The sequence below is a fragment of the Phyllostomus discolor genome, chromosome 1 (assembly GCF_004126475.2).
Source record: "Phyllostomus discolor isolate MPI-MPIP mPhyDis1 chromosome 1, mPhyDis1.pri.v3, whole genome shotgun sequence".
Classification (NCBI taxonomy): domain Eukaryota; kingdom Metazoa; phylum Chordata; class Mammalia; order Chiroptera; family Phyllostomidae; genus Phyllostomus; species Phyllostomus discolor.
The window spans coordinates 138,808,850-138,880,938 of record NC_040903.2 but is presented as its reverse complement, the minus strand read 5'-3'; the positions used below and the strand labels follow the sequence as shown (position 1 = coordinate 138,880,938).

Below are 72,089 nucleotides of genomic sequence, written 5' to 3'. Positions count from 1 at the left end.
TTTATTTATTGCAGGGAAAAGTCATTGATTTTCCTAAGCAAACTGTGTTTCTTCTTCACTTGGTGGAAAATAAAAACTGTTTGAATAAATAAGTTATTTCTGAACATTTTGTTGTCAAAGTGTTAAATGTTCCCGTCATTTTTATTCAAACACTAACATGATTACAGCCAATTATATATTCACCAGTGTTCTTTATTTTAGAGTAATTGTACTTGTCACTAATAAAACAGAAGCATAATGGATCGCTACTGTTCTGGATTTTCAAGCAATTTTGTGTAATTTGATTGAATTATACATCTTATCTGCTACTTTTTTATTTTTATATTTGGAGATCTTATTTTCTTGAAAATTGCAGCTCCATGCTTGTTTTGTTGTTTCTCCAGTAACGTACACTTCGGTAACACTGATAAATAGAAAGAGTCCCTTACTTAGACTTGCTGGAAATCAGTTGTTTCTTTCCCCAGCCCTCTCCCCACCCCCTCCTTGGTCTTCAGTGGGGAAGACCCGAACTTTGCGTTGCCAGTCAGTCTGAGGTACTGGGGTGCGCTTACTGGAAAAGCCCAACGCCAAGACAAACTCTCCATTCACTCCAAAGGCAGCCTCCTCCTTGCCTGGAGTCTTTGGGGTTTTGTTTCTTTCCTGTAATGATACTGTTGGGTGTCTGGGGCTTCAAACATGCCAAGACAAGCCAACCATGGGTCCAGTTCCTATGCAATATGTATCAAGGGAAAGAGTATACACAATGCAGCCAAAAGATAAACTATATATATATATATATATATATATATATATTACTCCAATTACACAACCCCCCAACGTCCTACCTACCCAACTGCCCACCCCCGCAATAACAACTATTTTTCTACTCTCATGTTCTTCTTGTTTTCAGATATACATAAAAAACTAGGATCAATAGTTTCTTCCTTTAGAAAAAAAAAGATAATTTCAATGAAAAGATAGCACAAAAAAAGACACGTATCTACCCAGTGTTTCCATATCTGAGCAAATTAAGAAATAAACGTGACAGCAGATAGACAAGACCATCTACGCAACTGAAGGAACGAGACTGTGCAATTCTTTTCCCAATGAATCCCTCAATTTCCTAGGACACAACTCGAACGCCCCGCTAGGAGCTGCAGCTGTGAGACGGAGCCAAAGGCTCTGACAAGTGGCTTGTGTATAACCCAATATTTATCAATAACAACAGCAACAAAATCAAGTGAAACCAAGGCTGGGGATTTTGAACTGCTTCTAAAGCCCTGGCATGGACACACACGTGGGCAGGAAAAAAAAATGTTGCTGGAGATGAGTTGGTTCCACTTGTCAGCCCTGGGGAGCAATTCTGGGGCAAAATCCAGTGCTAATTGATCCCAACCAGCTACACTATCTGAAACGGTTCGAGTGGACAAAGAATGAGGAATGTGTGCTAAAGATAATCTAAGTATTTTTTTTCCAAGTAAAACTCGGTATGTAGTGAATAGTGTATACATACATATAAATAGGGAAAGAGAATTCCTTCGAATTAATGAGGAAAATAATGTTCCATGTATGACTCCGTACTTCTTTAAAATCTAGTGTCCCACACAGTCTGAGTGTTTCGTGGTCGGAACTTCGAATTTCCTCCAGGAAAACCTGAGGACCCCACGTAGTGTGTTCCCAGCTGAAGAGAAGACACTCATTACTATTAGAAACCTTTCTCTCCTCTTCTGGGGTGTTTACCCTCAGGCCAAAGGGTAGGTCGGGTGGGCAGCTAGGGCTGTTGTCGAGCTTGGCGCTGGGCTCCCAGGCAGCCGCCGAGGCGTGAATGGGGACAGACCGGAGCCAGCCCGACGCCCCTCGGCTCCCCGCTCGCCCCGCAGCCGCCCGCCAGCCTCGCAGGCCCTGTCCAAAGACGCCTGGCGTTTCCAGAGTTTTCTTTTCCTCTGGTCCTCCTCTATCTTATCTAACAAGTTCACGCCCCAGGAGAAAAGAAAAGGGTGACAAGAGAGGAAATCCCTTCACCATAGAGATTCACCGTTCACAGGCAAGGAAGCCAAATTTGCCAACCATGCTTTCTTCTCCAACGTTAGGTTCCCTCCCGCATGCCTTAGTAAAACCCAGAAGGGAGATACTCAAATTGGTAAACGAGAATATATCTAGAATTGTTTTTTAAAATAAGAATGACCCCCCACTACCACTACCTTTGTTGTAGATTCTGAAATGGAGGGGTCAGATTGGTTTGTTTACACATGCTAACGGTAACGTGTTCCAGACGCCATTCCGCATCTATTTTATCCTGGCCGCTGCTCTGCTCCCCGCCTACAGCTCCTTCCAAAGGGATGGAGAGAAACGGGGGTATAACGCCTTTCCCCTAATGGGTTCAATGCCCGTTATACGTAATTGAGTATTAGAATTAACTTCACCTGCATGCACCCCAGTCTATTAACTCTGAGCTGTGCTTTATATAAATGATAAGCTTAAAACCTTTAGCTGGTCTCTATTTTTTCCCGTGTTCGCCGTGGCAGATGACCTCTTAGCCCCCAAATATTGATCTGTGTGCGTGCTTCCGGTGTGATGTGCAAACATGAGACATCTCGGCTGAAAAGGTAACTTGAAGGGGGGAAAATCTGGAAATGAAACCTAAAAGCAAATCTTCTAGCTTGACTGCGCTCGGCAGGCACGGGCAACAAAGGAGCACGGGGCAAGCGCGCACGGAGGAGCGGGGACTCCTTCCCGGAACCACTGCGGTTTCAGCCTCCAAGGGAGAATGGGAGAGGGAGAAGATCAAGGCTTTTTGGCACACGCTGCCCCCACAAATTTTCTACTGCTTCAATTTGCAGGGGTAAGGGGAAGACCTCCAGGAATGGCAGTTCAAGAGCGAGGAGGAAGGTGGGTATGAGATTGGCACAAAGCAAACCTGACTCATTGGTTTGTTCACCTAGGATTTTAGACAGGAAGAGAATGTATTTGATTAGTAAATCTCTTATATGACTTTCCCCATGCAAAGGGGGGCATTGGGATGGATGGTTTTCTGTGTGCCTGCTGGCCTGCTTGTCCCATGCATTTTTCTCTCTTCTCATTCCTTCACAGACCATCAGAGGGTGCGAGTATTTTCTAAAATTTATTCATCCATCTCCTATACGGACCTTGGGCTATTCAGTGCTCCTCGTAGACTTGTAAGCATTGAGAAGGTAGCTGGTTGAGAGCTGACCACCTAATTGCGACTGAGTCACACCATTCCATCATTTTTCATAAGGAAGTTTAAGGGAACTTTTAGAAGAGTGCTTAAAAATAGGGGAGACTCGAAGCCCCGCATTCTCTGAAGAGTGCGACACTTTCCCAAAGTATATTATTCAGGCTTCTACAGGAAATCAAACTGAAGCTCCAACTAATTATGGAGAACAGTGATGGAATAGTTAGAAGCCCAGCATTTTGAGGCCCGTAAGCTTCTCTTTCAACCTGATATATATTTATAAAGTCATTTTCCTCTTTTGTTGTGTCACTGATGGAAAATTCAAGGTAGCATTGTCTTGTGTGCTGACTTTCGCCAAGTCTCACTTTCTTTCTTCCTCTTTAGATAGACTCCAGGATTAAAGCTAAGGACCTGAGCTTTAACCTGCACCATCCCCCTTTACCATCACCCCTCCAACTCTTTGTGTTTCTCTTTAGGATTTCCTGACCCCTTGAACGATGGGCTGAGCCTTTCCTAGGGCAACCAGAGGGAAAAAAGGAATTGGCCTTTTAATATGTGCTTGCCTGAAAGGTATGGGACCATTTCTCCCAATTGAATGGGATCAAGAATCAAGGATTCAACTTTTTCTGCAAATTGTCCACCCTCGAAGGTCCCAAAGTGTGCTGGAAATAATGGGAAACAAGTAAAAGGGTAGTGGGCATTTTATATTCACAAAAGATGTGCAGATTATTCAACTGAAAGGTTGTTCATAGACTTCTTTTTAAGGACATGGCCCTGGGTTGGTAATGTTCCATCGTGGATCTCTCTGCACCTGTCTTTACGCAGGGAAATATTGTGAAGAAGTTTCTTCCCACTGTGTTTCGTTGCAGGTGTCCTGAGACCATTCCTTTGGATGAGTTTGTGCTTGCGTTCAGAGAGCTTGGGACCTTTGGTAGAATCAAAGAAACCTGCCTAGAGAGTCCCAGGGATCTAGCCCATTCTTTCTTTCTTTTCTTTCTTTCTTTAACCTTGGACTTCCATGCTTCCAAAGGGGTTCCCTAGCTGATACAAGTTAAACATTTCGACTCTCAAATACCAGGCTCTCCCATAGACTTTTTTCTTGAGGTTCTCAAGGAAAATTGTCGTTGCCACAATGTTATGATGGAAAGATGCTGAAATGACAGGCCTAGTAGACGCTTGTCTTAATCATCGGCTTCTTAATTTAGTTTTAGTGCGGTGTGTGCGCACGCATGCACACACACATATACACGAATGAATACACACTCACACATTAGTGCGCGCCCCCGGGGATATTGAGGGTGCGCGCTGGTACAGAGAGCAACTGCTTGACAACCTACAGCTCCCTAATGAGTGACGACGCAGGGCTACTGCAGAAAAGTAACACTTCCCTGGTGTGAAGACCTCTTACTGAGAAGTTTAGTTCACTACTGTTCTCGAAAACCTAATCGTGTAGCCTGTAACCAAAACCCACAGAACAAGGATAAAACACGCTAAAGAGTAACTCATAATCACTAAATGTTTGCACCATTACCTGCTGTTAGGAAGGGATTACAGAGGAGTTGGCTCAAGCGAGGGCGGGCCTTGCTCCTCACAGGATCTCTGCAAACACCTGGATACCCCTGCGTGGGTACCCCTCTCCCAGACATCACAGGGTCAGGGACTCCCTGAGCATCTGCTGGAAGAGAGCTTTAGCTAGAGCTCCATGCTGGGTACCCTTCAAGGACACCAAGTTCTGGGAGTCGAGTGGAGTGATTTTTAGGTAGAAATGACTTGCCCTCCTTTAACCAGCACCTAACAACGGAAAAAGAGGGAAACACCGAAAGCGGGAAGTAGCCCTTAAAGACAATGTAATACTGCCAAATGGAAAAAGTAGTGTGCTGCTCCCTCCTTGGACACAATAGGCTGTGGAGCCTTGGTTATTCATTACAACTAAAAACAGAGTAATCTAATTCATTTTCTAAGTAATTCCTCCATTGGAACTGCTCACTTTTTACAAGGTCTGTCCTCTTTTTTGCAGGAGGGGGGACACCATAGACAGAGAAGGAAAGTTTACCACTATATATGCCAGAAAATTACATTTGCTCTGACATAGACTTTGATTCATTAACATTGCACATTTATAAAAGTCTGTGTGTGAGAGATCAAAATTAAGTTGATGGTGAGAAAACATTTCAATGATAAAGAATTTGCCTCAGATCTAGGACAACTGGATGCCCTGTCTTCTGACAATAATCACCGAGACTGAGTGAGATGGAAATACAGAGCACTTCATGTGTTTCAGAAAGAAGCCCGAAGTGGACAAGGGCAGTCCTTCAGATCAAATTTGCACCCAAATTATCTAGTATGATATACAAAGTTTCATCCAGGTACTTTCAAATTGCAAAATATCAGTCCAAGAACTGCCCCCCACCCTTCATTTCATCTAGTAGCAGTTCTAAAAAGAAGCCATTGTTGAGACAAATGTGGGCTGATGAGTAAACAGTGCATGTTTTGTTGAACAAGCCTACTCCCACACCTATATATGGCACTCTGTCTCACCACAAAGTCCAATTAAAATTATTAACAAGAATTCAAACTCACTTAACCCAAAATTTCAAATAACCTTTCTCACAAGAGACTAGATCTTTAATATAGTAAACTATAATCTATTTATTCCTACACAATATCCTATTTTGGAAGACTTGCATTCATGCAATCTTTAAAATAATATAACACATTCTTAATTTGCATGCAAAACATTTTTCCAGTCAATATAAGTTCCTGGCACATAAAATCAGATTATTACAGCTCTCATTAGCAGGCTTCAGTTTTTGCTATTCGAAAGTAAACAGAAGAGAAACTTATTTCCACCTGCTAAAATTTCATGCAGGAATACAAAAACAATGCACACTCAGCTTTGACCTAAGAAACACCTTAAAATATTAAAAATTCATCAGTCAGTGCTAGTGTTGTATTCAAGGAATGCTCCTCCAGTTTGCTGCTGAGCTTGGATTTGAATAAAATGCCCAATGTTAACAAACAATACCCACGTTTGGCACTTTGTGTATTAAATTGATCAAACAGATTTTAGAAAGCACAATGCACAATTTGTACAGACCTGATTGAGTTAATATAATATCAGCAAATTTTACATCGAAATGATTCTGTTTCTTTTCTTTGTGTTTAAAACCAGCACAGATTACAAATTTTAATGATCTGAAAATGTTTGGTATACAAAATCATGCTTATTTCAGTATTAGCAAAAACACAAGAAATTTTTCAACACAAACACCCAGCTGTGTCTATTTTAAAAGCAGTTCAATGACAGCTTGCACTTATGAGCATGCAATCAGCTAATTTCGCTTTTTTTTTCTTCTGTGTTAATCAACACTTTCCTTCCTGCATATCAGAGTACAAATAGTATAGTTACTCCACATCAGTAAATGTTTACGTAACCTGTCCTTTCCCAAGAATCCGGTTACACCGAATCATTTCACGCTAGACCGACTACAAAAACGTACCGGGCCGTCCACCTCAGAGGGAGCCCTTGTGTGCCATTATAAGTGGCAATGGGAAGGGGGGCTGTGGGGGGAGGAAGGGAGTGAGGGAGAGGAACAGAGGAAGGAGATGGGGTGGGGAAGTGTGGGGGGAGGTGGAAGAGAGTAGGGAGGAGGAAAACCAGTAGAGGAAAAGTAGGAATACCAGGCCTTAGGAGGGAAACTGGAAAGAGATAAAGGGAGCGGAAAGAGGAAGGCCCAGAGATCTCTTCAGCCTGGTCCGAAAAGCCTGTCCCCTCACCCGGCTCTGTAAGAAATCTGAGCTTCGAAGTCAATGTTGGGGGCCATGTCACTATCAACGTTGGGAGATGAAGCCCTTGAATTTTCCCACACGTAAATATAATTGATTGTAAAGTAAGAAAATATGTAGAAGGAGGGGGTGATACAGAAAATATGTAGGACAGTTGAGGTTAGTCCAGCGTTCAAAGCTGTAACAGAAACTATTTTAACAATCACTGCTGATTTTGTAATTGTCTATTTTTCTCTTCAGAGTTTATTTTCTCAGAATTTCCAGGCGAGGGGGGGCGGGAAGAGTGGAATAACTCCCTATTCACCTGAGTATGCATTGACTGCATTCTTCACAGTGGGGTTGAAATTTAACGTTACACATAGGCGCCGATTTTTCTTCCTTCGTTTTCTTCAATACCACATCTGCCAGAGTTTATCACAGTGAATAAGTGTTTATATTTTATTATTTACCTTATAGAGGAGGAAAAAAAGGTGCTTTTATTTATACTTCTCCTCCACCTCCCTCTTCTCTCGGGGCTACACCCTCCGTGAATCGCGGGGCGCTGCGCGCCCAGTGGGGATGAAGCGGCCTTTGATCAGCGGTCTCCGCACGGAATTCCGATCCCTGGGAATTGCGGGGCCGTAGCCCTGCCCCCGGCCACGGGGTCCCTTTAAAGCCCCCGAAGCACAAGCCCCCCTCTCACTTCAGCCCTCACGGAGCCGTCCCAGTGCTGACGCCCGAGAAGCTGGGAAGGCGGGCGCACGCCCCCAGGCCCCTCGGAGCCTTCCAGCGGCACCGGGGTGGGAAAGGGCTGGCTTCCCCATGCGGCTGTTTCAGGATTAAGGCTCGGACACATTAAAAGCCTTTAAGAAAAGGAAAGGAAAAATAAAGAGGGAGTGAAAATAGGAAGTCTGTAAAAAACGGAAAGAAACAGACGCCCACCCTAATCATCCCTCCAATGTAACAAGCAAAATGAAAACATTTCCAGGGTGATCCCTCGAAGCTACTCGCCTCCAACTTGGATTAAAAACTGAGGAGAAGCTGGAGCGGTGAAGAGAAAAGGACCCGTCACCCAGCGCGTGAGCCTCGGTCTGCGGCTAGGCAGAGGGAAAGGAAGAGACGCACGTACATAGCATGTGTTACCTGGTTTATTTCGAGACTGTTTGGCACTGTTCTCTCTCTGAGCACCCCTCACTTCGGGAGGCCCTCACAGGCGCCCACCACTGAGCCGCCCCCGCCCGCCGCCCCCTCCTTCGCGGAGGCGCCGTGAGCCCCAGGCCCGGCTTTCCCGCGGAGCCCAAGCCTCGAGTCCCAAGCGCGCCGCCGCCCAGGCCACAGGAACCGAGTAAGTAACCCCCACTTTGCCCCGCGCACGCCAGGCCAAGTCCTCCTCCTAGTCCCGTGGTTTCCGACCCGCTCACAGACCCTCCTCCCCCAAAGGTGGAGGGCAACCCTCCCACGCCAGGAGTGCCTTCCCTCCCCGGCCCTCCAGAGCCGGGCTGGAGTGTTACCTACAAGGGGCACAGGTTTCCTAACGACGCGGAAAGGCCGGGCTGGCCTGCAGGGCCGACAGGGGAAAAGTAGTACCTCGCTTCTTCCACCTCCATGCCCTGCCTTTTCCTTACTTCCTCTTCCCGTACTCCCACACGTCTCTCCACCGCTACCGCCGCCCCCGCTTTTAAAAATAAAATTGGATACAAACTTTAATCAATAAGGACAAATACTGACGCTCAAAGGAAAATAACCCAAGAGACAGTGAGAATGGAGGCGGAAATGTGAGATATCTGCCCTACGAAGGGGATTTCGGCAGAGCTGCCCCGCGGAGTGGAGGGGGCACAGGGGGCGCAGATAAGGGCCGCGGCGCAGCGTGCTCCCGCCGGCGTATCCCTACGCCGTTCCGCGAGGCCGGGGCCCACGGAGAGGGGGAGGTGAGCCCCCGAGGGGGCGGGAGCCGGCGGGCGGGGCGTGGATGGGTGGGCCCAGGCCCGCTGATTGGTTGATGGTAGGAGAGACGCACCCGCACGCCGCCGGCTCTGATTGGCCCAGCGGTAGGAAAGGTTAAACCAAAAATTTTTTTACAGCCCTAGTGTGCGCCTGTAGCTCGGAAAATTAATTGTGGCTATAGCCGCCTCGATCGCTGTCTCCCCAGCCTCGCCGCGGCCGCTCCGGGACGCGCCCGCCCGCCGCCCGGCTCTCCCCCCCTTTGGGCTGCTGCTGCTGCTGCTGCTGTGACTGCTGCTGCGAGAGGAGGAGGAGGAGGAAGCAGCAGGGGGGGGGGGGGAGCGGGGGGTGGGGGGGAGACCAAGAAGTAGAGTTGGGAGCGAGGGAGCTTCACCCCCGGGGCGGTGGTGGTTTCTTTTTTTCTCTTTCTTTCTTTTTTTCTTTTCCTTTTTTCCCCTTCTAATTCCTGAGGGGTGGTTGCTGCTTTTGCTACATGACTTGCCAGCGCCGGAGCCTGCGGTCCAACTGCGCTGCTGCTGGAGCGCTCAGTGCCGCTGCCCGCGCCGCCCGCGCCCAGCTCGACACCCACTGGTCGCCGCCGCCCGCCGCGCCGCTGCCCCGCTCCTGCGCCTCCGCCGCTGTCCCTCGACGACTGGGTGATGCTGGACATGGGAGATAGGAAAGAGGTGAAAATGATCCCCAAGTCCTCGTTCAGCATCAACAGCCTCGTACCAGAAGCGGTCCAAAACGACAACCACCACGCGAGCCACGGCCACCACAACAGCCACCACCCCCAGCACCATCACCATCACCACCATCACCACCACCACCCGCCGCCGCCGCCGCCGGCTCCGCAACCACCGCCGCCGCCTCAGCAGCCGCCGCCTCCTCAGGCACCGCAGCCCCCTCAGGCGCGGGGCGCCCCGGGCGCGGACGACGACAAGGGCCCCCAGCAGCTGCTGCTCCCGCCGCCCCCGCCGCCGTCCTCGGCTGCCGCCCTGGACGGGGCCAAACCGGACGGGCTGGGCGGCAAGGGAGAGCCGGGCGGCGGGTCCGGGGAGCTGGCGCCCGTCGGGCCGGACGAGAAGGAAAAGGGCTCCAGCGCTGGGGGGGAGGAAAAGAAGGGGGCGGGCGAGGGCGGCAAGGACGGGGAGGGGGGCAAGGAGGGCGAGAAGAAGAACGGCAAGTACGAGAAGCCGCCGTTCAGCTACAACGCGCTCATCATGATGGCTATCCGGCAGAGCCCGGAGAAGCGGCTCACGCTCAACGGCATCTACGAGTTCATCATGAAGAACTTCCCCTACTACCGCGAGAACAAGCAGGGCTGGCAGAACTCCATCCGCCACAACCTGTCTCTCAACAAGTGCTTCGTGAAGGTGCCGCGCCACTACGACGACCCGGGCAAGGGCAACTACTGGATGCTGGACCCGTCGAGCGACGACGTGTTCATCGGCGGCACCACGGGCAAACTGCGGCGCCGCTCCACCACGTCGCGGGCCAAGCTGGCCTTCAAACGCGGGGCGCGCCTCACCTCCACCGGCCTCACCTTCATGGACCGTGCCGGCTCCCTCTACTGGCCCATGTCGCCCTTCCTGTCCCTGCACCACCCCCGCGCCAGCAGCACTTTGAGTTACAACGGCACCACGTCGGCCTACCCCAGCCACCCCATGCCCTACAGCTCCGTGTTGACTCAGAACTCTCTGGGCAACAATCACTCCTTCTCAACGGCCAACGGCCTGAGCGTGGACCGGCTGGTCAACGGGGAGATCCCGTACGCCACGCACCACCTCACCGCTGCCGCGCTCGCAGCCTCAGTGCCCTGCGGCCTGTCCGTGCCCTGCTCTGGGACCTACTCCCTCAACCCCTGCTCGGTCAACCTGCTTGCGGGCCAGACCAGTTACTTTTTCCCCCACGTCCCGCACCCGTCAATGACTTCGCAGAGCAGCACGTCCATGAGCGCCCGCGCTGCGTCCTCCTCTACGTCTCCGCAGGCTCCCTCGACCCTGCCCTGTGAGTCTTTAAGACCCTCTTTGCCAAGTTTCACGACGGGACTGTCCGGGGGACTGTCTGATTATTTCACACATCAAAATCAGGGGTCTTCTTCCAACCCTTTAATACATTAACATCCCTGGGACCAGACTGTAAGTGAACGTTTTACACACATTTGCATTGTAAATGATAATTAAAAAATAAGTCCAGGTATTTTTTATTAAGCCCCCCCCCCATTCTGTACGTTTGTTCAGTCTTTAGGGTTGTTTATTATTCTAACAAGGTGTGGAGTGTCAGCGAGGTGCAATGTGGGGAGAATACATTGTAGAATATAAGGTTTGGAAGTCAAAATTATAGTAGAATGTGTATCTACATAGTGACTGTTTTGCCATTTCATTCAAACCTGACAAGTCTGTAAGAGCCGCCAAATTTCCATGTGTGCAGTATTATAAGTTATCATGGATCTAAATGGTGGATGCAGACCTTGAGAACAACCTAAATTATGCGGAGAGTTTTTAAATGTTAAACTGTAATTTGTATTTAAGACACATTCGTAGTAAAGGTGCCCAAGAAATTATTTTGGCCATTTATTGTTTTTGTCCTTTTCTTTTAAAAACTGTTTTTTTCTTTTGTTTACTTTTAGACCAAAGATTGGGATCTAGAAAATGCACTTGGTATACTAAGTATTAAAAAACAAACAAACAGAAAAGTGAAAGTTGTTTCAGTTGGCAGCACTGCCCATTCAAATGAATTGGAAGGGGACAAAATTAATGATTGCCTTCAGTTTGTGTTGTGTATATTTTGATGTATGTGGTCACTAACAGGTCACTTTTATTTTTTCTAAATGTAGTGAAATGTTAATACCTATTGTACTTATAGGTAAACCTTGCAAATATGTAACCTGTGTTGCGCAAATGCCGCATAAATTTGAGTGATTGTTAATGTTGTCTTAAAATTTCTTGATTGTGATACTGTGGTCATATGCCCGTGTTTGTCACTTACAAAAATGTTTACTATGAACACACAGAAATAAAAAATAGGCTAAATTCATATATATCTTGATACTTTTGTCTCTTTTATTAAGTAGACCTAATTTCTAAAAGATCATTTAAGTTCTAGGGAATTCAAAGGCTTTTTCAGCCACAAAAATTTAAACTGCTCCTTTCTTTTGAACTAAGACTTTAAAAATGAAAATAGTATTTTTTCCATTGTGGAATTACATTTTACCAGGAGCAGACTAATTAATAAACACTAGCTTTAAACAAAATATAGGCTTTTCAGTTTATATCTTTAAGTTTCTGTAGATACACTAAAAATATACCTAATTTAATGTACATAGTTACTTATCTTGTGTTTATTTTCAAATCAGTAATATAGAATGCTTTTCATATATTTTGTTTCAGATATCTTGTTTATACCACTTGGTAAGCTACAAATAAATGTATATGGTTAGATAGAAGTGGATATAATGCACACATATGTAATATATATAAACACAGAGTCCTTCAGTTCAGGTAAAATTTGCACTCTGAATGCTGCAAATATTTTTGTTTAAATATTTGTATTTATACTAAGTCAGCATTTATTTTGGTGGCTGTTTACCCACAATGGAAGAGTTCTAATAAAGATGTGCTGAAGTTGGAATATAGATTTTGCTTAAGTGATCACCTGTTGTAATGACTTGTAGATCAATGTTTATATTTTATTTTTAAATTATAACAATTTAAAATTCTAGATGTTCAGAAGCAGTAAAATGCCTTTCTTATTTTCTTTCATACTTTACAATGTAGAGGTATTTATTTGATTACCTTTTAGATAAGTTTGTAAAATGTAGAGATTTGTTTCTTTTGCTTACAGTCATAATTTTAACTTGCAGTATACATATGCATAAATGTATATTCACATATATATAAATCTGAAACAAAATGGAAACATTTTTGAATTGTTTCAGCAGTCCAATTGCTATGACTCCAGAAAATAATTAGAAAACCTAAGTAAAAGGTTTAGTAACTAATTGGATCCTGTGGTGAGTCCGTGGAGGACAAGTTGTTCATTTGTTACAATTGTATAGTCTGAAATGTGTTCTGCAGTAATGCAATAAGCTGGCTCCTTCTTACAATGGGCCCAATGAAAAATAATCTGTCCCCAAGATGTTATCGGCAAACACTTAGAGAGTTGCTCAGGAAGAAAAAAAAAAGCCTAGGAGAGAAGCAAGGGTGACTCACATAGATTTGAAATAAAAATTCAGAACAATTAATATCGGAATAAGGAGATGGATGGGTTGTAAATGGAGAAATAGAAGTAGAGAAAGAGGAGAGGAAAGGGAAAAAGGGATATTTTTAAAAAATCTACTACCAAAAAGAAAGAAAGAATGAGAAAAAGAGGGGAGAGAGAGAGAGAAGAGAGAGAAATCTAAGACAGAAAGATAAGGTCCAGGAATATTGAAAGAGTTGGAACCAAATATACTAAGACAGTTTATTTACCTCCTTTAAGCAGACTGGACATGATTTTATTTTCTTCATATGAGAGCAGTCGTTGAAATTTAACAGTTCTTTAGAATGAAGCATGAAAGAAAATTCCACAAATAAATTGTTTTAGAAGCCAAATTTATGGCTGATACTAAAAATCATGAGAGTTTACTGAATCAGATTAGGCAAAGGAGATACCCACTAAAATATTTGTGAACAAAAACAGTTCAAAGAAAAGCATGTGTTTAGACTGAAAAAGGTGATGATGTGCTGTTTGCTTTTATCTTGGATTTTATTTGTGGAATGAGAATGTACTGGCACATAAAAATATAGCCTTTTCCAAATCAAAAGTTGAAAAGAAAGTTGAACTCTTATACTGCATTAAAAGGACATAGATGTGAAAGGAATATTTCTCCCTTGAGTATGTTTTGGCTATATTAAATAGCTATATTTAACATTATTTTTGATAAGTGTTTATTTGCATGATGGAGAAATCAAATTTCAATGGCAAATGTCATAGTTGGAAGTCAAGCTCAAACCTGGCTTATTTAAATTCATAGGAACTAAGAACTGGAGTAAAAATTCTGCTTGGAAACTTGTCCAAGTTACATATATAATGGATGTGATTAGAAGTAAAAAATAGCTTTTGTTTAATAGGCTTACTAGATACAAAGGGGGACAGAGAGAGAGAAATTTGTGAAGGCCTCCTGCAGCCTAATATGAAGATTTCATGTACCTCAATCTGTCCTATCATCCTTCAAATTATCTTTTTTCAAAAAGCATGACAGTCTAGCATGGCATTTAATAGATTTTGCATCAAATTGGTTGTAATATTGTATTTGATATTTATTGTCACCAACCTTTGCCAGTTAAAATTAGATTATGCCAGAAAAACACTTCAAAACTTTTTGAAGTGTTTCCTCTTTCATACTTATAACTTTTTTAATGAGATCAAAGTTGCTCTTTTTGAGATTTTGGAACTGAGAATGATCATAATTTATAACTTAAAATCCCAAATTATAGTTTATTTCCAGATTTAAAGAATTTTATTTGAATTTATCTAGTATAAAGTTAATACAAGTTATTAGACATAAAACATTGCAAAAATGATTTAGGTAGAGCAGGAAGATGTTCTTTCAAATATGTTTTTTCAACTTGATACAAAATTAGAAATCAATTGAATATGAAGTCCAGAACCAACAAGATTTAATACAAATACCTTTATGATCATGGAAGTCTTCATGTGGTTTCTATGACTTACATAAAATTAAGGGTAGAGGAAAATAATGTAGTGTATTATATATATTTAAGTTGGACATTTTACCCAAATAGATGGATAAATTGAATATATTTAGAACTCTAAATATATGACTGGTTTCTAAAAATTGTATTGTCTACAACATTGTTGAGGAATTTGCATGAAGTAATTTTGCTTTTGAGATATTAATTTTATGAATAGCTAATGTGTCTGGTCGTGCCTGGGACTAAATGCCTGTTGGAGAAATAGGCTAACAAAGGGTGAAGGTGAAGATCATTAGAGGTTTTGGAGCCGCTGAGACGGGTTGCTGGGGTTGTGTAACTGTGCCTAGAGGGCGGGGTTCCTGTACATTCCTACTTCACCAGATAACCTGCCCCCAACACCACTTCAGCTTCTGCCAGACAGATGGAACTCTCCAACATGAAAATCTGCGCAACCATTCCAATAAGCAGGGTAGGTGAAACTTGAATTAAAATTCTACCCTCTTTTTTTTTTCCTACTTGAGGCCAGATCCTGAAGATACGGAAAGAATAGGGGTCATCTAGATTCTCCTCTCAGGCAGCATACAAGCGCATCTGCATTCTAAGAGCCACCTACCTGTAAGAGTTCAAAGACATTATCTTTCACAGTACTTCATTCTCGATTTTTTTTGGCATGCCTTTTTTTTTCTTTTAAGTTTCTCTTTTCTAATCCCAATCATTCTCCCCAGCCCCTTTTCAGGGCCTCGCCTCCCCTCAACCACCAGCAGTTAAAATAATCCACCTCTTAGTTTTCCGCCCCCAAACCGACCTTTTCCCCACTGTAGCGGCCATTCACTGGGACCTTGTCCTGAGGATGTAGGCCAAGGTAGCTCCGGGTAATATGTGATGTACTGTTATGTTTTGAGTCTATTTTCTCCCTTCCGATTTGTGTGTTTTTTTCCTCCACCCAAGACTCTGCCTGAGGTTGTCTCAAGGATGCCGAAGAAAAAGACTTGTGGTCTGGGAGCGCTCTTACTCCGACATTGGTAAGTGAAAGTGATTTTCGAAGTGGAGGAGGGGCTATGCCTGACTGCTTGTGACTGAGGCTTAAACCATGATTTTGAGATCCAGGTCTAAAGTGCTCTTCTCTTCTCTTCTCTTCTCTTCTCTTCTCTTCTCTTCTCTCTCTTCTCTTCTCTTCTCTTCTCTTCTCTTCTCTCTTCTCTTCTCTTCTCTTCTCTTCTCTTCTTTCTCTTCTCTCTTTTTATTTTCTTTTCCTTTTCTATTACTTTCCTTTCCTTCTTTTTTTTTTTTATTTTTTTTATTATTTCCTTAGCGGAGTGTGCTATCATGGAAGTAGCTGAGAGATACATGCATTTCCCAAGTCAGCAGAAAGTCACACTGCATCCCTAAGTAAAGTGGATGTAGTCATGGCCAAGGGGACATAGAAGGAGAAATGAAGAGAAACCAGGTGAATTTATGTGGAAAAGGTTAGTGGGGGGCTGAAATAGGTCCTGAAGTGCAAAGTAATTTGTTTCGTGGAAATATGACTTCTGAATTTAACCGCAACTGGGAGAATATCCTAACTGGACTTTCTTAACGTTTTAAACCTGTAGATACTTGCTCGCCCTGTTGGAAACACAGCTCTTTGCTCTAGAGCCAAGGACTTGTCTCCTGCCAAAGTTCTTTTTCTTTTTTTTGGGGGGGGGGCGTGGGTAGAAGGCTCCTCCTCCCCGCTTTCACACTAACATTACCATCTCCCTCGCCCCGAGCTGGCCACCTCAGCCCTGGGCTCCACGGTCTGGGTCAGGCAGCGGGATGCCTCTGATTTGCCGAACTGCCCCAGGTAGAGTGCGGCAAGGAACCTAAGGAGCCAGGAACCGGCCTGGGTGGGAGGCTTCTTCTCTGCCTGTTCAAAGGACTAGGGAAATGAGCACCGTTCTGGGCTTGACTTTGTCCCTGCTGGGAATATCCCAGTTCCCGGCTTTGGGAATCTCAGGCAAATTAATTGATTCTTAATGCACACTTAGGGGACAGCGGGGTAAGCACAGAGCCTGGCGGTCCCGAGAGTGGCTACGAGCGCCCCAGACACCAGTTGGCTCGGCCAGAAGCGAATTTCGGGCCTTCACTGCGGTTTCCTATTACCCTTCCCCGAATCTACAGGGCTCCTGGGTAAAGTTGGAGAGGGGCATGATGGTGGGAATTGGTATCTGCTGGGAGCCAGCCACTTTGTTTTCTCGGGGTGTGGAATCAGGCAAAGTGACTTAGACTGCTGATGCGAGGCGGTTGTCAGAGTGCAGCCGGGGAGGAGAGGTGCTCTCCGGACAAAGCCGCAGGTTCTGGACTGGGGGAAGCCGAGCGCTGCTCAGGGAGCAGCAAGGTGAGGGCGCTCTTGCCCAGGACAAACAGCTTTGCGTTCTGTAGCTCACACTGGCTGATGCCAGGAAAATTGACTCCAGAAGCCTGGCTGGCGCACTTCCCCACCTTTCTCTTTTCTTCTTATTCTCCTATGTTCTCCCCCTCCTTCTCTTTCTCTCTAAAAGTTGTTTCTTTTGTTTACCTTGTGCTGTTTCAGATCTCAGCACTTATCCGCTAGTTGATAAAACTGTTTTCTCTGTAATAGACATCTTTTTTCCTTTTCCGCTCAAGTCTGTGGGCAAAGGTGAAGGGTTTTTACAGAAAAGAGGTACCCTTGGGGTGGAAACTCCCTTCGCACTAAGGGAAGCCCTGTGTTGGGGAGAGGGAGGCAGAGGTTTGGGTGGGCAGAGCATCCCTGCCTGTGTGGGAGATTATCAGGCGGTGGTCTTCAGACTTGGCAATACTAGGGGAAGGAAAGGACAATGCAGAACAGAGTTCATCTACTTCCGATTGTTCTTCCATCCCCCTAAGACCCAATTTCCATGCTTCAACATCATCTTTACCTGGACTTCTGTCAAATCTGAGGTAGGCAGAAATTTTGAAATTGTAATCATAAAAGGCATTTAAAGTAACAAATAACTCTCAAAATTATTTTTGTGGGAGTGGAAGGGGAGATAAAATGCCCCAGTTCCTTTCCATGGTCTGTTGCCTGACATGTATTATCCTCTTCCATGGTACTTGGCCTTTTGGAAGAGCTGCACGGGAGGAACGCACATAGCATGTTGTGAGATTTGGAAGTTCCTATCCAAATGAAATGAGTGTACAGTTGCCAGACATATTTGGATAATCATTTTCGCCTTGGTTTAATTTGCTTACCCAAGTAACACTCCCAGAATCCAGTCATGTTTTCAGTTTTATTCCCTCTTTCCCAGTCTCATTCTTTAAATCAGAATGTTCTTATAATGCAAACATTTTCCTCAGGTCTGTATGGTCAGGTGTGTTTGATTCCACTGATTGATCAGGAAGAATAAAAACTGTAGTGGCGTTAGTGGGGGAGAGTTGTCTCTCAGTTCTTCATTTTTCCACTTCTCTGAAATAGTGACCTGATCATTGTTGTTTGAAGTTAAATTATCTGTTAAATTAGCCCTCAACTATAACCGATGATATTTTCCCTTTGGGTCCAGTTGTCCCTAAATTCTTTTTCCTAGATGGGAAGGAGAGGAATCAAATAGAATGCTTGGTTACATAAAAGTGGGAAGATAATAAAAATCAATATTTATGTGCTGGTAATACTGTTTAAGAGAAATCACTTTCAAAGAAGCTATATTTTATAAATAAATTCTTTTAGAGGACTGTACTTTAGAAGGACCACACTAATTCAAGGATGAATGTAAATAAGCATCTTTGTTGATTAAGAAAAAATGTGAACACTGTATTTTCATTACTCTATAAAACCTAAATGCTCAAACTTATTATATACCGGTGCTTGCTAATCAAAATTAATTCTGTCATCCAGGGATATTCTCAAAAAAGGAAATTTAACTTTAAGCAAAATCTAAAATGTTTTAGATATATGAATTTCTAGAAATCCAAAGTATATTTATTTCTTTGAGTCAGACACTTGTTTGTTTTGCAATCATTATATGAGACAATTTTGGAATAGTGCAGATGCTCCCCGCCACCCACCCCCCTTGTTTCAGATTGCTTGCATATGCAAGCATAGGCATGAGAGCTTCCAGGGTATATAAAGAAAATGACATTTTTCTCGTTTGTTTTAACAAAAGCCCAAAGAATCTTTAAACCTAAAGGTACTACGGGTAGTTCAAAAATCTTTAAACATAATGAGTACTATTGTGTTTTTCTATTAAAAAGAGCTGAATGAATAATTAGAGGCTATGATGAAAGTTGAAAAATTTAAAACAAGAATAAGGTGGTAATTTTATTATTTAATACTTTTATAATTTTTATAATTAGGGATGTAGTTTTAAAGTTGGCAAGCTTTCTTAGAAAAAGTAGTGTACTCCTCCCACCCCATCAAAAGTACTTTAGATCGAATGAAGAATCAGGTAGTTCTGGCAGCAGGGCTTGTTTATTATTTATTCCAGTAGTAGTATTAGTAGATTTAAAAATATAGTTTTAATTATACATTTTGAGCTTACTGCGGGGTGGAAGACTAAAATCGATCATTCCTGCATCGATAGTGTTGTCTATTACTGCATTGATTTGTGTTTATTTATGCAGAGGCTTTTGTTTATTTACGTACATATTTCAGCATCTGCTTCTTGATTATTATCACAGGTTGGTTTTAATGAAAGTGCTTATATAGGAAACATACTTGATAAATCAATTTTAAGTAAATGTGATAGTGAGTTATGGTAACCCAAAGAGTTTATGAAATTATTTATTCATATTTGCTTTTTAGCAATTAGGAAACTATTTTTGATTAAAACTTAATGCTACTTGAAAACTTCCATTCTTCTTTTCACATATTGTATTGATATGTTTCAATAAATAGAAAAAGATAATTTTATGGTGTCAAATATGATAAAATGAAACTGATGAATAAGCCTTTTTGTTTTTTCTGTTGGCATGACTAGGTTACCCTTATAACAATAAGGTGGCCGCTGGGTTTACTAATGTTGTAGATGAAAAATCAAGGAGCAGCAGGATTTGAATACAGAAATTATGTTATTCTAAAAACACCTAAGTTATGCCAGAGGTACCTATGCTGCACAGGATATCCCAGAGTTCTTCAGTACATATTAAATACATACGCTAATCTATTCTATTATTTAGTGTATGTGTACCATTATATCTTATAAAAAGATAACTATTTCTCTTGAACTCATATGAGTTCTCTGTATATAATAGCTCACATATGAATGTTATATATCAGGGCTCATTTAAACAAATATAGCACTAAAGACCACAGGGTGTGTCCTACATGTATAAAGCAATAGTGGAAGAGCAATGTGTTAGAGTTCATGCTTCTCTTATTGTCATTACAAAATGTTGAAAGATGAAAAAGTAGCTTAATTTATCGAGGGCTATTTATTCCTCATATTACAGGGCTTTTCTTCCTGCTTGGAGGATGAATCTTTCTTTGCTAATAGTTTGGAATACATCTACCAAATATGGTTCACAGCCCCATTCTTTATCTCTTGAGCTCTCAAACCCCCTCCAGTATCTGTGAGAAATATAAGGAGGAAAATTAACCAAATTCTTCCTTGAGGACCAAAGTGTCTTGGGAGATAGAAAAGGAATCCCTTCACCCTGGCACATTTTCCTGAAATTACTGAACTTCAGCACCCTTACTGAAGCCTCCCAGTCTCAGGGCTGCAGGCAGAAGGTGGCCAAGCCTCAAGCTTTGCAGAGGTTGAATGAAGAAGCAGAGGGAGAGCTTAGAGTTTGTTAATTTGGTTTATTTTTTTCCTGTGCCAAGCCCTTGAAGTTAACACAGGAACATAGCTCTTCAGGACCAAGCACTCTTGGCATTCTTTGGAGACTGAAATTCCAGAGCATCTGATAAACAGGACTTATAGCTGGGGTATGCTCACCCACCCCTCCGTCTTTTTATGCATGCACTAGCTCGTCTTCACGTGCATCTGAGTAGTGGACAGTGTTGACTTGAATTGCTCTTGCTCGCTCCAAGCCTTTCCTGTGAATGAACCCAAAAACACTCGACAGGTCGTGAATAATCGTTTTAATGAGTGTGCAAAGCGTGCGATGGGGTGCACAGAGCTGTCGGGTTAAACAAACAACTTGTATCCTGACCAAATCCGATTGTTAAAGTGCAAAGTGATGTCAGCTCCATTTCCATTGCCTGTTGGAGAACCACAGATCTGACATTTGGGAGTCCAATCTTTCTCATTAAAAAAACACACACAATATTTTCCAACTGTATATGTGATCTTCTCTAATACTAATCTGAGCCAAACAGAACCTCATTTGAGAACCACAGAAGTAGTGGTATTACTGCTTCAAGAACAATCGAGAGAAAAACAAGGATGAAATCAGAACAAATATAAAAAGTCTGAGAATTTCTTTTTGATAGCTCATATATAATTGCTGACCCATATTGTAAAAATCTTACCTTTATTTTATATAGTTCATTAGTGACAAATATCATGTTAACTATATCTAATCAACCAGGATTGGTAATTTGGTCCTGTACTAATACAATCTCTGAACCTGTAAGGATATTTTCTATGGAAAATTTAACTGAAATTTGTTGTTTATGTTAGCTTGTGAGAGGATAAAAGGATAGGTAGTTCCCACATTTATGCTTTCAAGAAAAACAGTTTGGAGGAAAGTAATGGGAAAGGAACCCTGATGGACCAATCTAAAACAAGAACAAAAAGCACAAACACCAGTGAGTTCTTTAGAAATCACACTGTCTTCCCCCCTCTTTTGCACAACTATACCAGGGAAACATTGCTCTCCCATCCAGTTAAGAGAGCTACTTGGACACAGCCACTCGTGCTACTTTCCTCATTGATTAAAAAAAAAACTTTCACAATTCCAAACATCAAAAAAACACATACAAGCATAATAAAACCCCAAAAGATTTTTTAAAAAATCCCTTCTACATATCCCTTCTGTACATTCATAACTCAAACAAAATAGCCAAAATGCTTGGAAATCGGTGTATTAGTTCCAACTAACTAGCTTCTTTAACCTATAAACAATTTAGAAAATTAAGGTTTATGTTTCTATTGTATTATTATAGAATACATATTTTACTTTATTAAAAACTGAAAACATATTATGTTCTACAGCCTGAAGGTTATTTGTCCTCTAGTAATTATAATCTGCTTATAGAAATGAAATATTAGGTATAGGGTACACTTTAGTATGGAAGCTCAGCAGCATTTGATCACTCAGCTCCTATTGGTCATATTTTCATCTGTATATATGTCAGTCTCTTTGACCATCTATTTTACATATGAATGTCAATATACAACCAATTGCAATTACATGACTGAATCTGCCTAAAACATAACTGAAGTATTTGACTGAGGAAGCAGTTTCTTATGGAAGTCATAGTTTTGTTATTATGGTTGCTAGTTTTTATACATTTGTGTCAGTTTAGCCCTAACTGGATAAAATGGAAAGTCAGTTTTCATCATTAAAACTTTGAAAAGACAATCAGCAGTTTAGGATGGTGGTTTTTGTTTAACTATTATCTAGTGAATGCCTTTATCAGAGTATCAATTCAGAGTAGCCTTTATGTTCTAGGAAGTTTGACAAAAATGACTATCAAAAAGTATTTTCTAGGAAGTTTGACAAAATGACTATCAAAAAGTAGAGGTTTGCACTTTTATTGTTTTAAATATTTTGGGGCACACATCAGACCATGCAGTTATTCCTTAAACGGAGTTCTTCTCTTTGGGCTGAGCTGATGAATTTTAGGAGTCAGTGAAAGAGCCACATCTATTTCTGTTTTAGATACACAAATAGCAAAGCTAGAGGGTGCATCTGTTTGTGTGTGTGTGTGTGTGTGTGTGTGTGTATCACCACCAAAACATTAATTATATTTGAAAGAGCAGGGAGCTTGTTGTGGAGAGAATTGAAATACTGAATTTATATTCCATGGAATCTGTCTGTGGAGAGGACTGGAATTGTACACCTGTCTTAAATGATACACCATCTTCAGTGAGGTACATAACAAGATAAGTAGATGAAGGAAGCAAACGTGGAGGGGAGTGATCTTAGATATTTAGATGGTCCTAAGCAGAGGGAATCCACATGCAAATGCAAATCACATGAAGAACAAGCATGGGGTCTTTGTTCTCTGTCAACAAAAACAAGTATTTTTTCTCTACAAAGCAAATCACAAAATGATGTTAGCTGAATTTGGAGGAAGGGAGAAGCTGAGTAAGAATATTTCAAGTATCATATTTCTGATCCCCAAGTCCTGTTTACTTCATAGCTGCCAAATTTTATATCCAAAATTTAGTTTCTCTTCCTCCCAAATCCTACATGGGTATGAATCATCCTTGATCATTTTTAGTTTTTGGCTTAATTACTAGTTTTCAGCTTTAAATTAGCAATAAACTAATTAATCTGACTAATGTTCCTAAACTTGTATTGAATAGTATAATAGATGCAATAACAACACAAATAAAATAAAATCCGCAGAAATAATGACAAAAATAAAATGTTAATAATGCAAACAATAATAGCAGAAACAATTTTAAAATAATTTATCTGGCTGACAGGATGAAGAGGAAACTTGTGTTTCACAGCTGCACTTGGGCATTCCTCTAATTTCTTGTTTCACTGGTTAGATGGATGATCTGTTCTGGCCCAATTCAAGTATTCTAATAGAAACTCCCTTGGTTTAATATAGTAGGGCTTTTTAATGGCACTAGGTACTTTTTTTACCCACTTGTATTCATTGATATGGGCATGTTCCTCTTGGACACCATTCAGAAGTAAATAAACTCTTGAGGGAGACTGGGAGCAGAGGCAGACATGTGAAGGGATTATTAGGTAAAAGGACCTGGTTCCTTTGGCAGGAGTTCTGTTGGTGAATGAGCAACTTGTCATATTTGGGATCATGTTATCAGAGCCAAGGAGTCTGAGATGGGTAAAGTACTTCAGTTATGAGGTTTCTGTGAGTCCAAAGAGTGGCCCTGAGGAACTCAACCCATAGGGCAAGACACAAAAATTAAGAATTAGGTCCCTCTGGACATTTTTTTTTTTTATATTTCTTTAAGGATGGAGGGTTGGAAAGGGGGCAGTACGTGAGGAGAATAGAAGTGGTAGGAGGAGGCCAGGTTGAAGATGTAACTGGTAGTGATCTAGCTAATAAAGCTAAACTCATCTATAGAAGAGGCAGAGGTGTTTTTGTCAGTTGTAAATCTAACAAGGTTTATCTGTCTAGGTGTGAAACAGCCACCAGTTCCTGAGGCTAGGCTGGAATGAATCTGCCAGTGAGTCTGTCTGTATCTGTAGGAACCTAACTCTCCTCTCAGTCCAATATTCTGAGCCCCCCAGTATCCCCCCACTCCAAAGAAAAAGGAAAAAGAAAAGCACGTGGGAGGGAATTAGACTCAATATTTGTCAGGGAGATATTGGAATTAAAGCAGGTTGTTTGAGAACTGCCTTCATTTGTGGAGGGGAAAGAAAGCTGGTCAGGAGAGGGAGGCTAGTTATAGGAGAGAACAGAGGTTGAGCTAGAAATTCCATGGCAGCCCAGTGACCAGGGTCAAATGGAAAGAACCCTAGCTATAGAAGGATAGTTTGGGAGCAAGGAAGGATAGCCATTAAATGTTTTTGCTTCTGTATTCCTGGAAATTAATGTATCACTGACAATTTATGAAAAAAAAAAAAGATCTGCTTGCCTTGTTAAAAAACAAGTTACAAAAAGGAAGGCATAACTACCAATGCCCTGTTCTGTTCTCTAGAAAATGTTTTTTTTTTTTTTTTAGATATTGTTTTCAAACACACACTCACACAATGCATAACTAAAGCAAACAGTAATTGAAGGAAAAAAGGGAGGAGAGAAAAGAAGAATGCAACTTCCCTGCTGGTTATAAGTGCATCCACCTCTTCACTTTTCACAGAAGGGAGGCTGAAGAATTCTTCTTAATTTCAGTCTAGTCTTTTCACTTAAGAGAAATATGAAAATATTCCAGTTCATGAGAAAGTTATTTCGCTAGCGATTTTCCAAAACGAGGAGAGGAACTTTCACTTCTAGATTAATTCACCGAGGTGATGCTTAGTCTGCAATGGGAGAAAAGGGCTTTGGCTGCAACTATATATTGCTCTGCTTTTCAATCACACTCCCAGGTTTTCTCCCTGTACTCCTAATAATTAATAACTAAGTTCATCTCAACACTTCTGAAAGTACAACAATCAATTTGAACTCAAATTGGAGCTTTCCACACAAAATCCAATTCTAATAAAATAATACTTTAAGAAAAAACATTATTGTGATTGTTTTTCACTTGCTTACATTGTTTCTTTGATTAAGAGAAAACTATCATTTATTTCAATAAGATAATTAAAAGAAATGAATACTGTCAGTAAAAAAATGGCCCTCAATCCTGTTATATACAACCCCCAAATATGACTTTTAAGAATTTGCTTTCAAATATTTTGTTTTTAATTATGTATAACTGACAACCCCTGAGTCATTGGAGACATGGCTAACTAAAATAAACCAAGTTAATACTATAGGAATATTTCACAGAAAATAAAGAAACAATAAAAGCAGTTATTTCACAAAGTAGTAGAATTCATGCAGATACCAGGCGCACTCAGTTTATGTACCCATTTAACAAAATTAATAGGCTTTTATATTCCACTATGTTAAAAATATTTAGCCAACATAAAGCAGATATTTAAATGCATATATATACACATCATGCTGCATATAGTTCAAATACGTATGTTTGTTTATTTTTATAGAAACTAAGACTAAAAATATTAGCATTTCTAACTTTTTAGCCACCAAAACTTGGGGTTTAATTTTGATCTGTAAACACTGAAGGAAAGCCAAAACCACTACATTTTGTTTAGGTTTTATTATGAAGCAAATACAGACTTCTATCTTGGGGTGTGCAACAGTAAGGAATTTAGGGGTAAGTAGAAATAAGATCTGCATATGCTTTTAGTAAACCAAGATGCAGTCATTTCATTTTTAAGCACTAATGTCCTACTATTAAATGAAGGAAATGCACAGTTTCAAAAACAGGTGGGTAAACCAAGCTTAAACAATAATATTTCAGAAAGGTAATGGCTTCAAATGATGCTAACATTTTTTTCCAACAAAAAATTTTCAAGGCAGATACAGCAGATCTTTTGCACAAGTGGCAAAGCAAATATTTTAGAAATGGGCTGCAGGGGATTTAATGGACTGACACTCTGAATATTTATTAAGGGTCATACTCCTTTGAATATAGTTGCGTGCTCCAAAAGTGGGGAGAGGAAGGATTGGGGGTAGACAAGTCCATGCATCCTAAGCATTGCTAATGGTGAAAGGATATGATTGTGTGAAATAGGAAAGGATTCCATGCCATGAGAGGAGCTGCAAAAGTCTATTGGTCCTATCAGGTTTATTCTTTTTTCAAGTACACATTTCAAAAAAAGAAATGTATCCTTTCCACTAGGCTCTCATTTGCAGTTATGGTTTCACAGGCAACAACCAGCTTGTATTATAGTCCAATGCATCAGTTCAGTTTTTAAAACAATGGACAAGAAAAATAAGGTTAGTCTTTTCAATAAAATTCTCATTGGCACTTGGAGAATAGCAAAGAGGGAGGCTTCAAAACATGGCAGTGGGAGAAGAGCAATACTCTTCAAGTGCGTTTTAGTAAGATGCTAAGTAAAATGATGTTCAGAAATTGGGATTAATAGAGCAGTTTAAATACAAATCTGCCGGAAATCGCACTCCGTGTGAATGAAAATGAAGGAATTTATGCATATTCTAATTTTCCCTCTTTGGCTGCTATTTTGGAGGAAGAGACTTCTTTTGCTGATGGTGGAACTTTTTTGTTCTGCACAGGAAATGTGTAAATGAACATAAATATTTTTTCTTCCCCTTCCATTTCTCCCCTCTATTCCTCCTCCCTCTCTATAATCAGAGGTTGTTAGGGTCCTCAGTTCTGCAGCCACTGATCCCAGGATTTCTCCCCATTCCCAGAGAGTAGGGGGAAGGCAGTGAAGAGAAAGGGAGTTAGGGTTCCTCTGAGTCACTAGACCTTTGGATATTAACAAGAGTTTCAATTCCATCTTTGGACATTCGAGGCGTGTAGAGAGTGAGGAGTCAGACGTTTAATGTGATGAACATTAATCTCAAAAACTATTCTCTCTCACAACCAAATTCCCAGGGACGAAAAGGTTGAAGAGACCTTAAAAATGATCTTATAAACATGTGAAGATCTTCTGACCTTCAGGGTCGAGTCCAAACACTTTCCCTCTCACGTCCTTGGGAACAAACAGGGCTAGTACATTTTAATTTTATGAAGCCCAGCAAGGAACTCTCTAGCTCGCCTATTCTGACGTAACTTAGTTAGTCACCTAATGTTATGAGCGAGTGAAGTGGAGCGCTATCTTTCGTGGAAGATGTAAGGGACTCCTGAGATCGTCCAAGGAAGTGAGTGGGGTGCTGGCCGGGCGAGTAACCCGGGGAGAGAAAGGGAGAAGGAGAGATCAAGAGAGGGAAGGGGCGCTCCCGCTTGTCCGGCTCCCGCATTTGTAGGCCAAGCTTGGAGCTTCAGAATTAATCCTGGGGCAGGGGTAGACAAGCTGAAACAAACTCCGAGTTTATAGACCCGGATAAAAACCCTGGAGGCAACCTGATTCCTAATAATTTAATTTCAAAAGAGCCGGTGATGACCCCCCACCCCCGCCTCCCTTCCCCCCTCGGCAGCTCACAAGGCGCCGCCCGGGCTTCCGCTCTGTCCCACCGGTCTGTCAGGTGCCAGCTTCTCCAACCGCGTTCGAGGCTGCCAGCCTCGGAAAGGAGGGTCGCGGGAACAGCATCGTCTCCCGCGCCACCCTGCCTTCACGGAGAGCCCCTGGCTCAGATACAGGGCAGCGCCGCCCTGGGAGCCCTGGTATCAGAAGGCCCACTTTCTAACATCTCCTCCACCTGACGCCGTCCGCTGCCCGCTCCTAGTCTTCCCCTGGGGAAGGGGGCACCGCCGGCACCCACAGGTTGGCGCTCCCCACCCCCACCCACCCGCGGGATTTGGGCCCGGTGTCCATTCGCTCCCGGGACACCGGTAAGCGTGTGGGGGCGCAGATTCACCTGGCAAAACACTGTATATGGGAGCACAGACCTGTCCCTGAAGAACTCACGTCAGGCTATCGTCACATTCGTTAAAGCTAAAAAATCCCTATTTTACAGAAAGTCTGCTGTGATATGATAAGGTCTTGTGGGCAGAGAAAATCTGCCTCCCAAATCCAGGGAGGCTCGGCCGCTTTGGCTCTGGAGTATAGCCTTTTCCAGGGTCTTTCCTCCCGGGCACTCAGGAGCCCACTTCCGGCCGCTCTGGGAGACACTGAACTTCACCTGCCGTAGCACTTCCGCCCAATGGACTCCGGCACTTCCGCTAGTCAGGTGGCTGAGGGATACTGAGGAGCAAGCACTCTGCCTTTCAGGAGGCTGCTGGGACCTTTATCCGTTCCCTTTATTTCTCTTTATTTTGAATTTCTTTTAATGCCTTCCCTTCCTTAAACTTTGGAGTTTGGGGGAGGGAGTGGAGCGGACCCAGAAGATGAGAGTTAAGGCACATTGAAGATAATTTTTTAGGGGGGCGATCTGCACAAATTCACGTCAACATCTTTTTAATCTCCCCTCCCCCACACCCAGAGCTAGGCTGATGTCTGCACTTAGCATGCAATAAATGTTGAAAGAATTACTGAATAAATGACGTTTGCTTCTTCGGGCACCTGGTGCTTAGGGCTGGTGGGTAGCCTCAGAAATTAGCTGACTTCTGACTACTGTTCTGTTGAAGTTAGTTGAGAAACTAATTAGTAATTTTTTCAAGCATTTTGATGTCTTGGGGGCTCCCCCAAACTGGGAGGAAATGTCAGAGTTGTCGAATACTTTTTTCTTGAACTTTTTTCTTTTGTATGGGGTAAAATGCTGTGATTTTTAGAATTTGGTGGTTTATCAACTCTTCTGTGGCTTTTCCTTTCCATTTTGCTTTCATTTTAAAGTTTTACTTTCTGCAATAAGAAGTAAAGGCCTTATGAAGTTAATCTCTTGTAACCAATTTGAGGCAGAAACTAAGAGATTTTTCTTTTGCTTTCAAGCTACGTTATAGTTTAACTCTTGTCAACCTTAACTCACTTGTTTTGTATTTTCTGCATCATCCAGCTGTTCTTGTTCTTTACAATAACATTTGTTTTTAAATGCCACAGAACTTTTTGACACCAAAAGAGAAATTTTACAGTTGTGAGACTAGATTCCATCAGTCGACATATATTAAATGCATATTCTATTGAGCACTAGTTGAATAACTCATAGCCTAGTCCCTGGAGCATTTAATGTCCCACTTTTGTGGTCTGTGACATAGTGAAAATATATAACCAATAAGGTAACAACAATGAAGGTAATTTGAAGGGTTATAATTGCAAATTAAATTGAAAGTATATTTGTTAGCATCATTATGAAGAGGCATTAGAGGGATACAAAAAAAGCTCCATTCATATCCTCTGGGAATTTACAATCTACTTGGGCACAAATAATGTAAATGTAAATTGATAGAAACAGCTACTAAGTTATAGTCAGTATTTGGCATATGGAAAACATTCAGCAAATAATTGTCTTACATATTAATTTTCAGTCATGTCATTCTTTTAAAAGAGATATGATACTGATAAGAAATAAAGGAAGGATTCATTAGGAAAACTTGCATGGAGGAAATGAATTTGTACTTCATGTGTCCCAAAGGAAGACTAGAATAAGCAAGCTGTTTGTGTTGGGGGACTAGTTAAAAGTTGCATACATGGAGAATGAAAAGTTTGATGAGATAAAGTTTGGTGGTAATTTGTAGTAAACCTTAAAGAACAAGAGGAGATTGTATGTGATAGTAGAAGTGATAGAGACCTATCCTCTATGCAGAGGATGGCATGGTTAAAATTGAGATTTATATTTAAAAAAATTCTAGCCAGCAACTGAGTGTAGTGAAAACTGAGGGAGAGAGAGTAGAAAAAAAGATTTTGGTGCAGTTCTAGAATGGGATATTATTAAAGAGTGGCTGTAGGCAGAGCCATCATTAGGACCTTTCTCTCCAATTACTATACAATGAAAACTATTTTGAGATGATAAACTCAGTAATAAGCCTTGACTAGAACAAAGCCACAGTACCAACTGGAATCAGTACCACCCCAATTCTTCATTGCTGGTGGTGGTAGGGAATGTTGTGTTGACTGATAATGATTTAAAGTTAGTCATCTAACCATTATTTATATTTACCTGTTATTCAGTAACAGAAGTTCTGAACTGGGTGTGATTTTTGACCCCCAAACCCAACAGGGACATTTGGCAATGTCTGGTGACATTTTTCCTTGTAGTAACTATGGGCTACTACTGTCATCTAATTAGTAGAAGCCAAAGATAGATATTGCTAAACATCTTATGATGCATAGGAGAGCCCCCCCACAACAACAAATTTTCCTGTCCAAAATGTCAACAGTGGCCTAGGCTGAAAAACCTTCAGTGATGGATATGAAGCATGAGCTCTTACTCTGGAGAGCTGTACAATGAACCTAACTTCTATTATAGTGACATTTCAACTGAAGAAATGTTTTATATGTTCAGTGGGTCAAATGAAGCTCAGAAAATGGCAGTTATCTTCCTAGCCCTGAGGCCTTAGAAACAGGAAAATCAGGAGGATACCTGCTTGGATTTTGTAGTCTTTATAAAATGGAGTTAGAAATTTTCCTTAAGGATTTGTTTTCTAAATGCTATTTATTAAATTAATAAAATGTGCCTTTGGAGTTGCTTAGCAACTTATGAAAAAGCTTGTTTTTTAGAAGTGCATTTGTTTGTTTAAAACTAGGGTAGGTTGCATATTATTAGCTACATTACATAAATCAACAAAGAAATGTACACTGAAAATGGAATAAGATGTTTCAACACATTTTCTGCTCTCTGTGTCTGGCAATTAAAACACTCTAATTGTCTGGTAGAATTGCATCAAATATTCGACAAATGTTATTTATGTATGAAACTTCAACATAATATTGAGTATGTAGGAGAACCAAAGGGGAAAAATTAAGCAGGTTTGTCATAAAGTGTGTGTTTATCTTAACCTTTCTTCTTCAAAAATCTTATCAACTAAGTACTTTTATCAGACACTAATTATACTCTTTCTGAAAAGAATTTCTCCAACACCCTTCAGTGCTTGCACCCTTTAATCATATCTCATTACATCTACCTAATCCATATCTTTTTCACATTGCCAGGGCTCATTAACAGTTTTAAAAGCCAATCTTGGACATTATTACTCCTTGTAATTGAGATGAAAATAATGCCAATAATATTTTATTTCTAAAATGTAATGGATCATTTAAAATTTGTTCTGAAGACACTTCTTTCTTAAATATTAATGAGAAATTAACTTTTTAACATGCATTAAGCTAGCAGGAATGGTGAGATGTGTCTGAAAAACCTAAAGCCCATTTTTGGAGGCAAAGTTATTTTTATAAGCTGTTTTAACAGTGGATCATCAGCCACTTTGAAGGGAAGTGATCCTTGATTAACAGTTGGCTGATATTGTGTTGCTACAGATGTGTGGAAGCAATACAGGTGCTACCTATGAACCACGACAGATCTGAGCATTTTCTTTTTATGACTGAAAAATATAAGTTCTTGAGTGGGCTTTCATCTTTATGTATTAGCCCATTTAATTTTAGACAAGACAAACTGAATATCCAACTCAAATAATGAACCATAGGTACTATGTTTCCCATAAACTTAATGAAAAGATTATAAATATGGCTAGTACTTTATCCCTGCTGATTTCTCATTTTTAGAAAAGGAAACCAGGATCCAATTTGCAGTTACATGACTGAAGTAGAGCATCATGCAATGACATCTTAGGACTTGAAAGTCAAGTCCTGTCTCTCAGAATATAACTACATAGAACTGTTATTCTCAAAAACAAAAGCTGCTTCCAACATTATTATTGAGTTTGAGTTTCTTTCTCAAAAGTAATCTTTAAGAGCCTTAAGTAAAGTTTGATGGCTTATCATTGTTATGCATATACTATTAAGCTATATTAGAAAGAAACACAAACCAAAAGTAATTGTCCAAAAAAGCCCGGATTTTGTACGAGTACCTCCAGCTATTATTCAATAGTAGTGGAAATGCAATAAAGCTTTCATTTAGATTGATTTTTCCCTATTTATTATTTCTGCCAAAGAGTATCTATTTTAGGTGTTTTATTAGATATATATTTTTTAGTGCTTACCTGAAGACTTTTTAAAAATTGATTTTATAGAAAGAGGAAGGGAGGGGAACATGAATGTGAGAGAGGAACATTGACTGGTTACCTACTCTGACCAGGAATCAAACCTTCAACCTTTCAGTTATGGTACAACACTCCAACTAACTGAGCCAAACTCACTAGGGCTTATTATATATCACTTTAGTGTTTTCTTTCAAATGTTTTCTTTTAGAATTTTATATTTGTTCTTATTTCTCTCTGTTATAAGTTTCAGCTTGATGTTGGTTATAGAAGATTGTTATTAAACAGAATCAAGTGAAACAGTGTAAGAGTTGATGTGTTAGGTGTGCTGTGTCTTTTCTTTTTCAAGTATAGTTGTCTCCATTTCCCACTGCCACTCTCTCCTGCCCTACTCACTCCCACTTCTCACCCTCAATCCAACCTCCTTTGGCTTTGTCCATGGGTCCTTTATATATGTTTCTTGATGACCCTTCTTCTTCTTTCCCCCATTTTCCCCCTCCTCCCACCTTTCTAGTTACTGTCAGTTTGTTCTTTATTTCAATATCTCTGGTTCTATTTTGCTTGCTTCTTTGTTTTGTTGATTAGGTTCCACTTATAGGTGAGATCATATGGTATTTGTCTTTCACTACCTGGCTTATTTCACTTAGCATAATGCTCTCCAGTTCCATCCATGCTGTTGCAAAGGGTAAGAGCTGCTTCTTTCTTTCTGCTGCATAGTATTCCATTGTGTAAATGTACCATGTTTTTTTGATTCACTCATTTACTGATGGACACTTAAGTTGCTTCCAACACTTGGCTATTATAAATTGTGCTGCTATGAACATTGGGGTGCATAGGTTCTTTTGAATTGGTATTTCAGGATTTTTAGGGTATAATCTCAGCAGTGGAATGGCTGAGTCAAAAGGCAGTTCTATTTTTAGTTTTTTGAGGAAATTTCAAACGGTTTTCCACAGTGGCTGCACCATTCTGCATTCCTACCAACAGTACAGTAGGGTTCCCTTTTCTCCAGTACCTTGCCATCACTTGTTGATTTTTTTTTACAATGGCCATTCTGACATGTGTGAAGTGGTATCTCATTGTGGTTTTAATTTGCATCTCCCTGATGGCTAGTGATGCTGAGCATCCTTTTATATGCCTCTGGGACCTCTGTGTATCCTCCTTGAAGAAGTGTCTATTCAGGTCCTTTGCCCATTTCTTAATTGGATTGTGTGTCTTCCTGGAGTGTAGTTGTGTGAGTTCTTTATCTGTTTTGGAGATGAAACTCTTGTCTGAGGTATCATTGGCAAATACATTTTCCTATACAGTTGGTTCACTTTTCATTTTGCTGATGTTTTCGTTAGCCATGCCGAAGCTTTTTATTTTGATGAAGTCCCACTTATTTATTCTTTCCTTTATGTCCCTTGCTCTAGTGTACATATCAGTGAAAACATTGCTGCATGGACTATCTGAGGGCTATCTGGCTGCAACATCTGTTACCCCATTGATTGCCTGGGTTATGTCTTATCTTTTACTGTTGCTAAGAACTGAATAGAGTAAGTTAATTAGATTTTTAGGATCTGTAACAATTTTTTTTTCAAAAATCACTCTATTGGCGTTTTTTTCTTTTAAATTCTCTTAATTTCTTTACTCATCTTTGGGGAGGGTAACTTTGCATGTACTCAACTATACACAAGTTTTCATATGTGTGTGTTTTGCTTTGCTGAAGTAGCTTGAGTATTCAAGTTTTACAAAATACCAAAGGCAATGCTTATTTTAATGAAATTTTCCTCATTTTATTATCAATGAAGTTATTTCTACTAATAAAAATAAAACTTACTAAACTTAACAACATACTATAATATTACAACAATTTAAAAAATTACAAATTCAGTATTAGCATAGTTTAAAACTTTTCATTTTTATAGCATTTTTATCTTTGTTTTTCATTGTTAAAAATGTTTTGCCTTTTCTGTACTGATCATATATTTTCTTGTCCTTTTCCCATTATTTTCAGAGATGTCTCACTGGTTTGCACAATGAAGATTGATACCATGATCGTCCTACTTGCATCAAATGACAATTATTCATCGGTGTGCTGTTATCAAGCAGAGATTTCCAAATATTAGTTCTTTAACTCAAAGAAAAGTAGCTGCATCCAGGCAGAAAGGCATGTGGGAGCCCCCTAAGTGTTTATGATTTGTCTCCCGACAAAGTTGCTCCAGCATTATTGTTTGTTTCTTTTTTAAATGCTTCTCTCTGTAGTATCCTCCAGACTCTAAACTACTAGATGGGTTCCTAAGTTCCTTCAGATGTGTCCCAAGTCAGAATTCTTTATCCACTTCCCACCCTCTAGTTCCATGGATTAAGAAGAAACAATAATAAAGTAATAAAAATCATTTGTTTCTGTTTGACTGAATCATCCCAGGCTTGAAGTGCCTTAATGGGTTAATTAGCCTTATTGTTGCATTTACTATCTTACACACACTGGTTTGTGGAAAAGTGTTCCTCTTGGCCTTTGCCTTGTTAGAAAAAGGAACACTAGGTCTGTGGCATTAGACTTTGCTCTTGAAGTGCATGGCACTATGTCAACATAAAGCTTGAGCAAGCTTAGTTTTTCCTTGGTGGAATGCTGCTGGCATAGAACCATCTTTCCCTGTCATTGTATGCTGGCTTTGATTTATTCTGGGCCATACCCCCTTCCAGAGCAACAGTTCTAGAGTAGTATGGGGTTTAGTAGCATTAGAAAGGGAAGCCCGGTGCCTCTTGTAGGAGGAGTTCTGAGAGCTTTACCCTAGCAATCAAGATGTGTGTTTTGGTTAACTGAATCCTGCAAATATATCCCTTCTAGCCTAAGTGAAAGAAAAAGAGAATATCTGCTATTATTTATCATCATTCATTTCTCATAAATAACCAAGATTTTCATTAAGTATTATCTTGTCCTGGAATTAATTCTTTCAATTCTCATCATAGCTTTTGTTCCTATAGATTATAATGAGAGAGGTATTGACAAGAAAACAAAAAGGACTCAAGATGAGCTTTCGTTTTGGTTCTTAAACTTCAAGATCAACACTGGAGAGCATTATGCTAAGTGAAATAAGCCAGACAGTGAAAGACAAATACCATATGATCTCACCTATAAGTGGAACCTAATCAACAAAACAAAGAAGCAAGCAAAATAGAACCAGAGATATTGAAATAAAGAACAAACTGACAGTAACCAGAGGGGCAGGGGGAGCGAGGTGACAGGGAAAAGAAAGGGAAGGTTCATAAACAAACATGTATAAAGGACTCCTGGACAAAGACAAACTGGAGAAGGATTGAGGGTGGGAGGTGGGGGTGGATGGCATGGAGGAAAGTGGTGGTGGGAAAATGGAGACAACTGTACTTGAACAACAATAAAAAAAAGAATTATTTTTTTTGGTTTAGATTTTATTTATTTTTAGAGAGTGGGGAAGAGAAGAGGGAAGAGAAGGAGAGAAATATCAATGTGTGGTTGCCTCTCACATGGCCCCCACTGGGGACCTGGCCTGCAACCCAGGGATGTGCCCTGACTGGGAATTGAACCAGCAACCCTTTGATTTGCAGCCTGTGCTCAATAATCCACTGAGCTACACTAACCAGGTCAGGAAAAAAAATAATTCTTTTTTTAAGATTTTTAAAAAAGATTTTATTTATTTATTTTTAGAGAGGGAAGGGAGGGAGAAAGAGAGAGAGAGAGAGAGAAACATCAATGTGCGATTGCTGGGGGCTATGGCCTGCAACCCAGGCATGTGCCCTGACTGGGAATCGAAACTGCGATGCTTTGGTTCGCAGCCTGTGCTCAATCCACTGAGCTATGCCAGCCAGGGTGAATTTTTTAAAAGTTTAAGTTATTCATCATAAGTGACTAATTTGATTTCTGGATCAAAACATTAGTGATTACTGTGCATCTATCACTGATAGATGGATCAAATTTTGGCATATTGATAAAATCAGGGTGTAAGGTTTCCACTACAAGGGCAGAGCAAGGGTTATAATACATTTTCTGAAATCATCCCTTCTTGTGACCTACAAAATAAACATAAAACTGTATAATTCTGTTTGGGGTAGGAGTGCAGTTGAAGTAAATTACCATTGTTCAAACAAGAACTCAAGTTCTAAATTCACCATTTACTAACTGAGATCAACTTAACTTTTATAGACACTAGTTTCCTCTGTAAAATGAATATATTGTCAAAAATCCTTCATATGGTCATTGTGAAACTAAATGAAATAATTCACATAAAGTGCTTAGCTCTATGCCCAGGGTATGGTGAGAAATGGATGGTAGCTAATGCGTTGAGCATGTTATCACTAAGAGTAATAATATTATTATAGTAAGAGGACATGAATTCAGCACATGTTTAGGCAAGTAAGACTTTAACAGGGACCAATTGCAGAATATTTGAGACCCTATAGTTTCTAAAAACTATTCTTATTCTATTTTTAGATCCAGTTCAATTACCACCTTTGCCTTCCTATGAAGTACCAATATTATTTTTGCCCCATGTAATTCTTGCTTTCTAAATTAAAACTTTTTTTATTTATTTATGAGAGAGAGGAAAGGAGGGAGAGAGAGAGTGAAATATAGATTGGTTGTTCCACTTGGTTATCCATTCATTGGCTGATTCTCGCATGTGCCCTGAGCAGGGATCAAACCCACAACCTTTGGTGTATCAGGATGGTACTCTAACCAACTGAACTACCTGGCCAGGGCCACCTCTTATAATTCTTTGTTATTCATACTATTTGAGGAATAAATTGATAAATGAATAATCGTCTAGTCTTTCCTAAGTCTCAGGGCCTAATAATATCAAGATGTATTACTCCTTTATGTCACATTACAATGTAGATCAGGTAGAGAGTGGAGATGATTCTTTGTTCCATTTAGTTCCATTTGGCTATTCAGGGATCCATGAGTGGCCTGGCCATCTTCTAGAACCCTGGAGTCCTCCATTAGATATTTTGCACTGGGTTATTAGGAGGGAAGAAAACTTGTTGAGGATTCTGAAGGATATCTTATTTCATTGGCCAGAAGTCACATTGCCCAATCTAATTGCAGGGAATGTTTTAAAGTGTAATTTAGTGGTCTGTTTGGGAGGAAAACTAATGCATTGCTGAACACAGCATTATCTCTGCCTTACCAATCAACCAAACACTTCCACCAACAAAACTAAGTTAATTATCTAAAGGTTCGCTGAAGAACTCCTACCTACAAAATTTATTGCACATAATTTTATAAAGGTATATATCTCATATTACAAATACTCTGTCAACAGGGTTTGGAGTCTAGGAAGGCTTTATACTACATTTTGATATGTTTAGCTTTATAAGAATTCTCTGGGTAACTTTTGGGGGAGCATTTATCCTGCTTCATTTCTACTTAAAGCTTGTATATGTGAAAGTAGATTATATCATCAAGTGAGCATTTTCCTTGCTTTTATCATCTTGTGTCATTATCCCAACATTCTTTTATTGTAGCTGTTATTGAGAACATACTTTCAGATTTAGCATGGAGATTAACTGTGAAATAAGTAAATAGTGAATTGTTTTGTTAGAATGAAGTCTAAAAGTCAATGCTTTTAAGAGTTTTTTATTGTAAACTGCTATTTCTAAATGACTATAATACTCAAAAAACAGCAGATTGATAACTTTAGATTTAAATTTTTTTCTATAAAAAACTGCTGTGATGGTAAATTCTATGCTCAGTGCACACTTTGCTGTGATACTCCAAAATATGACTTTTCTGAAGTTAGGCTTTACTGATGAGAGAGTTGCTTATATTACAACTCATTTAGTACATGAGTTCCCAGGCACTCTCCAAAAGACAGACCTGTAATGTTTTCATGATCATCTTTATTCACCAGGGTTCAGGAAATAGATCAGATGTCCTGCTTATTTTACACTTTACAAGCCAGCTGCAAACAAGAGCAACTAGCACTTAGCACTCACATTAATACCAATAATCTGTTTGAGGCTGGCTGTGTGTATGAATGGTTTGATTTCCACTAAGAATATGTTTAAAATTTTGAAAGGAATACATATTTAAATTATTTTTTCATAATTAATATACATATATGAAATTAGTCATATATTTTGATATTTTATTAAAAATCAAACTATTCCTTATTATTCATGTTTAACTAAAAGATATTTTGCAGTCTCATTAAGATACATCGTTAAGAATGACATTTTAGTAATTAACTTAAATACTGATATTATTTAGATGATTATGTATTCATGTGCATACTTCTGTTTTTAGTGATTATAACACTAAATAATTTTGACATAAAATATTTATTGTTTTCCAAGTGCATTTTTAGTGCATGTCATTTTTCATATAATTACCTGTTTGCAAATTAAAACATTGTAGAATTCAAAATACTATCATAAGTTTTGTTTCCATGCTATTCTAACCAACTCTATCTTTATTAAATAAATAAATGTAGAAAAATGAATATTCATAAATACATTAGTTTTTTAATTGCAAATGAACATTATTTAATTGAACAATTCTGTGACAGAAAAGTGCAAGTATGCATTTTATAAAAGTGAAAAATGTCATTTTTACTATTTTATTAAGTAGAAATAAATTACTAAGCATGTAGTCATGTGAAAATAAATGTAAAATATCTATGACTAAAATATTCAATCATTTAGGTATTATGTATTATAAGCTCAATTATCTTCCATTATCTATCTTTGCATATAGACTTTCATTTATTATATTGTTTGGGTTATATAAATAATTTTCTTTATATTTTAAATAATTATTGATAAAGATTAGGGAGCATTTATTGGGAAAATAATTTGAGTTATATTAACTTTTACACAAGTATTCTAAAACTTTCATTTTATTTACGCTAGTGAATGTGAACCTTTAGAAATATTTCTAAGTTTACAGTCTATTTGGACATACAAGTTAGTGAGTATTCATATTAAAAATTATTACCTTGAGTGCTGCATATTCTTCATGAGATTTCATATACTCTATTAGGTATTAAAAGTGTTTAAGTGCTAAAGAATTCATTATTTTGTTTCTTTTGTCTTAAATTGGTATTACAAAATTTACACTTGTATCACTAAACTCTTAGGTTATTTATAGAACATAGACATTTTAACCTAAGGTTTTATACTTATTTGACAAAAATAATTTTAGTCCTATGGTAGTTAAGTAGAAATTGTTTAGCAGTTGCAGTTGTAATGTAGGTGCTAATTATAATTCATTGGCAAATTATTTAAAATTTTATGTAAGTTGGCTTTACAAAAATTTCTTCTAAAACAGTTGTTATATTTCCTCATGTTTCTTGCATCATGTGTTTTGAATTTAGCATCTGACATGTTTTTTCAACTACCAGTTTATAACGAAAACATGTAGGTACTCGAGGGAATGTGTTAAAAGCAAAAATTCTATGATCCTTGAAAGGTAAATGATGGCGCTGAGATTGTCACATTCTGGATAAGAAATATTTCACCTGTTTATCTATCTAAACAAACACAAATAAGATAATTAGGATCTTAATGCATGATTTAAAAAACAACCTATGGCTTTGATTAGGTCAAAACCCATTTTTTAAAAAATTTTTCTTTGCTTCCACAAATGAGTAAAAGATGGATTGACCTTAAAACATCAAATGCCTTTGAGTAATTACAGCAAATCTATTTTATATTTTGAAATTTGAAGGTAAAATTAACGCTTAGTTTTCAAACATTCATATATGTTATGCACTTAAGTATATTTTATATACATATACACATAAATACACATGCATACACATATATAATCATGTAATTATTGTATGCCTAATTATTCAAAAAAGTTTACCTCACTATATTTTATTCTTCTTAAAACTAATATATATCAGAATTGCTAAACTGTAACTGTGAAAAACCAGTCACAACCAAAGTTAAATGAATTTCTTTTAAGATCACACTTGCTTATATTTAAAATAAGTTCTCAGCATCATAGTAAACTGTTAATTGACTTGTAAATTTAGCTTTGTATGTAGATTAGTAAATTATAAAAGACATTTTAATGTGAATTCTTAAAACTATTTTGATATCCCCAAAACAGAAACTTTGGTATAATCATACTTTCTTGCTGAATTGAAAACATCTTTAAATTCTAGTCACATGGCTTACTATTAAATTAATACGATTATACTCTCTTGTTTAGTTACTAGAAAAGTAATTGTTTAATTAAACATGTCATTTGTTTACCATGTAGTGTTTCAGAAATGCTAGTTCAAAAGATAGAATAAGGATTTATATCAAACATTTCAATCTGACAAGTAAATTACATTTCTTCCACCATAAAGAGGTAAGCAGAAAACTGTAGCAGTGATGAAAAGACATCGTCTTATTACTCAGAGATATGATATGCATCAGTCTACCAAAATATGACCTCTTCTGCTTTCAAGTTTAAGACAGTCTCTACAACCAGTAAGATAAGGATTTGCCTTCACTTTTAGTATTTTAAATACTACATTAAAATTGTCATTTCTTTCTATTAGTCAACTCAGAGGTCAAAAAATAATGCTATAGGTTTTAATGTGAAAATCTGGGTAAAATGAAATCTATAGGCATTGTACACATATGAAAAAATATGTCTCAGTAAATTCCAACTCGAGAATAAAACATATAAAATGCCTCCCATTTTCCAAAGCAGAATTATTATTTTGTACATTTTATTGTTTATATTTTGTTAACTAGGATTTGTTGTGATTGCTCCTTTTCTTGTTAAAGCAATTACAGTTGTGCTTACTATAGTAAAAGGCATTCTCCCAACTTTTTGGTTAAACTAGTACAATAAAAAAAGTAACAATATAATTACATGTGGAAAGTAAAAAAAAATTTGATTCTCAAATTTCAAGAAAGTTTGTATAGTTTTCTAAAGTGTTATGGCATTAGAATGCAGGTTTTGCATTTTGGTTATATTTGATATAACTAAAGTATAATATTTGTCTTTGAGATAATATTTCTGATTTTGATTTTCCCATAGGAATGAAAAGATATGAAAAAACTAAAAGATTACCAATTGTTATGCATGTTCATCAGAACATGGCAAATTGACTGTGGTATGTCAAAATATGAAGAAACTAATTTTCTGTTATTTACTCAAAGTTCAGCTTTATGAACTTGTTAAATATTTTCAAAGGTGCTGAAATATTGCCTCTTTAGTCTGTGAATTATAAGCTAACTATAAACATCTATTTCCTTAGCTCCTAACTGATTCTTTGTACATACCTCTGTTAATTTTAAAAATTATTATTATAGGAAGGTTTATATTAGCTAATATTTATTGAGTGACTATTATGTATGAGACACTTTATGTAAATTTTCTCTTTGGATTAATTTGGTCACCTCTCCATACATGACACAATGTTATGCTCACAATAAATTTACATTATTGAGTAGATTAAAATTATGTATGGAAGCAAAATGATGAACTGGCCTGTTATAATTAAGTTAATGAAAGGGGGTGTTAAAGTGTGGTAAAACCAATCTGGTATTATTTTATTTTGGCAGTTATATTTTTTTCACTCCTCAGTGAACCACAAAGAAAGAAGATGGGTATGAGTTTTACAGGGGTGAAATAGGTTGTCTGTCAGTTAGGTTTAGGCGACAGTCTGTCTGCAAGCCGTAAGATGATCTGCAGAGCACTAGAGGGAAGCAGGCAGGATTCCTGGCTTGCAAGAATAGATATTGATCTACCTTAGCCACCTAAACAATGCCTCACCTGTTTGCCTTGTCCATACCTTATTTTACGCAGTCTAATGCTTGTTTTGTTTGACTTTTCTTTTATTTCTCTGGATCTGAGCTTTGATACACTTTGGGAAGTACATAAACACAGTGTTGTACTTGAACATCACCATACTTTTGAGTCCTCTGGTGGTTTAGGACCACCCCTCCCTCTTGAATAGCTCTGTTATTGAAAATTATGAGCCAGAGTGAAATTACTAGGCTTCATATGGAAGTAGTTGATCCAGCAGCCTAGTGTCCAATAACACCGAACGTGAGATGCTACTAATTACAGCCCTATAGACCTCATTTAAAATTTCTTAAATTTCAACTTGCAAAAGGATTTGTTATTATTAATCCATTTTCCCCGGCAGATAGGTGAAAAATAAGTTACTACAGTATTTAGAATTCTATTCCACTTACCTTGGGGCACAACTATGTTACCTATGTACTGCCTCAAGCACTAATGAAATACAAAAGTACGTTCAGCTTCCCAGTAAAGTATAATATAAATATTTATCAGCACTTATTATTAGTTTGCCATTTCCTGCTGACAGCTATTCCAATTTTGCCAGCAGGCACTGGATTTCAAAATTGTATTATGTTTTGAACAAATAGTGACAAACAAAAATTCTCATAAAATAAATGAGCAAGATTTCTTTGTGGCGGGGGGATAAAACCTCTTCCAATGTTAAATGAATATTTCTTTCAAGTTCTGACACATAATATTATTTAATTTGCATATTGTATATTTCACCCTAACTGGAAAACAATTAAGTTAACAAGGAACTAAACAATATGCACTCAGGGACATTTTAACATTATTGGTTCTTTGATTATGAGTGTTTCAACTTTTTGCTGTTCCAGAGCAGCTTGATCCTAATACTTTTAATGATAACGGAGGACTCTGGTTTTCAAATGATACCATTTAAAGACTAGCAAAGAACAAAAGCAACTTGTTTTAGAACTTCAAATGAAAATGTTTACATAAAAGTGCTTTTTCTGTGCTATCAAGAAATACCATAACACTTAGCAATTAACGACATCTAAAAATACTTAAAAATGTCTTGGGCCCTGACTGGTGGGGCTCAGTTGTTTTGTCATTGTCCCCAAAAGCAAAAGGTCACTGTTCCATTCCCAGTCAGGGCACACACCTGGGCTGCACGTTTGCTCATGGATGAAAGGCAACTAATAGATGTTTCTCTCCCCCAATTTCTCCCTCTCTTTCTCTCTAAAAATGAATAAATGAAATCTTTAAAAAATATATCTTAGCTTTAAACTGGTATAACTTCCTAAAAACCTTATATCAGTGATAATCACTTCTCTGCAACCACCATCCACTTTTTTGACCCACTCTTACTTTATTATGTTCAGTTGGGTAAAGTACCACCTTTGTTAAATCAAACCCTTCATTTGTTCAACATTTGTTCCCTTGCAATTGAATGTGGCTAAAGAGAAAGAATATAAAACACTGCTAACTGATCTCACCTTAAATTTAAGATCACTTTCCTTTTTTAAAAATTTTTAAAGATTTTATATGCTTAATTTCAGAGAGAGAGGAAGAGGGGGAGAAAAAGGGGGAGAAGCATCAATGTGTGAGAGAAGCAACTGGTTGCCTCTCCCATGCCCCCAAGTGGGGGACCTGACCTGAAACCCAGGTATGTGCCTGAACGAGAGTCGAACTGGCAACTTTTGATTTTGGGATTACGCCCAACACACTGAGCCATAGCAGTCAGGGCTAGGATCGCTTTTCTCAAGCTTCTCCTTAATACTGTCTAGCAATCATATTACATTTTCCTACTTGATTTATGAGTCGTGGGTGACTTTTTAAGTCTTCTCTTCAAATTTCTAATACTTCTTGCTTCCTCCTCATGTTGTGCTATTGACAATGATTTCTCCTCCACTAAGAAAACAGAAGAGAATTTCCATGAACTATCTCTACATCTGTTGACCTAACTATATCATGCAAATTTACTTTAGACTTTATTACCTTATTCTTAGAGAAGGCTGGCCCTCTACTTGTGTAGTATATTCTATCCTTCTCCCAACCATTCTATGATGCGGGTCTATAAATTCTATCTTCTCTTCCCTGTGCCACATATACTGTATTTCCCTCTACCCTGGATGCTTCGTATCAGCACACACACATGCTACTATTCATTGCATTTCTAAAAAACTCGCTTTGGCTCCACTTCCCCTTCTGGCTCATTCCCTCTATAACCTTTCCTCTTCTGTTGTTCCTTTTAAGAGAAAACTTAGAGTTTTTACATATGGTTTCCAATTTCTCCCTATTTTTAAATCCATTCCAAACAGATTTTTATCACTAGAACTCCACTTAAACTGCTGTTACCAAGGTCCTCCATGAACTCCATGTAGCTAAATCCAATGATTGATTCTCAGGCCTTATCATACTTGAATTCTCATTAACATTTGACATACTTGATCACTGTCTCCTTAGAATTATTTATTTGGCTACCAGGACAACAGATTTAGCGCTGTAGTGTTTTATGTTTGCTTTGTTTTCCTGCCTTAACATATATATACATGATCATTTTAGATTTCTTTTGTGACTTTCATTATTTACAACTACCCACAAGATACACACATTTGGCTAGCAAATAAGCATCTTAAATTCAACATGTTCAAAAGTAGTCTGATAGTCTTCCACAACCTGCTTTTTTGGCCAGTCTTTTTCTTTTCAGGGAAAGGCAACTCCATTCTTCCAATTACACAAACCAAAATTCCTTAGAACTGTTTTTGGCTGTTACCTTTTCACAGATAACATTCAATTTGTCAGAAATTTACATTGGTGCTATTTTCAAAATGTTTCCAAAATTCACCTGCTCCTCGCTACACTCATTGCCACAACTCAGGTCCAAGCCATTCATCATATTTCATCTGGGTTTTTTTTTTTTTTTTTTTACCATAGCTTCTGCTTCTGCCCTTGTCTCTCTTTATATAATTAGTAGCAAGGAAATGTCCAAATACAACTCAGGTAATCTCAGTTTTCTGTTCATTCTCCTACTGTTTTTTTTTCTTTCTTTCTTTTTTAAATTTTACTCAGGCTAAAAGCCAATATCCTCACAGAGATATACATGGTCCTACATGATCTGTGCTCTTCCTTACCTGTCTGACTTCAAGCCCATTCACTCTCTTCCTTCATCATTTTGTCTGGCCATTCTAGCTTCCTAATTGTTTCTCAAAGATAAAATAAATAAATAAACACAAAACAAAAACTGCTCTTGTCACAGGACCTTCCCATTTTCTGTTCCTCTGCGGGGAAAGCTTCTCCTCCCCCAGCCAGACACATATATAACAAATGGCTCACTCTTCATTTCCTTTATGCAGATTTCGGTGAGTCCCTTGTAGACTACACTATCAAAAATTCCAACCTTTCTTCTACAATTCCTATGACTCTTCCCTGTTTTATTTTTCTCCTTAGCATTTAACTACCATACTATGTATTTCACTCATTTTGTTTATTGTTTGTCTTTTCCAGTATAATTCAAGCTCCATGGTGCTAGTAATTTTTTGTTTTTTGCATCTTATTTTGTCTATGACAAATCTCCAGTGTTTATAATGTGGCCTAAGATGTTAAGTCTCGTTTTAATGAATAGATGAATGAATGAAGGAAGGAAGGAAGGAAGATTTTCTTGTGTAAAGAAAATATCTTATTAAATTTTAATTTTTGGTAATTATTTCCAAATGTATGGTGTCTGCTGAATTGAGAAAACAATAATTAATGGCATATTTTCATCTTGGATTTATCTGATCTATTCTATCAAATCTGCCATGCACCAGTTAATTTCAAAGGCTCTGATATCAGGATGCAATAATTTCATCTTCTTGTATATCTTAGATTTCCCAATTGAGAAAGGATATTAGTTGGTGGCTTTTTATAAAATACATTATGGATAAATGAGAGTAATTTAAAATTAACTATTTTGGTATGTTTAAAATTACAATCAGAAGGAATGTGTCATGATCACTTTCCTCTCTGGACCTTTGTACCTAATTTTCCCTTGGCCAGTATACTTTTCCTCCTTTTTCAACTCTCCAAACTCTGTCCTTGAAGTCTCAGCTCAGAAGTCACTTTCTTTCTTCCTTTTTTTTTAAACTAAAGATGGAACTGCCTTTATTTTTTTTAGATTTTATTTATTTATTTTTAGAGAGGGAAGGGGGGGAGAGAGAGATTGGGAGAGAAACATCAGTGTGTGGTTGCTGGGGGCCATGGCCTGCAACCCAGGTATGTGCCCTCACTGGGAATCCAACCTGCGATGCCTGGTTCGCAGCCCACACTCAATCCACTGAGCTATGCCAGCCAGGGCTAGAAGTCACTTTCTTAATATGGTTGTCTCTTTACCACTTCCATCTCTGGAGAATGGGTTAAGTTATATCTCCATCCTGACACCTCACATGGGTGAAAATATCTGTTTATTTTTCAGTGTCTTATAATAGACTTTAAACTTATCAAAGGCAAGGCTTTTCTGCTATTTTGTTTTATACACACATTCAGTGACCAAGATATAACAAATGTTTGTTAGGGGTCTGTTATACTAGGCACTCCTGCCCAGCAGAGATGTGACTTGGTTAAATTGAGACTCTTGAGAAAATAAAACAAGGCTGTATCTGCTTTGTTCTTTGTTGCATTCGGTGTCTGTGAATGATAAGTATTTGATACATGGATATTAGGTAAATGCAATTTTTATAGTAAAATAAGAACAAATATAGTCACACAAATACTTACATTGCTTCCAACTGTCTATAATTATAAGACTCAACAGTGTTTCAAGAAACATCCCCTGATAAATACATTCTGTTAAGATAGAACAAGCACATCACAATAACATAGGTTTCTGGTAGTCTCCTTCATAAAATTCTTTATTATTATTATTTTTTTAAGATTCTAGTGTCCTTTTCAAAGCCTGAGAATGTCTTTCATGGCAAATATTTCTCTAGGATGTTTTAAGGAACATTCTTTTTGCAAAAGCCAATTTGCAGAAGGCTGGTTTGTAAAGTTGGTTTCTTTTTCCTCTATAGTATTAGTAGACAAGTTTTTATTTTGTCATTATAAATATTTATGAAAATAAAAATGTCCAATTTTTCTCTATTTCAGATCTTTATTTGCAGAGAGTGGAGGAGACAGAGTAGAGAATGCAGAAAAATGGAGGAACACTCAGAATTTCTTTTTACCAACTTTATGTTATTTGCATAATATGAAAACAAGTATCACTCAATTGCATGAATTGAATTTGCTCTTGTTCTACTCTCAAGTGCAAGATAATTGCCAGGTGAATCAACATCCCTCCCCAAACCTACACAAATACACACACACATACATGTGCATGCACATGATAACTTTTATTTCCTAGAAGCCTAATTAAATGTTAGGTTAAAAGAATATTCTGGCTCAGTGCACTCTCTACCTGCTGCCAGGCCTTGCTGTTTTGTTTTTCTATGCTTCCAGACCCTCTGCTGTGACCATGCTCTGTCAGATCCTCAGTCAAGCCAAGAAGTATTCAAGTTTGATCCCACTCTTTGTACGTATTGGAGCCGGAGATACTGGCACAGTGCTGTATGTCACACGCCTGGCACTGTCCACACACCTGGTATCTATGGGGACAAAAAGAATAATCCAAAAACCCCAGAACAAGCAGAGCCCCAATGAGCAATATAAGTTTCACTCAGTGAATGCAGATTACAGCAAACTGAAGAAAGAAGGTCCAGACTTCTAAATGAAAATTTTCACTATAAAGCTGCTTAAAATGAAGGTCTTCCAGAAGCCAGCTGCACAATTTCCCATTCACCCAGGAAATATTTCCCCTTCAAATGCACAAAATCATGTTGATGTATTATTCTGTTGGGGTTTACACTGATTAACAAATGTTTGAAACTTGAACAACAAAACAAAACAGAAAAGAATATTCTGACCCACAGATTTGGAGAAAATAACTGTAAATCACATAAATGATAAAGGACATGTATCTGGAATATATACAAAAGTATTAGACCTTAATAATAAAAAGTAACCCATTTAAAACTGAACAAAATATTTGAGTAGATGATTTTCTAAAAAAGATATTCAAATGGCCGATAACCACATGAATATATGCCCAATAACATTAGTCATTAGGAAAATGCAAATCAGGACCACAAGGAGATACAACTTCATAGCCACGAGGATGGTAAGAATAAAAAGATGAACAATAGTGTTAACAAGGATGTGTAGAAATTGGAGCTCTCAAACATTGCTGGTGGGATTGCAAAATGGTGCAGCCATTTTGTAAAACAATTTGGCAATTCTTCAAAATAAACAGAGTCACCAGATGACTCAGCAATTCTACTCCTACGTATGTACTCCAAACAAGTAAAAACATGTTCACTCAAAAAATTGTATACAAATAATCATAACAATATTAATTATAATAGCCAAAAAGGTAAAAACAACCCAAATTTCCATCTACTGGTGAACAAAATGTTCAATATTTATATAAAATATATTATTTGGCAATAAACATAAATGAAGTCCTAATGCATGTTACAACATCAATAAATACTGAAAGCATTGTGCTAAATTAAAGAAGCTTTTGGCTTGTAGGCCTGCGCTCAATCCACTGAGCTACACCAACCAAGGCAGAAAACTGTAAGTTTTTATTTAAATTATTTCCATTGGTTTTCAATCAGGTGGGAGGTTGGCAGGAATTCTCTGTCCTCCTGCCCTGGGAGTGTATCAGAACCTCAGCAAGGTGAGTTGGGGGGAGAAGACTGTGTGGATTGGGGAAGAAGGAATATGCATGTAGTTTCAAGAGTTCTCCAGGGGATTCAGATACACCTCCACCCTGGTTTAACCAATGCAGATGTGTACTTTCACTTTATGGTAGCCCTTCCCCCAGTTTCCTAATTACCTTTCACCTACCTAGCACTGCTCCTCCTCCCTCCTCCCCGTTTTTGGAAGGATAACTAATTGTGATAAAATGAGACATTTTATAGCAAAAGGATACAGAATTAATACATTTAAAACATTCCAAAAAGTAATACAATTAGCTAAGTACTTATGTTTTATTAGTAATATCAAGCAAAATTAATAAGTAAATTCAACTAAAAATGATTATGTGTCAGAGTGTATAGTTTTTACATTGACATTTCACATAATCTGACTTTGCTTAGAAGAGAAATCACTCAGCTGTTAAAATTACTTTTAAAGAGCTGTCAAAATTGGAAAATCTGCTGTCAAAAATATGATGAGAAAAGTTTGAAAATGGTAAAGTATGTTGACTTAGACAAAAAATATTACCTTTATGGAGGAAATCTTGAATATTTATCATTATCTTCAAAAGGCATAATTTCCCCCCTGAAATTGGACATCTTTGTTTTAAAATTTGTATCCTGACACATGTATTTTTACTTTCATATTAACATGAATGAAACCATTTATGTTCACACCACAATGAAAACATCCCTAAGTGCTAGAAAATGCTAAAATATGAATGTAATTTATGCTCTTTCATATTACTGTTTGTTTTGCTTAATTTTTAATTGAAGAGGAATTTTTAAACCTAATCCTTATTTTTGGCTTCTCTGACTTTTTATATAAGTATTCACTAAGTAAATATATTTAAAGTAGTAGGAGCATGCAAAGCTATACTTTCTAGAAAGTTTGGTGAGATTTTATCTTTTTATGCCATCTATTTAAGTTATAAGAAAATATTATCTCTCATATGTCAGATGATCAGTTATGTGCCATTGAGAGTTTCAATTCCAAAATTTTAATTTTGAGACTTCACACTAATCTTCACTTGAAGATTGATCCTCTGTCCCTATTATATATAATTGAAAAGAGAAATATTTGAGAGGTTTTAAATTGAGGATGGAGAGATTGATAAAACTAAAGCTTCTTTAAACTGATTTTATTTTATAGCAAACAAAGTCTGTTAACAATTTAAACCTCGAAAAGTTCAACTTTTCCAGAATATTCTAGATTACCCAGAATATCCTAAACATTTGATTATTGATTCATAATAAATTAAATAAGGATTTATATGCAGATGAATAAAATATGTGAATATGAAATGAAATACAAAATTATCCCTAGTATATTTTTTCACCTAATATAAATAATATAGAACTTTAAGTTGGTATGCTAACTACTGTATGGTCAACTTATTATTGTTGTGTGATCTGGGATGTTTGTCTCTTTCTCCATACAGTTAAAATACAAGTAATTGTCATTATCACCTACCTGGCCCATTCACAAAAATTTTATAAGGATTGGTATACACACAATTGTAAAGCACTGTGTAAATGTAAATATTTAAACAGTGCTGTTTTAAGTTATGCATTATTTTTAAAATGTAAACACAGAATAAATTATGTATACTAAGTTGAAAGCATAAACAGTGCTTTTTTATTTTTGAAGATGAAAAACAGAGTAAAAATACAACTTTAATGGGGTGAATTATTTTAGCTAGAACTATAGAATATAAAAATTTTCCTATGAAAAGAGTAACTCAAAATTGTCCATCTGAGTAAATACCATCATTTTATGTTGTCTACTATATGGTTATGTGAAATAATTTAGGGTTGGCTATTAGATGTCCCAATATTTATATAACCTCATAATTTAACACCTCTAGATTTAATCATCAAAGTTTTAAAAACTCAATTTCACAAGCCACGTAAGATGTGCATCCTAAATCATTCCAACTTAAACAATGAAGGTACTTACAACTATTGCCACAAATAAGGTGAGTGCAATTTCATAGACATGAAATGTCAACATAATTTTAGGGGATGTCAACAATATAGGAAATTAAGTGTGAAGATTGTAGATTTAAAGACATTTAAATCTGAATATATAAATCTTATTGATCTCAGAACCATGTTTTCATATTGTTACTACACACATGGATAAGACTGATGATGACCAGAGGGGTGGGGGGAGGGGATAATGGTGGAAAGAAGGGGAAGGGACTAGATAAAGAACATGTATGAATGACTCACAGACATGGACAACAGTGTTGGAATTGGCTCTGGGACCAGGGCTGGGAGTGATGGGTAGAGGAGGGCAGGGGGGGAAAAATTGGGACAACTGTAATAGAATAATAATAAAAAATGATTTAAAAAAGAAACTATAAATTTAGAACTCTCACTGATAATCCAAAATACAGTATGTGTATATTGGAGAAAAGTTAGTGTTGCTATGGGAACTTTGGCTTTTGTTTACATTATACTGCAAACTATATTATTTGCCTTGGTTCACCTTAATGACTACCTTTATATATTGCTAATTATACTATTTTCCCTCATTCACTATGATGATTAACTCCTTAAGGTTAATATTGCTTATCTTTATTGAGTTAGTTCATATTTTTCTTGAATATAGAAATATGAACTTAAATTTACCTTCATTTGTGAAAATTGCATTATGCATGTCACCATCACCTGTTAATTACATTAAGTAAAAGAAATGTTATCTTTTATGAAATTTGCAATATTACATTTATGAAAATGATGAGCTTGACCTTGCTGTCCTTCAGGAACAACATATTCCAAATGGTAGAAAATAAAATTTGTGAACATGTTTTGTTTGGGCCATAAAAATGTATAATTTTATTATTCAAATTTTCCTTCAGTATTTTAAAAGAGGAAATCTAAGCTTTAAAAGAATGTTCACACTTTTAACTTATAGGCAAAGACATGATAAAATATTCATTATGTGTCTGCAGAATGTCTTCTGTATGTAGGACTCCACAGAGACAGTAAGTGAATGCATTATACAATAAATATGCCTAAAGAACAGATATTGAATTGAATCTTAAGGTCTTAGTTACCTTTCCACTTTTGCAATTAAAACATTTGAAAACTAGAAAAAATGCAGAATGAAAACTATATATTTTAATTCAGATAAACTGGGATTGATATCTTTATTCAGAAATGGTAACTGGGTTATTATGTGCTAGATATGAGCTGGGCATGTGCATTCATGGAAGGATAAGTAAGCTCTCATGAGGTTATAAATATGTAAAGGAGTAATTGCAACATAGTCTTTCAGATTTCATATTTTAAAAAGCTACTGTAAAAACCCTTAGAATTTTGTTTTGCCTTCAAGAGTATATTTATTGTGTTTGAGATGATACATCAGGTGATCCCTGAATGACAAAGGGTAAATGAAATCTCATTACAAATTGACAAAAATAAAAGGTAAAACATTTTCCACAACACCATCAACCATATACTCAGAAAGAGATATGGATTTATTAAAAACACCTAATGTCCAGTCATCTATGGATACTTTTAAACTAGAATCTAAAAATATAAAGATTTTTGTGAAGGGAACTGTGATTTATTGTCTTCATGTTATATTTTTTACTTTTGTTATATTTAATCATTATCGTAGAATTATTTGCAACATTATTCTGTCATTTGCTACACACTTATAAATAACATTTAAAACAATATTTTAAAAATATTTTCATTTGAAATAACTTCACACTTATAGAAATAATATGGAAAATTCCTATATAGTTTTCACACATTTATGAATTTTTACATTTAACATTTGTTGTCACCTCTCTGTCTATACACACACACACACAGAGGTCTGTCCAGAAAAAATTTTTCCCTTTATTAATATAATGAGAACAGTTTGGGTGACCTTGCTGTAACCTAGCAGCCAAGGAGAGTGGACTGGAATACACATATGTGAACAATGACAACTTCACTGTAGTAGTCAGTGGGTGTTGTAGATGCTGTGGAATGAACATGTGTTCTGTGTGACGTCACATTCAAAATGACTGAGCAAGTAGAGCAATGCATCTGCATCAAATTTTGCATTAAGCTTGAACATTCCTCTGTGGAAACTATTCAGATGATTCAGAAGGCTTTTGGGGATGATACACTGAGTACAGCACAAATAAAAGTGTGGCACAAATGCTTCAAAGATGGTCGAGAATCTGTTGAAAGTGATCCACATTCTGGAAGGCCTGCAACAAGCAAAACAGCTGAGAATGTTGAATGTGTATGGGCTGCAATCGACAAAGATTGGCAAATGACAGTATTAGAACTAGAAGCTGATCTGGGAATTCCAAAACCTATTGTATCTGAGATTTGATGTAGGATTTTTGCACAAAACATGTTGAGATAAAAATCATTCCATGACTCTGCTACCAGAGCAGAAGGAACATTCTGCTAGCCACTTGATTGAAACTACTGACAATGAACCAGATTTCCTCAAGTAGGTCATAACTGGAGATGACTGAATGGTGGATCTATGGCTGTGACCTGGAAATGAAAGCCCAGCATCCCAATGGAAGTTACTTGTTCCTCCACACCCAAGAATGTTGCAGCAAGATAAAGACCATGTTAACTGTTTTTTGATTGGGAAGTTGTGGTCTGTTATGAGTATGACCTTCCAGGCCAAAGAATTAATAGGGAATACTTCCTCAATGTTGTTCCTCTGTTGAGAGGTACAATACAACAAAAGTGGCCACAGCTACGGGTAACTGGTGATTGGCATCTCCATCACAACAATGCACCCTCTCATGTATCACATTTCATGCAGAGATTTTTTGTGAAACATCAAACCACTCAGTTGACTCAGACACACTATAGCCCAGATTTGGCACCCTGCAACTTCTGGCTTTTCCATAACTAAAATCAGCTTTGAAAGGGAAAAGATTTCAGACCATCTGGCATAGGTAGATACACTTTGCCTCCTCACACAACCAAAAGAAGGGCAACAACAAATTAAAAACAAACAAAAAAACATAACTGCCAGAATAATTAAACTGTATTGAAGTCTGACAACCAAGGAGTTAAGAAATATTCATCCAGACTGGTAAGAGGGGCAGCGATTGGCAGCCAGGGTGGAGAAGACTCAACAACAAGGCAGCAAGATGGTGGCTGGCAGAGCAGATTGTCCCACATTTGTGTGTAGATAAACTGGGAGGAGGAACAGAGGAGCAAGACAGACCATGCAACCCAAGGTTCCAGCTCAGGCAAATAAACCCTTAAAACCTGTGACTGAAATAAACTTGTGGGGTTGTGATGGTCAGACTCACTGGAGAGTGCGTTGGAGAGACCCACAGGGTCCTAGGATGTACACAAACTCACCCACCCAGGAATCAACACCAGAAGGGCCCAGTTTGCTTGTGGGTAGCAGGGGAAAGTGACTGAAAGCTGGCCAAGAGCCAAGCAAGCAGCATGGTTTCCTCTTGGGCCCCTCCTCCACATACAGCACCACAACACAGTGACATGATTGAACAGCCCTGGCAAATACCTAAGCCTTTACCCCTTATATGTAACAGCTGCACTGAGACAAAAAAATATTACCCAAATGAAAGAACAGATCAAAACTCCAAAAAATAGAATTAAGCAATGAAGAGATAGCCAACCTATCAGATGTAGAGTTCAAAACACTGGTAGTCAAGATGCTCACAGAAATGGTTGAATATGGTCACAAAGTGCTGAAAAAAGTGAAGGCTATGCACAGCAAAATAAAGGGAACCAACAGTGAAGGGAAGGAAACTGTGACTCAGATCAATGATTTGGACCAGAAGGAAGAAAGAAACATTCAACCAGAACAGAATGAAGAAACAAGAATTTTAAAAAATGAGAGGCTGAGGAACATCTGGGACAACTTTAAACATCCCAACATCCAAATCATAGGGTTGCCAGAAAGAGAAGAGGAAGAGCAAGAAATTGAAAACTTATTTAAAAAAGAATGAAGGAGAACTTCTCCAGTCTGGCAAAGGAAATAGACTTCCGGGAAGTTCCAGAAGCCTGAAGAAGTTGGATGCAAGGAAACATACAGTAAGGCACATCATAATTACATTACCCAAGATTAAAGATAAGGAGAGAATCTTAAAAGCAGCAAGAGAAAAGGAGAAAGTTACCCACAAAGGAGTTCCCATAAGACTATCAGCTGATTTCTCAAAAGAAACCTAACAGGCAAGAAGAGGCTGGAAAGAAGTATTCAAAGTCACGAAAGGCAAGGACCTACACCCAAGATTCTCTATGCAGCAAAGCTATCATTTAGAATGGGAGGACAGATAAAGTGCTTCCCAGATAAAGTCAAGTTAAAAGAGTTCATCATCACCAAACCCTTATTTTATGACATGTTAAAGAAATAGAAGATGATAAAAAATATGAACAGTAAAATGACGACAAATCATCACTATCAACAACTGAACCTAAAAAGGCAGCAAAAAAAAACCATACTAAACAAACAAGAGCAGGAACAGAATCACAGACATGGAGATCACATGGAGGGTTATCAGTGGAGAGGGAGAAGGGGGAGAATAGGAGAAAAGGTACAGGGAATAATAAGCATAAATGGTAGGTAGAAAATAGATAGGGAGAAGTTAAGAACAGTATGGGAAATGGAGAAGCCAAAGAACTTATATGTATGACCCATGGACATGAAGTAAGGCAGGAGGAATGCTGGTGGGAGAGGGGGTGCCAGGGCAGAGGGAAATAAAGGGGAGAAAAAATTGGGGAAACTGTAATAGCATAATTAATAAAAATATATTAAAATAAAAAGATTTCAGGCCATTGATGAGATCGAGGCAAATACAATGGGGCAGCTCATGGTGATTGGGAGAACTGTGTGAGGTCCCAAGGTGGCTACTTTGAAGGGGACTCAGGCATCATTGTCCTGTATACAATGTTTCTTATATATTGTATCTTCTTCAAAAATATCTCTATTTTTCATAGTACATGGCTGGATACTTTCTAAGCAGATCATATGCACATATATATATATATACACATATATATAAAATGTGTGTGTATATGTATATATATAGATGCATAGATAGATAAATAGATATAGAGATAGAATAAGATATATATATAGAGAGAGAGATTATACATACATACCTATATATAGATCTCCTTCCACATATATAATTTATTTTTCTAAAACATTGAGTAGTTGGTTAAGTACATTAAGCCCTTTCCTTCTTTAAAACTTGAGTAAGATTTTTCAAAATTCAAGGGAAGAATAACTTAAGTGAAGTCAATGTCTGTAAGATCTTGTAAAATGTGTGTTCATAATTTAGGGGACCGAGACTTTTAAAAGAAGGAAATAAAACATTGTACCTCGAATTCTAGAAGATTCATGAAGAAAGTCTATAATTGTAGTGTGATTCCCTAATTGTAATAGTAGTATAGAGGACAGTTTACAGCTACCTTTAGAAAAATGTGAAAGAACCTTACAAGTTTCATCTGATAGATAACATTGAATGGAGTGGGATACCAAGAAAAATATAACTTTAATGAGCTTAATGGTCCTATCTATTTATATTTAAGGTATTCATTTCTTTAAAATCATATGATAAAAATATGGCATAATAGAAATGATGTCCTATGTTAGAAGTATCGCAAAACAGGCTGTCCAATGCAAAACTGTGAGTGAGATCATCTGAAGCTAAGAAAAACGTAAGTATAGTATAAGCCCACATACCACAAAAAGTTAACAGAAAGGAAGCAGCAGGGAAATCCCAGAGTATTTAATCGTATTTTATGTTTGCACTAATGTACTGGAAAGAGTGAAAGAACAGACCTCACACTTCCAGAAATGAGTCAGCTTCATGGCAAGCTGATTATAAACCATTCAAGGGTGGAAGCCTCCAACAGCTGACTTTACCTGTAGTTAGAATAGAGGATGGTCTCTAGTTTGGGCTTTCAGCCTGCTCTCTACCTATGAATCTATTTTGCTTGTTAGATGAACTAACAAGTTAAGAATGCTTTTAAAAACATTTTTTGGGATTTTTTTCTTTTCCAGTCCCATTGGGATTTCATATTAAAAAATTTCCTTTTAGTATTTTATTCTGAGCACAAGTTTACTTAGGATATATGTAATATGTTTAGAGGACATGTGGATAAACCAAAGGGGTTAGGATCCAGGGTGGGGCAAGGGGAAGTGGAGGGGAAAAATGGAGACAACTGCACTTTATCAATAATAAAAAAATAAAAAGATAAAAAGGAATACACATAATAAAAGATTAAAAATAGTCTGCCTTGCAAAGGGGACAGAATTTCTGCATTTTTCCCTTGACTAAAACTAAGAACTTCTAAAACTTGCTTAAGGTTTTCACATTTCTCCTACATATTTTTAAATGCTAAGACTCAGCAATGAAACTCTCTTTTGTGTTGTTGTTACAGGATCAACTTTGATTAAAATAACTGGAATAGTATCAGAGCTATAAGATAGTAAGTATGTTCTCTATCACTGACAATGAAAACAATATATATTGGATACTTTATAATTGTATGTTCCAGTTTAGAACAGGTTAATAAAATCATTAGTGTAGATTTAAAACATTACAAGCCAATTTAAGAAAATTGCTTCTTTTTTCACAAAATTACCATTATTTAAAAAAAAAAGAAAATATTTTCCAGTATAATTAGTGGCTATTTTACATCAAACATCAAATATTTTTATTTGTGTAAAAATTTATTAAAAACATGTAATGTTGAATTTAAGAGACATAGAAGTTAGATTTTAATTATCATCTTCCTGAGCTCAATTTAACCTGTTAAGTCTGGTTTAGAAAATGATGAACCTGAAACAGTTGTAGTGGAAGATTTGAAAACAAAAATTATTTTCCCCCTATGCTTATAAAAGTGCAAACCAAATTAAAAGAACATAAAACCCAAAGTTGCACAATGATATTCCAAAGGAATTTCAAAATTTGAAGATGTGTAACTTAATATGGGAGTTATATGAGTTGTTTTTTCACATTATCACCTTTGTTTTGATCTCAGATGAACATATGTAAAATGTAGGTTGAATTATTAAGGCTTCAGAAGTTTTAAAACTCAACTACTCCCCACACACCGCACTCACTCACTTCACAATAATATATATAGTGAAATCAAATAGTGAACTCAAATGCAAATCCGAATTTCACTTTTCTTAGGAGGAGATATAGCAAAATTAAATTTTAACTTGTTTTTCATGTAAAATAAAAAGTAAGGATGGTCACCATACCACTTCATATTCCCCCCAGAATAAAATAAATAAAGCACATAATTAATCCAGGATGAGTAATCCAGGATTCATATAAGTGGTATTACACATTTCTGAAATGTCCTCCAAGCTAAAGGTTTGTAACGAGTGAGAGAAGAAATTATAATTTACTCTATCAAAAATCTGAAGAGGGAGGGAATATTTTTGCTATGCACAAGCTGAATCAAGTTAATGAGGCATCTAACATTGCAAAAAGAACGTTGTCTATAAATAAATTCAGTCTGATTGGGATGTATTAGTTGTCTGATAATATTCTGTAGTCTACAGATGCTTTGGTGGAGTGTAGATTTCTTGAAAAAGAAAGGCCGGTGGAATTGCTTCTGTTACAGCTCCAGGTCATCTCTGGTAAATGACATTAAAAGAAAATTTTGTGGCCAGGATATTCCAAAGTAATACATTTAGTATAAGATGAAATATGTTCTTTATCTGAAATTTACCTGAACCTGGGAATTTGGGAGAAATGTCTCCCTACTTACTTTTCCATTGAAATCAGTCTGTTAAGGTGCTACTCATATGCTATATACCTAAACTCCAGTGGCTAAGAAGAGAATATAATAAAAATCTCAGCTATTGCTCAGCTCAGCCCTATGACTTTATACATGTACTTATGCTTATTGTCGATGAGAAGACTGGACTTTTATCATTAAGTATAGGTTATTTTTTATTAGCTGCCAGATATTTCCACAGAGTGATATGAATCTAAGTCTTCCAATCAAATTAAAAGTTCAGGTTTCATGGAACTTTTTAGAAAAATAAGATTGTAGTATCTATAAATAGAATACATTATATGTTGGTTATTCCTTTACCTTCCCCATCAGGAAACACTTTTACTTTATTCATGTACTCAGATTTATAACTGTGAAGAGATGTTTATTTCATAATCTGAGAAATATTATTTGATTTCTTTGCTTTTTATTATCTCCTCTAATTGAATGACATGAGGGCAGATGCTTTCTTTGTCTTACCCAGTATATTACCTCCAGAACAGGAAAGAGTACATGAGACATGACAGATGCTCAATAATATTGGCCAAGGCTGTGTAAGAGATCTACCTTATATCAGTTTATTGCCTCACAGCTCCAAATTCATCCTTCAAATAAGTCAAATTCTGAGATATAAAAAGTCTAAATAAACTGGGAAGGATCAAAACCTTACAAAATATCTGAATAAGTAACTTTGTAAGTAAGCATGGTATCTAGGACATTGTAGTACTAATAACAAAATCTGTTACCTTCTTGGCCACAAGACACAGTATGTTGTGTTTCAAGATAAACTGTGGGGGATTTGGAAATAGCAGTCATGTAGTGGATGGTGGGATGTTACAGCTCCCACCATCCTCTTTCTGGAATAAAGGTCTTAGTCCCTCTGCAGCTGTGTGTGCTGCTAGCATCAAGTTCTTAATGGTCAGCTACCCAAAGGGAGGGTTTGTTTTAGCTACACGAATATCCTTGTTTGAGGTCATAACTTTTACTGGGGTTGCCCCATCAGGTGACTATTTGAAATATGTGTATAAAGACCCGAACCATTCACTCTGCCTTGAAATAATTGTGAAGAGCCATCCACTTTTAGAATTCCCTGGAAGATATAGGGGTGTCCAAATTTTTGCCGTTTCTGGGCCACACTGGGAGAAGAAGAGTTGTCTTGGGCCACACATTAAATATGTTATAACACATATCACAAAAATATCACATAATATTTTAGGTAAATTTATGATTTTGTGTTGGGCTGCATTCGGAGCCATCTGGGCCTCATACTATGGGAGCATGTTGGACACCCCTGGAAGGTCTTTAATTAGTGTGCATTAGAGCTCAGTTTCTTCTTCTGCCCAAACATTCTTCCATCTCTTCCTGTCTGGTGTGAATACCAAGAGCACTCTCAATAAAGTTCTTGAACAATCAACAACGAGCAACAAGCTGTTAGAGGGAAAAGTGCTAATTGACAGAGCCATCATATATCCCTGTGAACTGCATTCCATTTTCCTGGATGTTGTATTTTTTTGGTTGTTGCTGTAAATCCTCTGCTCTGGATTCTTGAAATTTCCAAAGAATCTTGTGATGAAGTCTTGGTATATTAGTTTCAGATTGCTACCGTAATAAATTACCACATACATAGTGGGTTAAAACAATTCACAATGATTACATAACAGCTCTATATGTCACAAGTCTGGTTTGGCTCAACCACTGGTTTTGCTTCAGGTCCCACTAGACCCAAATCAAGGTGACAACAGGCCTCGGTTTTTATCTGGAGGCCCTGGGGAAGCATCCACTTCCAAGTTCATTCAGGTTGTTAGTAGAATTTAGTTCTTCGTGTTTGTGTGGCTCAGGTTTTGCTTCCTTGTTGGTTGTCAGCTGGAAGCTGGTTCTTATGTCCACCCACATTCTTTATCATATTGCTTTCTGAATTTTAAACCAAGAGCTCATTTAGTCCTTCTTGCATTCTGACTTCTGGTGTATCTTTTCTGACTTCAGCCAGAAAAAGTTCTTTGCTTTTAAGAACTCATGTGATTAGTTTGTTCCCTATTTCAAGATCTGTAATCTTAATTACATCTGAAAAATCCTTTTGCATATAATTTAACATCCAGAGGCTGTAGAGACTAGGGCACTAACATCTTCCAGGGGCCATTATTTGCCCTGCCACATAGACTTAGTGACCTACAGGTTCATTTCTAAGATAATGATGCCTTGCAACCTGTTTAGTGACTTCTAAGATTCACATGTCTTTTTTCCCTCTTTGCTAAGGAATATGGCAAAAAAATAAAGCCAAATTGCTAATCAAATGCCAAAATTAAGAAATTTCTAACAGGTGATAACTTAGAAAGCCCAGTGTTACATGAACTTTGCATCAGAAAGGTTACTTGAGGTTTTACTCCAGTAAAACAAACAAATAAGCAAAAATATAAAAACATTAATGCAAGAAAGAAAGGGATAAAAGATGCAAAAATTATTGGGCACATTCAAGGAATGTAATGAAAAGAGATCATAGTTTGACAACTATACATTAGCCAATAAAACAATCAGTCCAAACTAGAATGAAGTTAGACTGATATGAAAAGAGTACCTTTTAGTCATATTTATTATTATTATTTTTAATCATTTTTAATTGTTTTTTATTATAGTTGTCCCAATTTTTCCCTTTTGCCCTCCTCTGCCCATCCCACCCCCTGCATCCACAGCCAATTTCCACACTGTTGTCATGTCTGTGGGTCATTCATACACGTCCTTTGTCTAGTCCTTTCCCCTTCTTTGCACCATTATCCCCTGTTCCCTCCCCTCTTGTCATTTTCAGTCTGTTTCATGTTCCCATGCCTGTGGTTCTGTTTTGGTTATTAGTTTATTTTCTTCATTAGGGAATGAAGATTGGTGCAGCCACTGTGGAAAACAGTATGGAATTTCCTCAAAAAAACTAAAAATGGAACTGTCTTTTGACCTGGCAATTCCACTGCTGGGATTATACATTAAGAATCCTGAATCACCAATCCAAAAGAACCTATGCACCTCTATGTTCACAGCAGCACAATTTACAATAGCCAAGTGCTGGAAACAGCCCAAATGCCCATCAGTAAATGAGTGGATCAAAAAACTGTGGTATATTTACCCAGTGGAATACTCTGCAACAAAAAAAAGAAGGAACTCTTACTGTTTAGCAAGGGTGGAACTGGAGAATATTATGCTAATGAAATAAGCCAGTCAATGAAAAGAATATCTTTAAAAAAGCACTGTCCCAAATAATATAGCTACAAAGCTCTGGATGATTTTAATAATAACAATAAGATTTATGTATCTTTTGACAATAATAAAAGAAAGAAAATTAATTGGGGCCTCCAGGAAACTTGAGAAAATAAAAATGTTCAGCAAGAAGTAATTTTCTAAATATGAAGCAAGCTAAAAATACAGGGTCTGGCAGAAGTAACACCTGCTTGAATGTGGTTGATAGGATAATAATATGGGTGTATTAATTTATAGTTTTAATTTGAACATTTCACCTAAAACATCATGTGGTATGCTTGAGTATGATATTGTTGTGTTACAGAATTACATGCTTATGATTTTGTAATAAAAGATTTTGTAATAAAAAAGGGGCATTATTTGTGTTGGACCCTGTATATTATGATTTTGAGCAATTGTTGAAATGGGAGGGAAAAATGTTGACCCTGAGGTTTTTAATGTTCTACTTTTATAAACAAAGCAACCTAAATACATTTTCATAGTTATTGCACTGTATTACCATAGTGAATATGTATTTTACAATAATATAGTAGCATACAATATTATATACAGATAGTTTTGAGTTCTTATATTTGCATATCTTCAGTGTTATATACTATATGTGTATTAAGATTTTTAATACTTTTCCAAAAGAAGAAAACACAATTTCAAAAAGATATGTACACCCCCATGTTTGTAGCACAATTATGTACAATAGCTAGGACATGGGAGCAATCTAAGTGTCTATTGACAGGTGAATGGATAAAGAAGATGTGGTATATAAACCCAGTGGAAAATTACTCAGCCATGAAAAATGAGGAAATCCTACTATTTGTGACAACATGGATGGACCTTGAAGGCATTATGTTAAGTGAAATAATTCACACAGAGAATGATAAATATAATATTATCTCACTTATTATATATGGAATCTAAACCAAAAACAAAATACCAACCACTAGAAAAAGAGATCAGATTTGTGTACTGGGGTTGGGGTGTGAGGGGAAGGGGAACTGGAGAAAGGTGGTCAAAAGATACAAACCTCCAGTTATAAGATAAATAAGTATGAGGGACATGATGTACAACATGACAACTCTAGTTAACACTGCTGTGATAGATATATATATATATATATAAAAGTTGTTAAGAGAGTAGATCCTATGAGTTCTCATCACAAAGAGATTTTTTTGTTTTTTATTTATTGTGTCTATATGAAATGGTACATGTTAACTAAACCTATTGTGGTAGTCATTTCACAATATATGTAAATCAAACCATCATACTGCACACCTTAATCTTAAACAGTGACATATGTCAATTACTTTTTCAATAAAACTGGAAACAAATTTTAAACTTTTAATAAAAGGTAAATGCTACTATTTAACTATCTTTTTGGAAGACTGGGAAGATTTAAATAGGGTACTGAAAATAATAAACTGTAAAAAATTTACAAACAAAAAGTGAATTAGGGAGTTTTAAATGTCAGAATCAGGAATGTAGAAAAAGAAGACATGGCATAACTTATGGAATTTACTTAATAATCCTGGTAGAGGCTGTTGCTCTGGAAGTCTTGATTTCTAATTTAAGTCTTAATTAGGGGAAATAAAACTTTTTGGTTAATCTTAGAAAGCACTGATAAAATTAAAACAACATTCTAGAAGTCAACAAACCTACAGCCTTATCAGTATCAGATTTAGGAATGAGAGGAAAGTGTACCCATGAACTTTCATTGGGTGGCAATATATGCCACTTGGAATACAAGTGTATGGGATGAGGAAGGTCAAGAAAAGTCCAATTTCATTCACTTCAAGAAGATGATGTTTGAAAACTTATTATGTTGGTGAATGAGAGAAACACTAGCCTCTTAAAAAATAACATTCAATTAGCTGAGGCAAGTGCCCACCTGAAATGTGTTAAAAGTTAAACCACTGAATTTTTGTTATTACTACTATTTTTTTAATTCCAGGTTTATTGAGATGTAGTTGGCATGCAACATGGTATATAAGTTTAAGGTGTAACTTAAAGTATGACTTAAGGTTAAAGTATAACTTAAGGTATGACAACCACAATAAGTTTTCTTAACATCTGTTACATCGTACAGTTATAATTTTTCCTTTTGATGAGAACTTTTAGTATCTACTCTTTTAGCAACTTTCAAATATACCACACAGCAGTATTAACTATAGTCATCATGTTATATAATATATCCCCAGTATTTGTTTAACTTATAACACAATTATTTTGCAACTATCCACAACATGAACCACTCTTCCTTCTTTTGCTCATAACTTCTTTAAAATGAGAAGGAATAACATCAAATATTGTCCTACGCCTCGCCACTGCAGATGAGAATAAGTCTACCAAGACATGATCTGCTTGGGGAGGAAAGATGGCCAATCTCTCAAAGGAGAAGGGCCTTAAACCTGTTCCTCAATGGGCTTTTATTGGGTTTAGTTTGCATAGGAATACAGGGTGTATACATGATGCTCATGAGTCATTGTCAGGCAGTAATGATCAAACAATAGATAACATTCAAAGAACTATGAGGGCTTATTCTGAGTCTGGGTCAGATAGATAGAGTGACACAAAAGGGCCATAAAACCTTGGGAAACAAACACATCTTATGCTTGGACCCTTATCATTTAAATTGAGGGTATTCTTAGCAAAGCAGGTTTCACAGAATTTTATGCATTCTTTCTTAGGCCTGATTGCCTCTGGAAACTGCCCATTCCAGCATAGGGCCACACCCACCTCTGGCATTGTTTTAGGCTTAAGTCAGGTAGGGGATGCGGGCAGCCAAGAGATTAGGAGACTTTTTACAGATAGAATGAAGATTCAGACAAAGGCCAGAGGTGAAGGTCCATTACCCCTTTTCTACAGTCCCCTAAGTCTTTCCCTGACGGTCCCTTTGTGACCACGTCTGTCTTAGGTTGTCCCTCCCTTGAGGAATCTTACCCATCATTGGCTAATCAGTCATCAGCCCAGGGCCAAGCAGGATGAAGTAAAAAGGGGCAGAAGCTGCACCCCTGCTGGGAGGATAAGTTTTTTCTCCTTAGTGGCATATGGTCCCAAGGTCTTTTCACTTAGGGTTAGCAATGGGGGGTTACAGCTTCTGAAACGAGGCAGGGAGGTTCCCAAAAATCATAAAATTTTTGTTTGCACTAGAGGAAACTGATACTATTGTCTGTTGCTACAATGGTATTTTCACATAAGTTAGTGAAACATTTTTTAACACCAAAAAGGCTTAGATGGCACATGCCCTGTGAAGTTCTGACATTTCAATATTTTTCTCTCTTTTGTTATTTCTCTTTTGAAAGTAATCAACATTGTCAAGATTTTTCCAAAAGAAGTTCTTTATACATTCTTGACTGAAGACAAGTCAGAATTATGACTTGTCTGTTGTTGCTCAGTCAGATTATGACCTTCTTGGGGCTAGCCACTTATGTCTTAGTTTCCCAACTTGTTTTTGTGTAAAAATGCTCCAACAGCCAGCTTTCCAAAATCTCTCTAAAAAGCACAATGACAAGGTGTGAAGTAAAACATAGTCTAAGGTAGTTTTTCTTTTTTTGACACATTTTTATTTAGCACTCTGGGATGAACAATGTGGTCTTATAATTTTATATTCCCTCCATTTTTTCCGAAGAAATAAATTATTTTAGTGGATATCAGTAGTTGATATATAAAAAGGTACATAGACAAAATATTTTCTAAGCATATCTCTTCTTTCCTTCCTTCTTACCTCATGTATTCTTTGCTTCCTTCTTCCCACATTCTAAGACAAGTACCACAAACTCTTTTGTTCTTTTGATTAACCAAGTATATATTGAAGCCAATTTTTGTGTTTCCACTTGTGTAATAAGATATTGCTTTTCCTGGAGCACATATAGACAGAGGGATGAAGAAATACAAAGAATGGGGCCAGAAAGGAGAGAGAAGATGCACAGGAAATAGAAAGAAATGATAAATACATGCAGTATGCAAAAACTAATTTAAAATCTGTAAGACAAAGAGCCCTGGCTGGTGTGGCTGAGTGGACTGAGTGCTGGACTGTGAACCAAAAGATCACTGGTTTGATTCCCAGTCAGAGCACATACCTGGGTTGCAGGCTAGGTCCCCAGTAGCAGGTGCATGAGAGGCACCAACACATTGATGTTTCCCTCTCTCTCTCCCTACCCCTCTCTCCAAAAATAAATAAATAAAATCTTAAGAATCTGTGAGGCAAAGAATAATGGGTATGAAAGTTAGATTATCTTTCTAAAAGACAGCATGTCTTCTGTTCACATACATAGGTTATTCAGAACTGTAGTGAGTAGCCACTAGCATAGAGCTCCTTCCCCACCCATAAATTTTTGTGGATGCCTTTGAAATTTCTTATTAAACTATTTAACTCCACCAAATACTTTATCTGTTAAAGTATTTATCATTGAAAGTGTTCAAAGAAAACAATTACAAGTGATTAAAAATTTAATTTAGTCAAGTTATATATGTAAATTCTTTAAAGTTTGTTTATGTACCGTTAGACTACTCCAAAATAACTTGATCTTAAGTGTTTAGCATTTAAGTGTTAAAAGAAAAAAAAGATTAAAAATTGAAGTTACTCAAATTATTGGATGTATTATTTTAAAAACTTGGTGCATTCTTCAAGCAGCACATCTGAACATATTTCTTTCTTTAATAATTATATGTGTGTGCAGAGACTGTTTCCACCAAAAAAGAAAAAGGTGTAAAGTTTTCTTTGTTTTTAATGTAGTCAACTGTATTAGTCCAACTAAACTGAATGGTGTCAGGAGAGTGATGTAGGTACTGGGGGGCATGGGAGTGCACATGGCTAGAAGCCTTCAGAATCTCTAGTGTGAGGCATGTGTGTGTGGAAGTCTCTGCCTGGTGCTGAGTTGGTCTGAGGAAACTGGTCTGACTCCCTTTCCTCCCTTCTTAGTGCCTAATATTCTTAGAGTCTCTTTTAAAGTTTCTACATGCTCCTGGCCAACTTTTTATTGCTCAGGAAGTTCTTTTGTTTGTTGTCTGTTCTGTTTGGCTGTTGGATCCTATTCTATCAGTGTTAGAAAGACTACATTCTTTTGTTTGTTGCTGGTGCTTCTGGGAGCCTCAATTGCTGTGATGTGAGATGACTTCCTGAGAATATTTCTGCTTCTGCTTCAGCAGAGACACACTTTTTCTGATCCTGTGCTGTGCAGTTTGTATGGTAAAGAAGTGCTTCATCATCAGGACCACGCTTTCCTCCTCCTCATCTAGAGTTGATCCCAGTGCATAGTGCCTTCTGCACTGCTTAAAATTTATAGTTTAATCATGGTTTTGCTGCCTTTGCTGGCTCACAGGGACACTCTGATATGGGCTTTCAGATTCGTCTTTTCTTGGTTTAAATACATTTTCTACTTTGAATTTCTTAAAGATAGGCCCTTGGCCCTGGAACAGGTAGATTGGTGATGATGGCTAGCTTCTCTGACAATTGGACTTTCTGTTGGCACAATCTTGGTGGAAGCCCTAGCAAAGCTCATACATTTTTATATGTTAACCCATTTCCTCTCTGTTGTCTCCCACAGTCCAGGTGAGGTTGAGAGATTCTAATAATCCTGTTCTGGACAATAGTGATGGTGAAGAAATAGACTGACCTGATGGGGGGAATGGAATAGAGACATTTTGGGAACAGATAGCAAAGTAGAGGCAAAGGTGTGGGTGAGACTACTGTAGCCACAGATTTCGGAGGCAGTAGAGACATCCCCTTGAAAAGATACAAAGTACATGAGGTTTCACCCTGAGGGCAGACTGGTTTGTTAATTCACTGCCAGCATATAATTTCCAAAGGTTACAGACTTTTTAAATATCTGCTTTATCATTAGTGTAGGCCTCAACTATACTACTTTTTTCAGGGTTTTAAATGTCCAGATCCTGAAACAGTGAAGTATCTTGGTCTCCACATCATGTTTAATTTTTTTAATTTTCTTTCTCTTTTTTGCTAAGTCTTTGGTCGAAGAAACTGCAAGCTAATATTTTTAGAGGAATTTCTTTAGGTAGTTTGTTCTCATTGGATTTTTTCTGTATGATTTGAAAAACTGTAAGGCCTGCTTAAGAGTTTCCGACTGTGGTGATATTTCCACCTTCATTGTGGATGATGATGGACTTCCCTGAATCCTAGAATTCCCTTTTCTAATGATACCCGCGCAAAAGAAGGTTTTTATTTTTTTAGCATTATTTGTACTACAATCCTGTGAATTTACTTATCCTGGCTAGCCCTGCTCTCTAAAGACTGAAAAAACTACACTGTGAGTTCCAGGATGTTCAGAGAAAAAACAATCTGGAATAAGACCCCCCAAGTGGAAGTTCTTGTTCCCTTGAAAAGTGGTTTCACGGTGAGTGTGCTGATAGGGCAGAAAGGAACTGGTAGGAACTTGGTATTTCACTCCAGCAAAATACCAGGAAGATTCTTGGCAAAATAGTTCTCAAACTGATAAATACCTACTGAACAGATATTTTTGCCTTTTTGCCTGTTGCATATGTTATAATAATAACTGCAATTTCTGTGGAACATAGTGTATCAAGTGTAGACTTGATGTACATTGTTCATTGTTCCCTGCTATGCCAAAAGCCCATCCAACACCCACCAGTGCAGGTCAGGAGATTCGTGGATTTTTTTAGGATTTAAAAACAGCTTTATCAAATTATAATTAATATACAGTAAACTGAACATATTTTATGTGATTGATTTAGTAATTTCTCTTCTCCTTTTTTTAAGTAAGTCTGCTTTTTTGGCTACTTGAGAGGAATGAAGAGGGAGGACTGGGTGGCCCTGATGCCCCGCAGCCATGCTTTACTGGCTTATAGGTGATGGATAACTCACCCAGGTACTGGACAATATCTCCGGCTTGATTTCCACCTGGTTGAAGATCTTCCCATTGTACCTACCCACCACCTCTGGCAGGATGATCATGTCCCACAGTGTCATCTTCACCACTGCAGGCTTCTCTAAGGGCAGCGCTTCCTTCTTGTAGCACCTTAGCGGTGAGTGCTGCTTCCACTGCAGGCCTTGGTTCCCCTGCGGCAGTGGCCTGGCACTCTAGAGCTGCATTAGCTGCTCATAGGACAAGTCAAACAGCTGGTAGAGATCCACACCCAGTAAGTGAACTTGTAGAGGGCCTACTATGTCTTGTGCTCTGCTTCCACCATCTTGTTGGCTCTTTGACAAGGACCACCCACTCTGCTGAGTTAAAAAAAGAAGTTGTTTTTTCTAGCACATTTTATTGATTATGCTTATTACAGTTTTCCCAATTTCCCCCCTCTGCCCTGCACCCCCAACCCTCCGGCATCCCCCCCTTAGTTCATGTCCATGGGTTGCACATATAAGTTCTTTGGATTCTGTTTCCTATACCATTTTTGACCTCTCCCTGTCTATTTTATGCCTACCAATTATGCTGCTTCTTCCCTGTACTTTTTCCCCCTATTCCTCCCTTTCCTCTCCCCACTGAAATCCCTTCCCATGATGTCCATTTCTCTGATTCTGTTCCTATTCTAGTTTATTTTGTTTTCATTGTCTTTCTTTTTTTCTAGGTTCATTTGTGGATACTTGTGAGTTTGTAAAGTTTTAACATAGGAATGCACTCATGAAACCTTCACTTTCAAACCTTCACTGTCAAAATAACACATGCGCTGCCTCCAAAGTATACTTTGTACCATTTTTAATCAAAATTTTCTTGCTTTGTAGCTTTTTTAGAAACAAAATTCAAGTCTATAATTTTCCATTAAATTCCATATTATCCAAGAGAGTTTTGACAGAACAAATGGCACAATACTGGTGGAGGTAGCTAGATTTGAATAGGACTCACTCTCCTAAGTGCAGTTTCCTCTGCTTGTGTTTGAACTCAACTTCTCTTATCCTTTCTTCTTTTTTGTAAGTCTTATTGTTCTTGCCCTTTTTGTTGCTCTTATTTTTCTTCTTCCTTAGCTGTTCTGGTTTTTCTGCCTCCTTTCTTCCTCTTCTTGCACTTTTTCCTCATCCATTTTCTTCTCTGCCCAATTCTCACCCTCACCTTCTAATCCACCCCCCCCCCCCCCACACACAATCAGCTCACCCAACCGCTCACCCAGAGCAACAGACCAGGTCATTTTCTATATTTTAAATTAAAAGAATAATAGATGCTCACATATCTTTGAAAAAGGGAAGTTCAAAGTACCTTACTTTGCAGGAGCAAGAACTAGCATTATTTTGAACAAATGACATCATTTTCTATACACAGTTTTATAATGAGATTTATTTGCCTTACTATATTGAGTACACTTATCACTATGCATATACCTACCTGACTTCTAAATAGATAATTTTTAAAATAGTTGCATAAAGTTCTATCAATTTTCGGTTATATAACTGTTTAAGTTAAACAATGCTGTGACTAACATCTTTAAAAATATGTTTTTATACATATATTTAATGTATCCATAGGAACCAACTATTACACAGAAGTAAAAGTGTTATAAAATTATTTTTGATAAACATAGAATTTATCTAAAAATACTATAGAAATTTATACCATAGCAACAGTGTTTGAGAATAATATATAATATTTTATCATTTAAAAAATAAAAATATTGAGCTACATATGTTGGGTACATCACAATAATTTCAGTTAATATGAAATAATTCGAACACTGGAAAATGTTCCTAACATTTACAAAAGCAAGCTAGCTAGCAACTTGACTTTAATAACGATTACATTTTTGACAAGGCAGATGAGACCTGGGCAAATGTTTCTAGTTGCACCCAATGCTGGGGTTTGTTGGAGTGTTTTGATGAAACAAAATTAATTAGTTAAAGAAAAAAGACATTCTATAGGCAAGTTTTATAAAAGAATTTTAGTGGAAAAAAGGGATTTGAGCTTATGGAAAGGGGTTTTGGTTGGTAGCAATAGCTGAGCCAAAAGTCAACCAAAAGAGTGAGACACATATTCCCTGGAAGTTAATTAGTTCCTTGATAGAATGGAAAATTTGACTGTGAATTGTCTGGGAAAGAAAACAATAGCCTTGGTTGGTGGGTTTACATTTTTCCAAACCTTGTAGCAAATAATTAGAAATTCATATTTGGAACAAAAAGAAGTTGAAAGCCACTGTAGCTTTTAAGAGAGGGAATGATGTTATCCAAACAACATTTATGAAAGATTATTCTGGCAGCTGTGTTGGACTTCTTTAGTTGCCTTTCAGTTTATTGCCTGATTGCAAGTAGCATTTAGAAATATGGCAGAAAGAACATTAGAGAAAATCTAAAATGTCTCATCTGTAAAAAGCCATAACATACTAGTATGGTATATATATTTTATTTTAAGACAAATTAATATTAAACATTTTGATAATGTGATTATAACCCATGTCCCTCAGAAGGAAGCAGTAACTCAAACAGTGTTTCTGCAAGAGTCTTACAAAATTACACATATAATAAATAAATTATATTCTCAAGTATGCTCCAAACAATGAGCAGTTGTGTGATATAGATTGTCTTCTCCATTTGCAAAGCAGTGAAATTTCTTGGAATTACTGTGCATGTATTTACTTAAAAGGAATACTATTGGAGTAACTTTTCTGCATTTGAGTCCTTCCCACACTTGTGGAAATAACTGCTCTGAGTCTGGATAGGAATGCAGTTTATGGAAGGCTATTTGATTAAATGTATTTACACCTTTAAAATATTCATAAAAATTTGTTTGGGCTGAATTGTGCACCCTTAAAGATTTATATGTTGAAGTCCTAATCTCCAGTATCTCACAATGTGACTGTATATGACAATGTAAGGTCTTGGTGTGAGTCCTAATTCAATATAACTGATGACATAAGAAGAAAAAATTTGAACACTGACACATAACAGACTATGTGAGGATGCAGGGAGAAGATAGCCGCCTATCTACAAACCAAGGAAAGAATTCTAGAACTGATTTCCTTCTCAGCCCTCAAAAGAAAACAACCCTTTAACACTTTGTTCTCGGACTTCCAGCCTCCCCAACTATGAGACAATATTTCTGTTGGTAAGGCACCTAGCCTGTGGTATTTTGTTATGTCATTCTTAATGACATAACAAGCTAATAAAATTCTATAGCAAGTTAATAAAATACTATAACTAATTCCAAGTTTTGTAAATAGAAATTCTGACAGATATTCATGTGCAAAATCAAAACTTAATACAAAGGTATTTAGAATACTGAAAAATTAAATTACCCATATATTCAATAATAGTGGGATGGTTATATAATTTCTGATATGGATATGTAAAGCCATTAAATAATAAATAATATTTTTAAAGAATGCTTAATGATGTTGGAAAATTATCATAAAAATATGTTAAGTGAAAAAGCAGTCAATAACATTGTACTTATATCTTCTATTTTCTTAAATGTTTACTTGTAGAAATTTTATATTTTGATCCTCAATGTCAATATCTGAAGTCCTTGGAAATAAATCTGTTGTTCATTGTTACTGATTCACACATGATGATTTCATGGTCATATACCAAAGCTATTATCAAGGTACTCTTGTTCTTGGCCTATGTTTGACATTTCATATGTAATGATTTCATTATCTTTGGGAGAAGTTTATAATCCTCTTCCTATCTTTGTCTCTAAATATCAATATCTCTGTCTTTATCTATATTGATATAAACTTGTTCAAGTTAAGATCCCTGAGATCATCATATTTCTGACAAATTCTGAAATAGGATTATTTTTATAACATTCACTATCTCAGCCACCATAGAAATCCTATAAACATACATAGTCA

At 37.5% G+C, this 72,089-nt stretch overlaps 2 protein-coding genes and 1 long non-coding RNA gene across 3 annotated transcripts; all 3 read left to right on the top strand.

Annotated features, from left to right (window-relative positions):
• Window positions 1-6,894: 6,894 nt before the first annotated feature.
• FOXG1 (forkhead box G1) lies at window positions 6,895-13,184 on the top strand. Its single transcript, XM_028507793.2, has 3 exons — window positions 6,895-7,041; window positions 7,926-8,282; window positions 9,384-13,184. Exon 3 carries the CDS (start codon window positions 9,538-9,540, stop codon window positions 10,999-11,001), a length of 1,464 nt encoding a protein of 487 aa, XP_028363594.1. The 5' UTR covers window positions 6,895-7,041; window positions 7,926-8,282; window positions 9,384-9,537; the 3' UTR covers window positions 11,002-13,184.
• Window positions 13,185-14,752: 1,568 nt separating this feature from the next.
• On the top strand, window positions 14,753-34,210 carry LOC118501386. Its single transcript, XR_004904029.1, has 3 exons — window positions 14,753-15,046; window positions 15,526-15,599; window positions 33,838-34,210. It is a non-coding gene; the product is annotated as an uncharacterized LOC118501386 (long non-coding RNA).
• Window positions 34,211-46,706: 12,496 nt separating this feature from the next.
• LOC114493388 (cytochrome c oxidase subunit NDUFA4-like) lies at window positions 46,707-47,478 on the top strand. Its single transcript, XM_036026037.1, has one exon. It carries the CDS (start codon window positions 47,066-47,068, stop codon window positions 47,315-47,317), a length of 252 nt encoding a protein of 83 aa, XP_035881930.1. The 5' UTR covers window positions 46,707-47,065; the 3' UTR covers window positions 47,318-47,478.
• Window positions 47,479-72,089: the final 24,611 nt, after the last annotated feature.

What these genes read in the sequence shown, in the direction of transcription:
- LOC114493388 (XM_036026037.1), top strand. Translation starts at nt 47,066, where the DNA reads ATGCTCTGTCAGATCCTCAGTCAAGCCAAGAAGTATTCAAGTTTGATC.
- FOXG1 (XM_028507793.2), top strand. Translation starts at nt 9,538, where the DNA reads ATGCTGGACATGGGAGATAGGAAAGAGGTGAAAATGATCCCCAAGTCC.